Source organism: Papaver somniferum, chromosome 6 (assembly GCF_003573695.1).
Source record: "Papaver somniferum cultivar HN1 chromosome 6, ASM357369v1, whole genome shotgun sequence".
NCBI classification, from domain to species: Eukaryota; Viridiplantae; Streptophyta; class Magnoliopsida; order Ranunculales; family Papaveraceae; genus Papaver; species Papaver somniferum.
Window position 1 is genome coordinate 8,783,823 of NC_039363.1, and position 72,089 is coordinate 8,855,911.

Here is a 72,089-nt window from a genome sequence, read left to right on the forward strand (position 1 = left end):
TAAGGACTTTCGCTCAGCATGTGTATCACCTGAACAACATGTACCTTATCCAAGATAAAAGGAGTGGGATGTGATGAGGCTATCAATTCGATGTAAATTTACCATATCTTAATATGATGAAACCATAAATGACCATTTGGGTCGATATATACCCTAAACGTCAGGTCAAAGAGCGAGACATGCAATACCCTATTACGATGGGCCATGCCGAAACTAGGCATGTAATGCCCTAATGATGTGGAATGGAAAACACACAAAAACTCTTGCAAGTATACAAGGTCAAGCTTTATAATATAGGGATAAGAAAGGGATCAGTCCACAGGGAGTAGGAGTGCTTAAAAGTTTAACCTAAGCTGTCAATGAAGGAAGCAAACAATATGGAAGATGGGAAAGATGGGAAAACAGTTAACCAAGCAAGCAAATGACATGTAATAAAAACAGCAAGGAACCAAGGCTGTAAGCCAAGGGCAGGGGTGAGATTGTGCACTGATTTCAGTGCACAACAGCTACAAATTGCAAGGAAATCAAACAAGAAAAACAGTAAATGAAATAAACTGAACAGGAAGCAAAATAGAACTGAAATAGAGTGATTGTAAAAGGATTTGTGGTTAAGCCAAGGCTTAGGATCCACCTTGTGTACTAATCAAACAACATGTTTCTAGGTTGAGTTAAAAATCCTATGCATACATCTAGAATGGGAGGAAGACTAATTTTCTCACTAGTTTGCCCCTAGCATTGACTGTCTTTTGACAGAACAATCAATCACAGGCACTATGAGCATTAACCTCTTCCCATTGCTCAATCACAACACACATCAGGATAACTATCCTAGCAACTTGTCAATTTACAGTGCACAAGGCTTCAACTGAGCCTTAGCTTAGTGCTACTTAGCTCATGCTAAACATGTTAATAGCAATAACATTCATTATATATGATGAATTCAACACAATATCCAACATTGAAGATAAAAATCAAAACATCATGTAACATTCACTATCAACTGTCATGCAATAACTGAAATTGAAATTGCAAAAATAAATTTTCTTTTATTTTCTACTGGCTAGTCCAGAGATCCCCCTTAACATCACTCGAGACATCAATTTATACCCAATTACACATTTAGGGTTTTCCCCCAATTTTCCCCCAAAACAGTAGAACTAGGGTTTGGTGAAACTCACCTAATTCGTTGGAATTGATCGCATGCATGCTAACCCAATCTTCTTCTGACTCTACTGCTGCTTTCTCACGCTCCAATTACTCTACTAACTCAACCTAATTCATCAATTTTTCTTCTAGGTTTTCAGAGAAAGATGAGAAGAGAAATTAGTGAATTAGATAGGTAGAGGGGTAGGGGATTGATGGGAGAAGGATGGGTGTGGTTGGTTTGGGTAGTTGAGGCAGGTGAGGTGGTGGTTGCGAAGGCAGAGCAGGTGGAGAAGATGGTGGTGGTCTGCAACAGGCATGGAGGGGGAGAGGTCGATGGAAGAAGGAGAAGGGGGTGTTTGGTAGGGGTATATGGCTCGGATGTTAGGGTGTTGGGCAGTTGCAGCGAGTAAGATGTTATGCGATCTGGGCCGTAGGATGTGAAGATGGTAGGTAGATCTGACGGCGATGCGGAGGTAAGCGAGGAGCGACCGTCGGATGAAGTGATACAAAAAACTAACGGCACTTGATGGAGTTAGGAACTGTAGTGAAAAGCGGATGTATCAAACTTTGATGCACAACAAGGGGGCGACCGTAGGATGACTCTGAGATCAATCTGACGGCTGAAGACGCAAGCGGGTATGGATTTGGGTTTTAGGCTTTTGGGTATAGAATATGGGTTTGGGAAATGAGTTTGGGCTTGGAAAATCTTGAGCCCACTTCTTCTTTAAGAACAAATCTCTTCTTCAAGCCCATTTCTACCCTTTTTGGTCTTCCGCACATCATTCTTCACGGCTTCCTTGCGTAATTCCTCCTGGCTTTTCACTACTTTTCTGCTTTTCCGCTCCGCAATTCATCCAGACTTTATTTATTACCTAAAAATATAAATTAAGTAAGAAAAATATTTATTCTTGAAAACAATGAAAATACAGAATATGGGATAAAATGTAGAATTAATGCACAAAAGATGAGTTAAATGCCAACAAAAAGGGATAAATATATACATTATTTGGCACTCATCAAATACCCCAAACCTGAATTTTACTTGTCCTCAAGTAAAACAAAACTAAGGAAATCCTACCTATACCACTGTCGCTGGTCTCTCGAATGCATTTAGCGTATGCACTAAGCCTTTTAAACCACTAAGTGTCCCTAGTGGACGAGTTAAGTCTCGTGAAGGTTTGCTTAGAACGTACCTACAAAGTTCTAGGTCAAAATATAAGCTCATATTCCATCAAATGTGACATGTGCAAAACAGTTTAAGCTCACAGCAAAATGGAGATGTCAATCTAGCTATGAAGGCACAATCCTAGCACTGATAACAAAAAAAAACATGTGATAAGAGTGTAAAGTGTATCTACACATGTGTAAAGAAAGATCTGAAGTTATGACTACTAATCACCAAGAGATAGTTTCTCAGGCTAAGAACCAAGGTCGAAATCTAGCTAGCTGTCCGGACTTTACGAGAATTGTGAATGAGTTGGAGGTATTTCACAATTACTCGCGTTGTACATCAATGGCATACACCCTCCTTGCTTATTACAATGAAACAACAAAATGACTTTACATGACTCTTATTTACATTGACTATCTCTTTTTATTTTGGAACAAGAGAGATGGAATTGATAAATACTTGATTTTTTTTTTTTTTTTTTTTTTTTTTTGAAGGAAACACTTTTGATACATATACAAAAGGAAACAAAAGATTACATGACACTTTGCAAGAGGTAGCCCTTTTTGATGCACCCAGTTAAATTCGATGGTTGTTTTCTTAATGTAACCTCCACCTTCTATCCCAACCAACCAAAGAACAAGCTAGTCAAGTTTCGTTCAGTATTCTAAAGTGATTGGCAATCGTAACTTCCTATCAAACACCTTGAAGATCGAGGCCATACATGTATTGGTAGATCGTGCGCGTGCAAATTTCTTATCACTATGTGAATTGTGCTAGAATCAGGGTGCCTAAATATCTAGACTAAGACTCCTAATAATTACATATTTGCACAAGAGTCAACATTTCAAGGTAAATGAGCTCCATTTTTATGATTTTTCATTTTTTAATTTTTTTGGAATTTTTCAATTTTTTCAAAAAGATGGAGTTTTGTTTTCAATTATGGCATATTATCGTGGTATCTACTCTATACCCCCAAACCTAAACTAAACATTGTCCTCAATGTTTCAAAATATGGAAAGAATTATAAAACAATATATGAAGAGGAACATGCTGAGTAGAGTAAAAGGAGAGAGAATACCCGATTGTACGGCGAAAGCTCGATTAAAACTCCGTTATTTCAAGGCAAAAATCCATCATATTAGGAGTCACAATGGATGAGCACAAAATATATACAAAAGGAAATTTAACTAACACATTATCTACAAGAAAATTTGGTTTTTAATGGGATTGGACTTTTTGGAAAAATTTGGTTTTGACGGGAAAAAAGAAAAATTTTGGTTTTTAGGGAAACATTTGGAAAACTTTTTGGTTATTTAGGGAAAGAGTGGACCAGTTTAGTCCACATAGACTGGGTCCTCCAGGTTGGTTGTTTCAATGTCGGGTGGGAATGGCTCAAGGAATGGCTTTAATCTCTGCCCGTTGACTTTGAAAACGTTCTTGTTGGAAACATCCTCCAGCTCTACAGCTCCATGAGGAAAAACTGTGCGTACTAGGTACGGACCCTTCCATCTGGAACGCAGTTTTCCTGGAAAAAGATGTAATCGGGAGTCATACAGCAAGACTTTCTGACCAGGAGTGAAGGATTTGCGCAGAATACGCTTATCATGAAACATCTTCATCTTCTGCTTATATAACTTGGCACTGTCATAAGCCTCATTTCTCAATTCTTCCAACTCGTTGAGTTGAAGTTTCCGTTGAATTCCAGCTTCGTCCAGAGAAAAGTTCAGTTGCTTGATTGCCCAAGCTCGATGTTCTAATTCCACAGGTAGATGGCACGGCTTTCCATACACTAACGATAGGGGGACATGCCAATTGGTGTCTTATAAGCTGTTCTATAGGCCCACAAAGCATCATTCAATCTCAATGACCAATCTTTCCTGGACGGGTTAACCGTCTTTCTAGAATGTGCTTAATTTCCCTATTAGACACTTCCACTTGTCCACTAGTCTGAGGGTGGTACGGAGTAGCAACCTTGTGAGTTATCCATACTTGCGTACTAAAACTCGAAGTGTATTGCAGAAATGTGACCGCCGTCACTGATGATAGCTCTAGGGGTACCAAAACGTGAAAATATGTTTTCCTTTAAAAGGAAAGTACCACCTTGTGGTCATTTGTTCTGGTTGCTATGGCTTCTACCCACTTAGAAACGTAATCAACTGCGACTAGGATGTACAACTTGCTGTCAGACATGGGAAATGGACCCATGAAGTCTATCCCCCAAACATCAAAAATCTCCACAATCAAAATGGGGTTCAATGGCATCATGTTTCTCCTCGAAATGCTTCCTAGCTTTTGACAGCGTTCACAAGCAACACAATAATCATGGCAATCCTTGAACAATGATGGCCAATAGAATCCACACTGCAAGATCTTTGCAGCGGTTTTCTTGGCACTGAAATGGCCTCCACATGCTTGGTCATGACAGAAAGATATCACATCTTTCTGTTCAGTGTTGGGGACACATTCCTAATGATTTGGTCTGGGCAGTACTTAAACAAATATGGGTCATCCCAAAGGAAATGTTTAACTTCAGCCAGGAATTTAGAGCGGTCTTGTCTCGACCAACGTGAGGGCATCCTACCTGTAGCGAGGTAGTTAACAATATCAGCAAACCAAGGAAGGTCTGAGATAGACATCAGCTGTTCATCTGGGAATGATTCTCTAATCAGCTCAATTCATCAATAGACTCTAAAGTTAATCTAGACAAATGATCAGCAACCACATTCTCACAACCTTTCTTATCACGGATTTCGAGATCGAATTCCTGTAATAAGAGTATCCATCGAATAAGGCGAGCTTTAGCATCCTTCTTGGAAAGAAGATACTTCAAAGCCGCATGGTCTGTGTATATGATGATCTTAGACCCTATCAGATAAGATCTAAACTTGTCTAATGCGAAAACGACGGCAAGCAATTCCTTCTCGGTAGTTGATAATTGAGTTGGGCATCATTAAGGGTTTTGCTAGCATAGTATATCACATATGGTAGTCTATCAACTCGCTGTCCTAAAACAGCACCAACAGCATAATCAGAGGCATCACACATAAGTTCGAACGGAAGCTTCCAATCGGGTGGTCGGACTATAGGAGCGGTGGTGAGAAGGGTTTTTAATTCCTCCCATGCCTTCACACAAGCAGCATCGAAATTGAAGGCAACATCTTTGGAGAGAAGACTGCACAGAGGTCTGGAGATTTTGATTTGCTGAAATCTTTGATGAATCGCCGGTAAAAACCAGCATGACCTAGAAATGATATGATCTCCTTCACAGAGCGAGGTTGTGGTAGATGTTGAATGAGGTCAACTTTAGCTTTATCCACTTCAATTCCTTTTTCTGAGATGATGTGTCCTAGAACTATTCCTGAATTCACCATAAAATGGCATTTTTCCCAATTTAGAACAAGGTTCTTTTCTTTACATCTGGATATCACGAGGGCAAGATGCTTCAAACATTCGTCAAACGAGGAACCAAAAACAGAGAAATCATCCATAAAGATCTCGAGAAAACTATCTATCATGTCAGAAAAAATGCTCATCATGCAACGCTGAAAAGTAGCAGGTGCATTACACAACCCGAAGGGCATACGTCTATAAGCAAACGTCCCAAATGGACACGTGAATGTAGTTTTTTCCTGATCTTCTGGAGCAATGTGAATTTGGTTATAACCGGAAAAGCCATCTAGAAAACAGTAGTGACTGTGTCCAGACACACGTTCTAGCATTTGGTCAATGAAAGAGAGCGGGAAGTGATCCTTCCTTGTTACTGTGTTCAACTTTCTGTAGTCGATACATACTCGCCATCCTGTGGTTGTACGAGTAGGGACTAACTCATCCTTGTCGTTCCGAACTAAAGTAATGCCTGACTTCTTAGGCACAAACTGAATGGGACTAACCCATTTGCTATCAGGTATCGGGTATATGATACCCGCATCAAGTAGTTTCAGGATCTCTCCTTTGACTACATCTCTCATGTTAGGATTAAGTCTCCTTTGCATTTCCCTCGATGGTTTGGCATTCTCTTCAAGGTTAATGTGGTGCATGCAAATGGTGGGACTAATTCCTTTGAGATCTGAGATGGTCCATCCTAAGGCCTCTTTGTGTTCCTTAAGTACTTCTAAAAGCTTACTTTCCTGTTCCGTGTCTAAACATGATGAAATAATGACGGGTAAAGTATCAGAAGAACCTAGGAATGTGTACTTCAACGTACTAGGCAATGTTTTCAATTCAAGCTTGGGTGGCTCAACAATGGATGGAATAAGCTTGGAATCAGAGAGTAAGGGTGGTTCCACTTCATTTTTCCTTTCAGTGATGTCCATTTGAGGTACAGATTCGAGCAGAGATAGGACGTCACTACAGTATGCATCATCATAGGAATCTGGGTTAAAGTTCTCCATACATGCTTGAAAGGGGTCGACGGATAGAATGTTAGTCAATGAATCTTGCATTAATCCTTCAATCATATTAACTTCATGCACATCATCATCATCAAGATTCACAGGTTGTTGACTAATTAGTGAATTAGATAGGTAGAGGGGGTAGGGGATTGATGGGAGAAGGATGGGTGTGGTTGGTTTGGGTAGTTGAGGCAGGTGAGGTGGTGGTTGCGAAAGCATAGCAGGTGGAGAAGATGGTGGTGGTCTGCAACAGGCATGGAGGGGGAGAGGTCGATGGAAGAAGGAGAAGGGGGTGTTTGGTAGGGGTATATGGCTCGGATGTTAGGGTGTTGGGCAGTTGCAGCGAGTGAAGATGTTATGCGATCTGGGCCGTAGGATGTGAAGATGGTAGGTAGATCTGACGGCGATGCGGAGGTAAGCGAGGAGCGACCGTCGGATGAAGTGATACAACAAAACTAACGGCACTTGATGGAGTTAGGAACTGTAGTGAAAAGCGGATGTATCAAACTTTGATGCACAACAAGGGGGCGACCGTAGGATGACTCTGAGATCAATCTGACGGCTGAAGACGCAAGCGGGTATGGATTTGGGTTTTAGGCTTTTGGGTATAGAATATGGGTTTGGGAAATGAGTTTGGGCTTGGAAAATCTTGAGCCCACTTCTTCTTTAAGAACAAATCTCTTCTTCAAGCCCATTTCTACCCTTTTTGGTCTTCCGCACATCATTCTTCACGGCTTCCTTGCGTAATTCCTCCTGGCTTTTCACTACTTTTCTGCTCTATTCCGCTCCGCAATTCATCCAGACTTTATTTATTACCTAAAAATATACAATTAAGTAAGAAAAATATTTATTCTTGAAAACAATGAAAATACAGAATATGGGATAAAATGTAGAATTAATGCACAAAAAATGAGTTAAATGCCAACAAAAAGGGATAAATATATACATTATTTGGCACTCATCACCTAATACGATGGGTCATGCTGAAAAGAGCGAGGCATGCCGACCTCACAGTCTATCTTGGCTCTTTCATCCTTGGCCTATCCCCAACCTAGTCGGGGAAAAAAAGGCTTTATTTATTTATTTCCCGGAGGATTACGGTGTGAGAAGATATTGGAGTAAACGTTTTAGTATTGAAATTTTCCAATTCGATCATAAGTTAGTTTGTTTGTTAACATCGTTTGAAAATGGTGTGATCTTATTTGAAATGTCCTAGATGGGAAAAAATGTAGACACTGTTGACACATAAAAAAAACACATTTAACCATTGGAGAAGTTCTAATAGTCTCAGAAGAGCCGATGTCTCTGTAGTACAGTGGTAAAGTTGTTGAGCGGTGATCCAATGACTTGAGTTCGAAACTCATCAGCTCCTTCCTATTAGGGGTGTGCATACAATCCGGAACCGCGGATTTCATCCGCAGCCGTCCGCAAAATTACGAGTGAAAACTAATCCGCAAGAATCTATGGGCCGGTCACGGATGAATTCTCAAATCCGCAAGGTGTAGCGGTTTGGTTGCGGTTGGTTTTGTAAATCCGAGGATTTATCCGCACCGTAGGGTAGTGAAGGAATTTCATAAAAATACTAAGAATAATATTGGAAGGGTCAGTTCTATATATAATCTTCTTGAACAAACTGGAACTGATAAAAAGTGCAATGAAATATTTGCAGACAACTCTTCTTAAAAGACTTATGAGATGATGCTTAATGAGATGGCGAGTAAGGAAGCTTCTTCGTTGTCGTCCATGTTGGTTCCATACACAGGTGAGAATGAAAGTATTGTTGATGATGCATTCGTCAATTCTTATGATCATGCATCGACCACGGGTTTGGATGCAGATACGTTTGGCTTCAATGATGAATTACTGAATACTAGTCAAACAAATGAAAAACACTAAATTGTTTTCTTTTTTTCTATTGAAATTGTATGGTATTTTATTAAAAACACTATATTCCCCATTACCTGCATCCGATATTACTCATTCCAATGATGAAAAAAATTGTTTTTTTTTTTACTAAATCCGTGGTTAATCCGCAACCGGACCGTACAATCCGCTGATCCGCAGAGGTCAAATCCGCGGGTGATTGGGCCGGTCACGGTTCAATTTTTCGAATCCGCAACTTTAACGGTTTGGTTACGGGTGACCCCTAATCCGCAACCGCTCGTCCGCTGCACACCCGTACTTCCTATCTACCTATCAAAACTAAAAACAAAAATGGGCCATAACTGGCTCTTCCGAAGTTTAACTTGTGGGCTCGTCATACAAATAGTTGTAAGCCTATCAAAGGCTAATACTTCTTCTTCTTTCTTACACCCTTCCACACGCCATTGCTTAGTTATAAACACCTCACACTTAACTTGTTGATTTCAATTTCTGTGCCAAAATTTTACCCCCAAAATTTCCATCATTCTTTTTAGATTTTCTTGAAACTCAAGAAAAATATAGGCTACGACAAAACCCTAATTCTCAGTTGAAACTTGTGATAACTTTTCTTGATTTGATTTATTTTATTTCAATGAGGTTGATTCTTTCATTATTAGATTAAAACCCCAATTTCAAAAATCATGCCCATCTCTCGGATTCTTGCTTCTTCTCTCCGTAATCGGTCTGGTGATTGTGTGAATTCTCTTCTTCACAGGTAAATTTTCAGCTTCTTTGTTACCTCTTTTGGGGATTAATTTCTTGTTCTGGTTCAAGTTTGTTGACATTAGTTGTAAAACCTAATTTTTTGTTTTGAGGGTAATTATGTATGAGTAGTTTAGTTGTTAGAGTAGATTTAATCTTAATTTGTCTGCTTGGATTCTCAATTTGAACTATAATGTATATGTATGAAACTGATGAAGTTCAATGAAATTTGTAGAGTAAATATGAAGCGGCGGTTTAGTTCATTAATCAGCATCTGCTGTTACTAAGCTAAATTTGGGGTGTTGGATTTGATGGGGTTGTTGGATATGGGTAATGGTCATACTAGGGGGAGATTCTTGAATTTGGCTGTAAAATGTGGTTTAATAGAGCTGTGTCGATGTAGTTGAGGAAACGGTGTACCGAAGGTCCATATGTTTGAGTTTGTAGATTGAAGTTTGATCTATGCACCGAGTACGGCCAACTGAAAAATTGTTTTAATAGTCTTAACCTTCATACTTTGGCTGCATTATGTTATTGTGTCTCAGGAATGAAATAGCGTAACACAACTTGTTGATAAGAGCTTTTTCGTTGCTAGGTTATACATTCAATTCTGCACCAAATGGCATTAGTTTGGAACACTCAAGAGTACTATAAAATCCAATCTTCTTTTTTTGCTTGTGTAAACACAATTGCCAAAAATTGAACAATATGAAGTGGGGATTAGTTAAAAAATCAGTACCTACTGTTACTAAGCAAAATTTATGGGTGTGTTGGGTTGTCACCAGATTGGATATGGGAAATTTTTTACTAGGGGGAAATTCATGATAAAATGTGGTGTCATGCTTTGAAAGGTTCAAAAAGCATATTGAAATCCTGTCTTTGTGGTTATAACTATATACGTATAGCTCTGAGTAGTGAGTACCAGTACCACTAGCTGCAGTAACTGAATAATAGTTTTAATTGTCTTAAACTTCATGCCTTGGATGCATACATTAGATATGGTTAAGGCTTTCTTGGAACAACATAGTGTGACTCTACTTGTTTAAAAGGCTTTTTCGATGCTATAGTTGTAATTGACATTGGTTTCGTATACTGAAACCTCTGTTACAAATCAAATCTTCTGTTCTAGCTTGTATAAGCACAGTTCTGAAAGCCCTCATTGAGTCTATGTCTTTTTTAAAAGTTCCAAATAACTCTTGCCTAGTAAGTTTTTACAAGAAATGCAGCTACTGAGTTTTTATGATTCTTTGGAGGGGTATCCACTTTTTTCCTGCTCTATCTCGATATTGGTGTTTGTTATTCCAGCCTCATTCCAATTTTAAAACTCATTGTGTTTGTGGGCTCAGACTAACCAATATGTTCGCTGTAGGTTAGGTTCCTCCAGAAGAGTTCAATGTCGTAACTACAGCGGAGCACCGAAAAACAATAAGCGAAAGCTAGATACTAAGCCTTTAGTAACTACTCAACAGCCACAGAACTCTCACTCGTCCCCCCTGGCTAAATTTATTATTGTACGATATTCTCTGAAAGCTCACTCTTTCATCTGAAGAAGTTGAACTTGTCACATCACATGTCTGCACCATTCATTGTTGTTCGGAATTATATTCTTCTTGTTTTTTTGAGTAAGAATCCGACAAGCATTACTAACATATTTAATATCTGTAGCCCACTGGATTACTGGCGATTGTTGGAGCAGGCATATTTGTTCACTATAATGATGAGAAGCGAGTTGTATTAAAAGGTCTGCTCTCTTGTACTAAATAATTCTTAGGTTTTAAATCTAGTAGTATTCTTGTCTTCCTAGTTACAACGATCAGTTTGAGATAAACCAATTTCGTTCTAGGAATCACCAAAATATTAAGCTGATGCCACATGTACTACATTATCTATTACTCTGTTAGATAACTCGTGAACTTTGACTATTCCTACCTTTCTGGAAGATGTAACATACGTAACCATAGGTCAGACCTCGATTGATTAGGTATCGTGTTGCCATAATATAATACATCATAGGCGTCTAAGGCATGCATATTCTACTTTTAGCTGCTCAAAATTGTCGAAAATCTGGCACTGAAGTCTCCTTCAACTTTTATGATTTTATTTCAAAAGGAAAGTTCCAAGGAGCTGCAGCTCTAAGAAATTATTTGATATAGTAAGGTTGTGGCGGTGTGCCAATGTTAGATTTCTCACAGAAAGCATGTGGAGTTGACCATTCTGTAGAATTAACAAAGGGAGGAGCATTTTCGGCTGAAAGTGACACACGATTAACTTGTAGAAGACTCGTTTGTTTCTTTTTGTTTTTTAATCTTTGAATTCAAATTTTTTTTTGAAGCTTGGTGCTTCCTCAAAGCGATTTCTTGTTAATTTTAGCTTAACTTCACTGGATCAGGTCAAGGTACTGACAGATTGAGTTGTGAATGCAAAGGACCTACTGTTGGAGGCCCGTTTAATCTGATTGATACTGAACATAATTCTGTAACTGAACGCAACTTTCGAGGAAACTGGGTACTGCTCTACTTTGGGTACACATCTTCTCCTGATGTTGGTCCAGAAGAAGTTGAGAAAATGGCAAAGGCCATCAAAATATTAGGTTGGTGTATATGCAGTTTCCAGTGTTTTTGATTGTCACTACAGATAATTCCTTACCTTTTTGTTCTTCGTAAGGGTACTGATAATACCTTTTTCGGTTTGGAACAAGAATCTGAACAGGATCTGAAGGTTATACCCACATTTGTTACAATTGATCCCGAAAGAGATTCCCCTCGTCAACTCAAGGCTTACCTCAAGGGTGAGCACCACGTATAATATCTCCTCATATAGTAATTTATATGAAATTAATCTCTCACCAATTTTATCTCTTCATCTATGTCTTTCTTATTCAGAGTTTGATCCCAGAATTGTTGGATTAACGGGATCGATTTGTTCAATAAAAGATATGGCTCGAGAATATCGAATTTTCTTCAAAAAGGTTGAGGAAGATGGAGCAGATTACCTCGTACAGACTTCCCATAACATGTAAGTAAATCTTGCTTACAATATTTGGTATACCTGAACAAAACTTATTTTTTATTTCTTTGTCACTTGATTTCGTTTAAACATTCACATTAACATATAGGTACTTGTTGGATCCAAATTTGGAGATTGCGAGATGTTTTGGCTTAGAGTACACTGCTGAACAACTGTCAGAAGAAGTACTCAAGTTGACAAAATCCCGTCCAAGTAAAGCACCTGAAAAAACACCTGACTCGTAGATGATATGGCAGCCCTATCTGACTTGGTAAGCAGAATTCAGTTCCTCTACATACTTGTTTTCACAGTGTTGCTGTGAAAAAACCACTGCTATGTGCCATCATTCAGCTTACTTTCTATTTTGGTTACTAAGATAGATAAGAACTGAACTGACACGCATTTTGTCGTCCAATAACAATGATTAACCCTCAAGTTCTATTCTTATGAGCAGTTGTGGAGACACAGGGCATCTAAATTTTGTCTTGTTCCTCCATCTTTTGTTATAGTGTTACATATATCAGTTTAGTATCATTCAGTTATGCGGGTAGTCTTCATTTCACTGCACAATTTAAATGCACCAATCATGTTAGATCAAACTCCTGACTACCTGTAACCGTTAAGTTGTTGTCAGAATCATCAAATTTCACAGTATAAATAGATGACCACATTTGCAACTCAGACTGCATCCAAACTGTATTAAGATGGCAATAAAAAGCTCTTCACTGTTTGGGTTAATCGGTTAGTTTTAGATACTTCTGTAGGCAACTGTCATAAGCTTTGGCTCCCACATGAAAGATTGTTCAAGGGCTAATTTCTGGTTCTAAATGTTGTCGTCACAGTGAGAGTGAATCCGTGAACTGATGATTCTCCCACTGTAACGCAGCCAACACCTCCTAACAACCTTTTAGATTGGCAAATTCAAGTGTACTTTCTTTGTTACCCACTGTATGTTCAGTAAGGTTTTTATTTCCAGAATAGTTTCAAATGACAGAAAATGTTGTCAACGTGAAATTAGTTCCATGAGATTTGCAAAAGAATCATGCCAGCAGTTTACCTATGAAATTTGTCTGCTAGACGCTTAATATGATATAGAGACCCCTACAGTTTAGAAAGTATGTGGCATGGTATTGTACTGTACCTACCTGGGCATATACCCTGAACTAGAGGACTTTACAAAGCTCAATTCTCTTCCTACTGAAGTAAGATACTTTTTTTTCCCCTCTTTTTTTTTCTGGTAGAATTTCCTTAGCTTGTGAAACAAAGAAAGTAAGATGAGGTGGGCAAGTATCAAGTTTTTGAATGAAGGAAGAAACTTTTGTTGGGTAAAATTTAGTTCACTTGTGAACTAAAGAAAGTGAAAAAAAGAGAGTTTTCTCACAAGGCAAGCAAAGTTGAGTTGAAGTTGCAGCAGAGTGTTTCAACTTTCAAGTCTCTTTGATTTCATTCACATGGCTTACTTCATTCTTTACGCTCGTATAAAGCACGTAGGTAGTAGTTTCCTCTCCCATCTCTTTTATCTTCTTCAGCCTTACGTTTCAAGCATGCAACACCCCCCACCCACATCATACAGAATGCAGCTTAAAGATATGGAGTAATTACTAAGCTTTTTAGTGTGTGATTTTGAAAGATGGGATCCCTTCTTTGTCTTGAGAGTAATACCCTATTCCTTATTATTAACAAGTACGAAATATCATATGTTCTTATCCTCTTAATCTTATCTTTCGATGACATAACATATTAATGAAATCAGTATCTTCTAAATGAAGCATTAAGAAAAGTGTCTCAATAAGAGGCGACATACATGGTGCATCAGTAGTAGTTTGTGCCACTTGCTATAAGTTACATAGAAAATGGATGAATGTGGACTATGTTAGAGCAAACCAGGAACAGAAAGCAAATTTAAAAATTTCAATTGAAAAGTGTCAACTAGTAAGTCGGATCGAGGTAAGTTGGGACAACTGACACTATCTACTACTACTTTTGGCTCGTAGATGTAATAATGTAAGTCAAATCATACGAAAAATGTAATAATGCAATGGGAAAAAAAATGGTTTAATGGGTTATGTGTCCATTTAAATAAATTAAATAAAAACAATAAAAATAGAATTTGTCTAGACACCATCAACATTGCTAATAGGGTAACGCATTTTGTTTTGGGGTGTCCAATCCAATGGCAAGAGACGTTTTGTTTTACATGGATCTTAGTACACCCCTAATCATATTAGCACCACCCCCAAATAGCATCCATGGGCACGATGGGTTCTTGAACTACCTCTCTTCCATGATGTGAACTTTTCTGGTTCATATTTGTTTGTGCCGTTAATACAAAATGGAGGAACCTTCCCTCCCATATTTCCTTCAACAAATACATTTGTGTCGACGTCCAAATGATGGAATCTTGAACTAACACGTTCAAAGACTACTCAAATTCTATAACAAAACTAGAAAAACCAACTCAGTTGCCGTTCCATTGAAATTTTCCTAATTTGTGAATGAAACCGCATCTCCAGCTAGGTCATGACTCATGACTCGGTCTCTCCACATTTAGAAAAAAGAAAAAAATGGTAGAAGAATAATGCCATTGCCAGCACAAAATGAGTTACTAACTTTCTAAATCTTTAACGATTGAAATTTCTACAATTGACCGGATCCTTAGGTCCGTTCTCTCTTTACCTCGTCATCATCATCATCATGCCCCTACTACACATCTTCTCATTCAAGCAACCCCTTTATCTTCATGTTTTTCAAGTGTATATATTCATAGTCATATCTTGAATCACACTGTAGGTCTGAGATTTTGATCAGAAATACCTACAAATGGTTTGAATTCTTCAGACATATCTACTGCCGGAAACACTGTGTTTTTTCCCCGGCAGTTTTTCATTTCATTTCCAATGGTTCTTAGTATGTCTTCTTTCTTGTAAGCTTTATTAAGGTTTGTTTTCTTCTTGAGAGAGGGAGAGGGAGAGGGGACGGACTGAAGATGGGTGAAATGGCTGCTCCTCCTGAGCAATATCCACAAGTTGATGATGATATTGAGAAGAATAGATCAGGTTGTGGTATTGGTATTTCAAATTTGTACAACGGAGTTTTCCGCCGGCCGAAGTTTTGGCCGATGAGGAGAACATCATCAACAAGCTCAATTCCGGCAAATCCAAATGACCTTCTCTCTCTCTCATCCTTCAGTTCATATTCCAAAAGAAGACGTGGTGGTTCCAGTGACACCGCCTTTCTCGAACCCATTAAAATAGCCGACTCACCACGGCAGCTGCAACCACCACCTCAAACTCGGCAACCGGAAGTTCAAAAACCGATCACCAAGCAAAGTCATTCTGATTCACCCAGGAGTATTCTGAAAAAATCAAATTTGTGGAATGGTTTAAGCAATACTACAAAGGTTGCAGCAAACCAGAACGGGCAATCAGCACAAGGAAAGAAGGTGCCGAAAGAGTCTATAGGCTTGTCCGGCGAGCTTGATTTGATGATTATCGATCATCAGCGTACGAAAGCCGCAGCTGGTGGACTTGTTAGAGCTTCATCCAGTAATGTAATGCTTCACGGTCACTTGGGTAATCTGAGACAACCAGGAGCCAAAAACTCAAATGCGAACGGTACAAATTCAACCGCGAATAGCGTAATGGGTAACGGTAATGTGAATAGCGTAATGGGTAACATAGTTAGGAATAACAACAAGAGTAGTAGTGATCAGAAAGATCAACAGTCGGGTCCGAATTTATGTCGAGCTTTGTCAACCAGTAGGTATGATTCTGAGGCGTTGAAGGAAATGGGTAAAGAGTATAAGAAAGGGAAATTTGTTGAGGCTTTGGCATTGTATGACCGAGCAATTGCAATGAATCCGGAGAAAGCGTCTTACCGGAGTAACAAAAGCGCTGCATTGACGGGTTTAGGCCGGATTCTTGATGCAGCGGTTGAGTGTAAAGAAGCCATTAGAATTGACCCTTCTTATCATAGAGCTCATCACAGATTAGCAACACTCTATCTCAGGTACTTAATTTTGCGATAACTCGAATCACTTGCACCTCTAGATGCTTAGCATTTTTAATGACAAAGGACTATTTGTATTGCAGATTGGGAGACGCTGAGACTGCTTTGCACCATTTCAAGAATTCAGGTAAAGAAGCCAAATCAAGCGCAAAGTCTTCAAACTCATCTCAAATATTGCAATGAAGCAAAGAAACAAAAAGATTGGAACGCAGTTCTCCAAAGAACGCGATGTCCTCTTGTGCAGATTCAGCTCCACAGGTTCATACCACAGAATATAAGAACTTACGTTTTACCATCTGAATTTTGCTTGCATAATGCAAATATTTATGCATCAATTTTTTTTCATTTCTTCTGTTTAAGATTTTCGCTCTACAAGCCCAAGCCTTGTTAAAACTCAGCAAACATGAAGAGGCAGACGCTTTGCTAATGAAAGCACCAGCTTTTGACGTTGATGCCTGTACGGAATTCTTCGGTCCCTCTGCCAATGCTCAACTATTACAAATACGAGCACAAGTCGACTTGGCCTCCGGCAGGTTAGTACCGATTTAAAAAAGGCAAAAAAATGGTAGTTTTTGTTTATTTTGAGCAATCCATGAAAAATGTAGTACTGATGAGATAAGTTGTATGATTCAGGTTTGACAATGCCGTGGCATTGGCTCGAAAAGCAGTCCAACTTGATTCCAGCAACAAGGAAGTGAACGCGGTGCTGAGAAAGGCACGAGCAGTGGCGTCAGCTCGATCCCAAGGAAACGAGTTGTTCAAGGCATCAAAATTTTCAGAAGAAAGTGCTGCATACAGTGAAGGGCTTGAATATGATCCATAAAACTCAATTTTGTTGTGCAATCGAGCTACTTGCCGGTCTAAACTTGGACAATTTGAAATAGCTGTCGAAGATTGTACAGTTGCGTTTAATGTTAGACCATCTTACACCAAAGCTAGGTTAAGGAGAGCTGATTGCAATGGCAAGGTAAGAAAAAAATTTCACTATAAAAGTCTGACTCAGTTTCAGTCAGATTGTGTATGGATTCAGCAAAACTGACTCATTTTCATGTTCATGGTCATCTCAGCTGGAACGTTGGGAAGCTTCAATACAAGATTACGAGAAGTTGATAAGAGAAACAGCGGGAGATGAAGAGGTGAGCCGTGCATTATTTGATGCACAAGTCCAACTCAAGAAACAACGTGGTGAAGATGTTCATGGCATGAAATTTGGTACCGACGTGATTGTCATTACCAACCACGAACGTTTCAGACATTTCGTTACCTCACCTGGTAAGTCAAACAAAGTCAAAGTCAGAAAAATGACAACTTTCAGATGGAAAATTATGAAAAAGGCCTAATGTTTTTTCTCATGACAGGCATGTCCGTGGTGCTATTTTGCAACAAACATGATGATAAACAAGGATTGAATTTTCTGGAGAAACTCTCTAACAGATACCCTTCTGTCAATTTTCTCAAGGTTTGTGTTTTTTTTCGGATCATTTCTAACAGACCCCAATTTTGGTCAACCTCAAAACCATATATCCTGAATTGACATAATTAAGCAAATAAAAATTTGTTATTGATAATGATGAGTCCCACACGAAAACTATAAAACAGATTAAAAGAAATTGTTCCAAAATAGCCAGTTCGTTAGAGTTTTTGGTTTTCCTTTTCAAATCCATCAAAAAGAAGTTTATTAAGAAATGTTTGTTGCATAAAAATTTAGATAAATTGATACAAGTTGATCATATATTATTATGGGTTGACATTTGAGCTAATTAAAATCATTTTTAGCACTAAGAATTTTTATGTAATCTTTATTAATGGAAAATTGGTTGATTACAGGTGGATGTTGAGGAGCACCCATATATGTCAAAATCAGAAGAGGTTAGTGGTGGTTCATTACCAACTTTCAAAATATACAAAAATGGTTCAAGAGTGCAAGATATTCCTGGAAACAACCATGAATTGTTAGAAAGATCTGTTCAATATTACACAACTTGAATACCAAAAGAGAAGCCCAAAAGCATACGTAATTGGGGGAAGAAACACTAACTTAGCTTGATTTCGTGTGTGGTTTGCTTGTTCATGAGAGGGTATAATTAGAAAGGAAAGAAAAATCAGTTTGCGTAGTTGTGTTACTAATTGCTGTTATGTAGATTAAGATATTTGGTAGGATTTTATTTGTGTGTACATAAATTATATATATATATATATATATATATATGTTTGTACTTTGGAAAATATTCAAATATTTATCCTATTTTTTATCAATTTCGTCACACTTTCTAACGAGTGTTCATGTAAAATCGAAATTTTACAGTTGAATTTTCCATTGGAAACTAAGTAATGGCGACAAAATTTTAACACAATGACAAAATTTTAACACGCATGGTACTGAGAAATTAGTTAAAGGAAGAACCAAATCACCTAATCACCTAATCACTTTTTCTTTATTCATCATCTCAACATTTGGTCGTTTTATTTTCTTATGCTTAATCTGATTGCTAGTTGGGAACTTTTAAAGTGTAACATGCATGAAATCCACAATCAAAGAGTAAAGCATTAAGATAATTATGTTAAACAAGTTTATGTGATAATCTTGGCATAATTTTTAAGGTACTAAAGGGATTTGCTTTCACTTTTCCTGTTTTGGAAACAAATGTGGGGTAAAAATGGAAAATTCTATGATGGTTCCGTATTAAAGCTTTGAAAAAGTGAAGGATAGTGCTTATTATTAGTGGATAATTTGGACCCATTGATGGTACTTATATACTTAAGAACCGGATTAAGTCTAAGTTTCATTGGATTGGAGCATTAGACATGTCCTTAATTTTTAGAAAGAAAAGGGAATTAATTAGTGATACACTCATTAGATTATGCATTGCATTTATATATCAGTGAGTAGATTGATATAGTAGCTTTCCAAAGATTGTAATCTTCTGAGAGACGGGGGACTGTATGTTTGTATGTGTGTGCATTGCGCAATACAAATCACTTGTAAGGAAATTGGCAGATTAGCAAATGTTTGTCAAATTACACAGATAAGCAGGCTTCAATTTCTTTGGTTCGTATTACAAATAGTAAAGAAACAAAAAATTTATTCAGTAACAACTCTTTTCAAACAAAGTGATATGAGTTTGACAAAGGCTCTTCCGTTTAACCAATAAACTCTTTTGTCGGGTCCTTAGATCTATCTCTTAATAACTACCAAAGTAATTGTTTAGACTACACAATCAATATTGTTAATCACAAAGAAGTGTATTGATGTTGATCTACTCAACTAATCAATCCAATCTATCATACAGATAAACCGATTATAGTTGGGTCCCTTTCCAGCCGAAACAAGTTTTTGTTCACACCAAAAATTATGAAACCAAATCCGAAATCTTCTTCATCTTCAAATCTTCTTAGATCTTCAATCAGCACCTGCACACAAATAACTTAAATCTCTTATGATCATCACACATAGAAAGGAGTCTGTTAACGATGGATTATCACAAGACGTCTTTAGATCTACAAACAGTCCAAAGATCCCCGTCGAAACTTCGATCTAGTTTGAGTGGATCTTATATCAGAAGAGAAGATTCTCAAGCATAAACAAACTAGGTGCAATCAAAATTCAACAACCTTTAGTCAATCAAATCAATCGAAAACTAAAATAAACTGCAATTATCTAGTTTCCCACCAACGGTACTAATAGAGATTTTCAATCCCAAATAATTCTTTAAACCGAGCGGCCGTAAGATATTTCTCCTAATTAGGGTACTTTCATCTCCGAATAGGCGGCTCCACTAATAACAACACAACTAGGTAGTTTTGCTGGCTCTGAGGATTAGTTTGCTAGAAATATCTTTGAACAATTAAGGATAAGAGTTATTGCACATGTTCAAAATATGTCGACATCTTTACTTTGCAAGTCCTTTTTCATACTTACAATCTTAAAACCGATTTGCCACACTTCCAAACAAGTTTGAAATTGGTTCATCTGATTTCCAAGAACTATGTAATTGATTATCCTATCAAATCACCAATCATGGGTTTTACGGTTCTACCAAAACAAGTTTCGGTTCTACCTCCATGTGAGTATTGTGCATAGTCACGCTAGTTACCAAATCTTGGTTGACTAGGTACTAGGATCGGTTCCTCACATACTTATGGTAACTACTTATATTCGTTGCACATGTTCACCGGATCGGTTCCCCCAGTTACTAAAAACGTGTTTCACCTCTTACAAGGATCGATTCCCCACTTGTGATTGGTTGCACCTCTTACTAGGATCGGTTCCCCAATAACTAGTTTAAAGTTAGACCAATTACAAGGTATCGATCATACCACCTCGAGTGATTAATTACTTAAGATCGGTTTCACTAATAAAAGTCAGAACAATACATAAGTCAGGCCTTATGAATAGTTTTACCAAGATACTTAAACAAGTTTATGAGCGGTTATATTAAACACACATATTGGTAATTCAAAATAGATTTTGCAATGAATAACAATACCAATAAGCGTAGCGATTTCCCTTTCGATAAAGCAAATGAAAAGTAAAGATATCTTCTTCGTCTATTTCACATCCAGTGGATGGTTATTTGCTAGCTTATAACTCCTCCACGCTGTCGTGCTGGATAGCACGACCCTTAATAATTAAAGTTATAAAACTATATCCGGAAAAGATATAGCATGAGGTTGTCCAAACTCCAGTGTTTCAACATATGAACTGAATATTATACATTTCATTGGACTAAATAATATATATAATAAATTCTTCGGAATGAAGTTTGTATCAATTTTATTTCATTTGTTTGTGTATATCACATTGATCACAAATATCACATATATTTTGTAAGTGTAATGTATGTTACAATACAATATCAAACTAAGAGAGATGTAAATATATCATATTACATACTCAAATATATATGTAATATACATTATTGATGTGTTGTTTATTATCATATGAAAAATCTATCTCGAACATTTATCGACAACTCTTGTAGTTTATTATTGACTATAATGATTCTTGTACTTTAATTAATGGATTAGTAGTTATGATTTTGTTTATGAGGATCCCATTTCAGTAACCTTTCCTAGGGCCCCCTAAAACTTTGTTATGTCCTTGCCTACGTTCAACTAAGTAATTTTTACACTTCTGCAAGAAGTAAACTATAGAAGGAAAGAATACAGAATAGTTCCAATTAATTTGTTAATATGTGAGACACTCAGGATAGATTTAGATGTGGTGAGTGCTAAAAAGTGCATATTTTTATATATTTTTCTTGGCATTTAACTCATCTTTTGTGCATTAATTATACATTTTATCTCATATTCTGTATTTTCATTGTTTTCAAGAATAAATATTTTTATTAATTAATTTTGCATTTTTAGGTACTAAATAAAGCCTGGTTAACTCACGGAGCGAAAAGAGCAAAGAAACGGCAAAGACTCCCGCAGAAAGGCAGCGAAGAATGATGTTTGCAAGAGCCGGATCAACTAGAAGTAGGCTTGAAGAGGAAGAATTGTCCTTAAAGAAGATATGGACTTGGCATACCCAAGGCCCAAAACCCTTACCCAAATCCATTTCCAATATCCATACCCATTTCCATGAGAGCCGTCAGATTGGATCCATCACATCATCCAACGGTCTCCTCATCACCGAGCATCAAATATTGAAGCTCATGTCAAACATCATAGTACCTAACTCCAATCTAAGCCGTCAGAATTGTTGTATCACGCATCCAACGGTCGCTGCAAGCCTGTTCCATCTTAGCCGTTCGATTCAATCCAGATGTGATCATCCAACGTATCATCTTCGCTGGACATCGAATTTGCTACAACCGCTCAACACTACAACACCTAACACTTATACCCGCAAAACAAACGCACCCTTCTCCAATTCTATCGACTCCATCTTCTCCCTCACCGTCTGCAGAGAAAACTCTGCCATCACCAACTCTCTGCCACCACCACAACCACCACCGAGCTCTCAAATCACCAACAACCCCATCACCCCATCATCCATCACCTATTCCCTTCTAATTTCAGAGACCTAATTCACCTAATTCACTCGCCTCTTCTCAGAAACCCTAGGCGTGTGAGTTTGGTAAATTAGATTGAGAAATAACACAAATTGGAGGCATGGGTAGCATCAGGAGAGTCAGAAGAAGAATGGGTCGACGTACAGAAGCCATTATCAAAGATTAGGTAAACTGAATTTCAATTTTCAGAAACCCTAATTTACTGTTTTGGGGGTTTTGCTTGTAAAGTGTAATTGAGTATAAATAGATGCTTTGGGATGTTGTAATGGGCATGCATGGGCTAGACAGTGCTTCACCCAAGAGGACTGGAATAGCCAGTGCCTCAAGGGTTAGTTCTTAGTTTAAATTGTTTTGTAAATTTCAGTTCATTTTAGAATTTAATTTCAGTTCAAGTTTAGTTCAATGTTTTAAACAATTTCAATTCCATTGTCATTTAATTTCATTATGTTCTAACTCCATTTGCTAGGGTTAGATGATACTCTTGAATTGTAAGCTAGGATAGTCCTTGTTCATGTCACTGTTTTTGTAGTGCTGAAACTAAGTAGGATTGATAATTGTCTAGTTGAGTGAATGCACCTGTGATTAGTTGTGCTGTGAGAAGACAGTTGATGCTAGGGGTAAGTTAGTAAGATTAGTTAAATCATCCATAATCTTCCCTGAGATGAAACAAGAACATAATTTGATTAGGATCTGCCTTAGTTTAGGATCAAGATGTGGATTCAAAAGCCCTACCATGTTCCTATTTACTTGCTTTACATGCTACTATTTTTCAGTTCTGTCACTGCCCTTGGCTAACAGCCTTGGTTTGTTTGTCTTTGTTTCACTGTTTCTTATTCACTACCACTGATTTTTCTTGTTAACTGTCACTTGCTTCATTACTTCAATTCACACCCAAGTCTCTGTGGTTCGACCCTACCTTGCACACTCACTACAACAGACCCTGTGCACTTGCAGGTATCAGTTTGTGACTCTTTTAGAGAGCCACCAAGTTTTTGGCACCGCTGCCGGGGACTTGGCATTGTGTGGTTGCTGTTTTTCCTTGCTTTCTTTTGCTGCTATTCCCTTGCATATCTTGTATTTAGTATAATCATTTAGTGTAAGCATTTATCTCATCATAACTTGCATTCATTACTGCATATTCATGTTTGCATTGCATACTCATTGCATCTTGCTGTCCTGATTGCATATCATATTTGCATATTAGTCATCTTTACATTCTTGCAGTCAATCTTGCGTTACAGTTCTTGTTCACTGCCTTTCTTTGTTGTCCTTGACATTTTTGTTGAGTGACCAGGTACTGTGACCTTGCTGTGAGGCTGAGAACAAACCTCTGGTGCTGCTGTGCTGCTGTGAAGCCCAAATGGTGCTGTTGCTGTTACCTGTGGTGCTGCAGCAGAGCTGCTGTTGCTGAAGCTGTTGCCTCTGCTGTTGTTGCTGTGACCTTGCCACAAACTGACCTGGTGCTGCTGATGTTTCCTTCCAGGCCAATCCTATTGTTGTTGCTGAGTTGATCTTGTGTTGTTGTCTGTTGCTGCTGTAACTAGACCAAAACACAACTGGGCTACATAAGCTTAGGATGATCCAAAGCCCAACTGGGCTTTTGCAACCAAACTGAACAGCTGGGCTGTGCTTAAGCAAGTAAGCCTAAACCCATTAAGAGAACCCAAACTGTGGGCTTCCATTTTTCTTGTGGGCTTGTAATATTAAACCCAACATTTGGGCTTATATTTTCTGTTGGGTTTGTAATTAATTTCTTGTGGGCTTGTTTTTTTAATTTCTTGTGGGCTTGTGGTTTTAGATTGATTTGGGCCTGTTGTTTTAATTAAAGAAAACTGAACTTTTGAAAGCCCAGTTGGGCCTCATATTTTAGTTAGTAGCTAGCCAAAGCCCAACTAAATTTCTGGGACTGTGGGCTTAACATCCATTTGAAAACTAAACATTTACACTGTGGGCTTGACCCAAAAACAGAAAACGTTTTCAAAGCCCAGTTGGGCCTCGACCTTTGGCTATTTAAGAGACCAAATTTCAAATTGTTACCTGGGCTTGTTTCTGAACTGTGGGCCTGAACCAAAGTTCGAGTGGGCCAAAATTTCAAAATTCCAAAAACCAACAGTGAGCTTTACTCACCAGCAGTGGGCCTGTTTTTCAAAAACGTAGCTGGGCTTCGCAAAACCCAACAGTGGGCTTGGTCTCCTTATCCCATTAAAAACCAAATGTTTTTCTCCCATAAAAACCAAAGTTTTCCAAATGTTTCCCTAAAAACCAAAATTTTTCTTTTTCCCATCAAAACCAAATGTCTCCCGACAAAACCAAATTTTTCCCAAAAAGTCCAATCCCATTAAAAACCAAATTTTCTTGTATAAAATCTAGTAGATAGTTTCTTAGTTAAATCTTTTGTTTCTTTTGTATATATTGTGCTAATCCAATGTGACTCTTAGTCGACATATGTTGGATTTTTGCCTTGAATAACGGAGTTCAGTTCTTTCTTTCGTCAAATCGGGTATTCTCTTTCTTTTTCTCTACTCAGCATGATCCTCTTGTATGTTGTAGTATAATTTTGTTCATCTTTTGAAACATTGAGGACAAAGTTTAGTTTAGGTTTGGGGGTATATCGTAGATACCATGATAACATGCTATAATTGAAAAACAGAACTCTTTCTTTTTGAAAAAAAAATAAATGAAAAAATCAAAATAAAAAATTAAAAAAATGAAAAATCATAAAAAATGGAGCTCATTTACCTTGAAATGTTGATTCCTGTGCATATATGTAATTTTTAGGATTCTTAGTCTAGATATTTAGGCACCCTGATTCTAGCACAATTCACATAGTGATAAGAAACTTGCACGCGCACGATCTACCAATACATGTATAGCCTCGATCTTCAAGGTGTTTGATAGGAAGTTAGATTGCCAATCACTTTAGAATACTGAATGAGACTTGACTAGCTTGTTCTTTGGTTGGCTGGGATAGAAGTTGGAGGATACGTTAAGAAAAGCAACCATAGAATTTGACCGGATGCATTCGATAAGGGCCACCTCTTGCTAAGAGTCATGTAATTATGTTTTTCTTTTTGTTCGTGTATCAAAAGTGTCACTATGTTGTAAAGATCAAAGTTATTTCTTCAAAAAAATATATATATATATCAAAAAAAAAAAAAAGTTATTCCATGTTTTGTCATGTTAAAGACAATAGTTCTCTCTTGTTCCAAAAATAAAAGAGAGTAATCAATGTAAATAAGAGTCATGTAAAGAGTCATCTTTTTGTTGTAAATAGTCTTGTAATAAGCAAGGAGGGTGCAGCCATCGATGTATAACGCGGGTAAACTGAAATATCACCAACTCATTGGGTGAACATTCACAATTCTCGTAAAGCCGGACAGCTAGCTTGGCTTAGAATTCGGTTCTTAGCCTAAAAACTATCTCTTGGTGATTAGTAGTCATAACTTCAGGTCATTCTAGAAACATGTGTAGATACACTTTACACTCTTATCACGTGTCTTTAGTTGTTATCAGTGCTAGGATTGTGCCTTTGATAGCTAGATTGACATCTCCATTTTGCTGTGAGCTTCTACTGTCTTGCACATGTCACATTTCATGGAATCTGAGCTTATATTTTGGCCTAGAAATTTGTAGGTACGTTCTAAGCAAACCTTCACGAGACTTCACTCGTCCACTAGGGACACTTAGTGGTTTAAAAGGCTTAGTGCATACGCTAAATGCATTCGAGAGACCAGCGACAGTGGTATAGGTAGGATTTCCTTAGTTTTGTTTTACTTGAGGACAAGTAAAATTCAGGTTTGGGGGTATTTGATGAGTGCTAAAAAGTGCATATTTCTATATATTTTTCTTGGCATTTAACTCATCTTTTGTGCATTAATTATACATTTTATCCCATATTCTGTATTTTCATTGTTTTCAAGAATAAATATTTTTATTAATTAATTTTGCATTTTTAGGTAATAAATAAAGCCTGGTTAACTCACGGAGCGAAAAGAGCAAAGAAACGGCAAAGACTCCCGCAGAAAGGCAGCGAAGAATGATGTTTGCAAGAGCCGGATCAACTAGAAGTGGGCTTGAAGAGGAAGAATTGTCCTTAAAGAAGATATGGGCTTGGCATACCCAAGGCCCAAAACCCTTACCCAAATCCATTTCCAATATCCATACCCATTTCCATGAGAGCCGTCAGATTGGATCCATCACATCATCCAACGGTCTCCTCATCACCGAGCATCAAATATTGAAGCTCCTGTCAAACATCATAGTACCTAACTCCAATCTAAGCCGTCAGAATTGTTGTATCACGCATCCAACGGTCGCTGCAAGCCTGTTCCATCTTAACCGTTCGATTCAATCCAGATGTGATCATCCAACGTATCATCTTCGCTGGACATCGAATTTGCTACAACCGCTCAACACTACAACACCTAACACCTATACCCGCAAAACAAACGCACCCTTCTCCAATTCTAACGACTCCATCTTCTCCCTCACCGTCTGCAGAGAAAACTCTGCCATCATCAACTCTCTGCCACCACCACAACCACCACCGAGCTCTCAAATCACCAACAACCCCATCAACCCATCATCCATCACCTATTCCCTTCTAATTTCAGAGACCTAATTCACCTAATTCACTCGCCTCTTCTCAGAAACCCTAGGCGTGTGAGTTTGGTAAATTAGATTGAGAAATAACACAAATTAGAGGCATGGGTAGCATCAGGAGAGTCAGAAGAAGAATGGGTCGACGTGTACAGAAGCCATTATCAAATATTAGGTAAACTGAATTTCAATTTTCAGAAACCCTAATTTACTGTTTTGGGGGTTTTGCTTGTAAAGTGTAATTGAGTATAAATAGATGCTTTGGGATGTTGTAATGGGCATGCCTGGGCTAGCCAGTGCTTCACCCAAGAGGACTGGAATAGCCAGTGTCTCAAGGGTTAGTTCTTAGTTTAAATTGTTTTGTAAATTTCAGTTCATTTTAGAATTTAATTTCAGTTCAAGTTTAGTTCAATGTTTTAAACAATTTCAATTCCATTGTCATTTAATTTCATTATGTTCTAACTCCATTTGCTAGGGGTTAGATGATACTCTTGAATTGTAAGCTAGGATAGTCCTTGTTCATGTCACTGTTCTTGTAGTGCTGAAACTAAGTAGGATTGATAATTGGATAGTTGAGTGAATGCACCTGTGATCAGCTGTGCTGTAAGAAGACAGCTGATTCTAGGGGTGTAAGAGTGAGAGTAGCTAAGGATTCAGTCCGTTTGAAGGACTGTGCTTAATTGAAGTAGGGAAGTTAGTAAACTTAGTGATCAAATGCACCTGTGATTGAGTGTGCTGTAAGAAGACACTCAATGCTAGGGGTGAACTAAAGAACTTAGGGGATTAACCTTCCACTAATGCGGATTGCTAGATAACTGGTTGAGCAAACAAGCCTGTGATCAGCTGTACTGTGAGAAGACAGTTGATGCTAGGGGTAAGTTAGTAAGATTAGTTAAATCATCCATAATATTCCCTGAGATGAAACAAGAACATGATTTGATTATGATCTGCCTTAGTTTAGGATCAAGATGTGGATTCAAAAGCCCTACCATGTTCCTGTTTACTTGCTTTACATGTTACTGTTTTTCAGTTCTGTCACTGCCTTGGCTAACAACCTTGGTTTGTTTGTCTTTGTTTCACTGTTTCTTATTCACTACCACTGATTTTTCTTGTTAACTGTCACTTGCTTCATTACTTCAATTCACACCCAAGTCTCTGTGGTTCGACCCTGCCTTGCACACTCACTACAACAGACCCTGTGCACTTGCAGGTATCAGTTTGTGACTCTTTTAGAGAGCCACCAAGATGCTAGTAGCTTTCCATGTAAACAGTGTATTAATAAAATATATGATAAAATAAATTAAGTTATCAGGTAGCCTACTGATTTTATCTTCTCGGTTACAGGTGTTGGAGCATTGTTCGGTTGAACCCATAAGTATTCCTATATCAAGCTTGTTGTCAATGTTAGTTGATCAAAACTATATCTTGATTCTATTATACTAAGTCAAGTTTTGGATAGGTTAGAATTAAAGTTATAAAACTATTACTTCATAAGATCAGAGAAGATTACCAGTTAATAAGTGTGTCTAGGGATCTTATCTTTCTAGCTGATTTTTCCGAAAAAGCTGCTTTCTCTCTTCCAATGTTTTAGCTGACTCCATTTTATTTATATCTTCTTCCCCCAATTCTTTCAACGAAACTAACGTGTTCTTGTGAGGGATTATTCGATAAAAATTCAATGAATCCACAAGCTCGTTTGAGGTTGAAGATATTGCATCGTAAATGCTAATAGAGTTGTAAGTGAATCATAAAAAACTGCCACTCTTGGTTAAGGCGAATGGTCTCTTTCCTGGAATACAAAACTCTTTACTCCAATCCAATGGCTCTTGCTCCACCTGCTCTTGCATGTCACAAATATCGTCCTTCCTTTTCAGTAGCCATATGTCACTATATATGCATCTGGTGATTGGACAGAAATATCCCAGATAATAATACAAAAGCCCACCCAAAACCCCTATAGAACTGTTGCACATGGTGGATACTGGCAAAGGAGGTGACAAAGGAAAACCATGTTCATGGAAATTTTACTCAGCCAAATCAAAAACAAAAACCTTACGATCACTTATATGCATCTAATGCAGTGCTCCCTTCAAAAAGACACCATATTTTTGACAAGTTCTGAGAGAGTTAATACCAAACCTCCCAACATTTCTCCACCCACTGCCACTTCCAAGAGTGTATACCACAACCTTTGTAGAATTAATATCTCCCTTAAAGTTATACAGTTCAACAGATTTATACTCATTAGTTAAAGGAAGGTAACCAAATCCGCTCGAACGATGGAAATCATCACAATTTTTATTAATATCTGGAAGCATAATGTATTCTCTAGTCACAGGGTTGCACATACAAATAGTATGATTTTGGTATCCATATGAACTAACTAAACCATTAATCAAATCAATAATCTTAAAATGAGGTGATATGAATGGAGGATACATGCCGATTCTTGTAATACTATGAATATATTTGTCCTCATTGTATTCAAAATCATGAGGTCGTTCATCATGATTCAAGAGAAAACTTAATTAACTTACCAGAATCAGTGGATCGATTAAGATGAGTTAGATGCAATTTGGAGAATAACGAATGATGAGAAACCAGATTGAAACCATGGTTTGCATACCAATTTGCAGTCAAGGATGGATTCAATTGGTAAACAAGTAACAATATCTAATAAAATATCTGTTGGAAGATCCTTCAAATTCCTCATTGAAGAAGATGGATAAGCAAGAGTAAACTTAGGGTTTGAAATTGGGAATTTTGGCTGGTGGGTTTGGAATTGAGAGTAAAGTTAAGGGTTTGGAATTTTGAGAATGATGGGTCTCAAAGAAACAATCAATGACGGAAGAAGTATGATCGGATCCAAATCACAAATATCACATATGTTTTGTAAGTGTAATGTATGTTACAATACAATATCAAACTAAGAGAGATCTAAATATATCATATTACATACTCAAATATATATGTAATACACATTACTGATGTGTTTTTTTATTATCAGACGTAAATTTTATCTCGAGTATTTATCGACAACGTTTGTAGTTTATTATTGACTATAATCATTCTTGTACTGTAATTAACGGATTAGTAGTTATGATTTTGTTTATGAGGATCCCATTTCAGTAACTTTTCCTATAGCCCCCTAAAACTTTGTTATGTCCTTGACTACGTTCAACTAGGTAATTTTAATGCTTCTGCAAGAAGTAAACGATAGAAGGAAAGAATACGGAATAGTTCCAATTAATTTGATTATATGTGAGACACTCGTGATAGATTTCGATGCTAGTAGATTTCCATGTAAACAGTGTATTAGTAAAAGATATGATAAAACGAATTAAGTTATCAGGTAGCCTGCTGATTCTATCTTCTCGCTTAGAGGTGTTAGAGCATTGTTCAGTTGAACCCATAAGTTTTGCTATATCAAGCTTGTTGTCAATGTTAGTTGATCAAAACTATATCTTCATTATACTAAGTCAAGTTTTGGATAGGTTAGAATTGCAGTTGAGTATCATAGATCACCCTTGAAGAATGAAGATCGACGAAGACATTTGGAAAACTTCTGTATCAGGTATGTGAAGACTAAACCATTCTATTTTACTCACTACACCATCATTCTATCTATTGAGACTATGTTGTATGACTTATAATATATTCACCAAGAATATTTTTTAGTCATCCTTGTCTTGTGAAAAATCTCGAATGATTTAGCGATTAGATATTCAAAGGTCCTTAACAATATGAGTTCTATGAATTAATTTGTGGATCAATTGAAATTTTCCCATGTAAATGATTATAACACTTGGGAATGTTTCAAACATCATAAGGGAAAAGTATGAACTTACTTGAATTTCTACTCAGAGTAGGTTGGCGAACTCAGTTTGCAAACCATTGATATGTGAAACATAGAAATACAAGAAGATTGGTGCCCAAAAAACGGTCCTATAAAAAGGAATAGAGAAAAGAAAATAAGGGGATGGCTACGCTACCACAACTGGAGGAGAAGAATAAGGTTTGCAGTTAAATTTCTTCAATTTTGTTTTTGATTAGCAATTGACTTTTAATTTGTGTATGGATTTTGAGAAAAGCCATGTCCGGCTAATCCATGTTAGCGTGAAATGATGAACTTGCAGTTTGATTTATTTGTGTTTGTGAAACAAGGGATTTCTATAATATGAGATTAATGATTATGGTTTTTTTTCTCTATCAATGATTTACCTTCTGGATACATTTGGCATGTTCTATACCATGTATAGTTCATAGTTAGATTATTAGAAGGACCGCTGAACCTTAGCAATAGTCAATTTATGAATGTTTCTTGACTAATTATGCCATTGTATACTTAATGTTTTGGAATTCTATTTTATGGTGAGAACAAACGATCTTTTTGATAATCTTTCGACAATTGTTAATTCAAATTTCTTTTTTGTCAATACCCTTTGTGATTTAATACAATAATTGACCTACAACGGTTTCCCGGATCCCTAACACTTTAAAATCCTCGATTACATCTTTTATTATATTGATTTCTTAGTTCCATAAACTTCTAAAATATTGAGTTTGATTATTTTATTCTTGATATTAGTAAGTAGTAGTATTTCACACTCCTCGTGGGAACGACCTATACTTGCTATTGTCTACTAGTTAGACGTTGTGCAGTTCCAGTATTTTACTGGTTAAATTCATTGAGACGCATATATTCGTCCCAAATAAGATGTTTTGGTGTAGTGTGATCCTACCACGTAGCACCCTGACTCATAAACAAGCCCTACAGTTGGAAAACCGTTATACCAGCTGTCCCAATATTGTTAGCAGATGCTCAAAGACTTATTATTTTAATATGTTTAGCATTGCTAGAACTATAGTAAACACTTTTAGTACTTCATTGATCACTTAAAAACTTTTTGTATGAACTATGATTATTTTCTTAGGTGTTTAAATGAACATCAAATAAATTTCAGTTCTTTGGCTAAGTTTCCAAACCAAACAGTCATTATACACGGTTCAGTAATTGAACCTATGTATATAGTCTTCTATCGTAGTTTGAGGACCTAATTAGTTTTCTTGATTATCAAGTAATCTTATCTTCAATTCTAAGATAACTCTTCTCTTTGAAAACACTAAATGAAGCATCTCTGTCAATTGTGCAAATTAATCCCGGACACTTTGTGTCCTAGTTGATTCTAGAGCTGCCTTTATTGACCTTTTAGGTCTACGACTAAAAAGACTTCTCTTGGGGATTCGTGAAGCGAGGTACGACTACTTTTACCTTGATAGTTCATGAATCCTGATATTGCTGTCTGTTATCGAGTTTTTCGTAATCTCTTTCAAGCAAGATTGATAGTAATCACAAATTTCTCTGCGTATCAAACTTTGTGGTTCCTCAAGATAGATATATAAAGACTGATATTAGTTAATCTGTGGACGATTCTTATTGAGAGGTGGTTAAGAATCTAGGACGCTCTTCGGGAGTCGTAAGTTCCATACTTGTGAGGTTTGCTAACTTATACTATTGCAAAAAACAAAAAAAAAATTACATCTTGATTTTTGATCTAAAAAGAAATAAAATAGGTTTATCTGTTAGTGGAAGATTGATATCAAAAGTATTCACTTCGGCTGAAGAAACTCTTAGGCTGTAAAGGATGTCATCTAAGGGAATCAAGTGCATACATACATGAGATGTTCAAAATACGTACGTAAGAAGTACGACTGTAACTGAATCGCTTGGAGGGTGGATTTGGTCTCAGCTACATTCCAATCTGAAGTCTGATAGTAAGATAGTGTCTATAGCGGCTTAATAGAGTATGTTTTTCAATCCAGACGAGGTCCCGGGGTTTTTCTGCTATTTCGGTTTCCTCGTTAACAAGTTTTCTAGTGTCTTATGTTTTTCCTTTTCCATGTTATATTGTTTATCTTTATAATTGTATTTCATTTTTGTTAAAGGGAGTGCAAAAAAGGATCTGAGGAGAGCGAAAGTCGTATTTGACTCACCGACTAAGACCTAGTCCACAAATTTTTCCAACATTTACCAAAGTATCCCTATTAAACTAACCACACACATGCATCTCCGCACCACCCAAACTTCTGACCAGTCGAGAATCTGTGTTGACTGTTCTTCTGTAATATTTCTTATTATCGTTATAAGTAAAACAGGTTCAGTCATTAATTAGTATATAAATTGATCTGGGTTCTTTCAGTTGCAGTGCATTTTTGGATTTGGATGAATAAAGACATAAGATGTAAATAAAATTCGTATGATTTGTATCATGCTATTAAAGAGTCCATTATGTTGACAATGATGATAATGACACATGGAGAAAAAAAATTAATTGATCGCAACAAAAGCCTCTTTCTCCGGTTGTCTCATAAATCTTGTATGTACACCCAATTTACTTGCCAGTTTTAATGTAGAAGGCAGAAGGATTTAATTCCTTGTTCAACTAGTTTTTGCGAAGTTATCTGAATCAACAAATAACATCAAATTCTCAATGAATTTAGGGATATTAGGGTTAATCTCGATGCATATGTTGTTGATCTAGTTTAGGTATTCAATGGTGATGAGTTGGTCTTCATGGTGTTGGTGGTCATGTTAATGGCGGACGCTGTGGTGCAATTGTTTGGGCCTCGAGTAGTTATGACGCCTTTTGTGGGAATAGTATGATCAATGGGTGTACTATTGACAAGGGTAGTTTTGACCGAGTTAGGGCAATGTATTGACTGGGTCTTGATTTGCGAGTCAAATACGATTTTTTCTCTTCTCAGCTCCATTTTCTTTCTCCCTTTAACAAAAATCTTGTATTTACACAATTTTGTCTGTATTCAATCTGAGTAGATACGTCAGCTTAATTGTAATCGATTACGATACTCGTTTCTTGTAGAATTCGTATCTAGAAAGATATATAACAAGTTTAATCACTAGTTAGAATTCTGATTGAATTATTTGGATACGACTAGATTTTGATCTTGGATATTGATTTTTGAAAAAACGGGGGTCTAACAACCACACCCAATATTTCGTTCGGAAATCTGAATAGACAAACTCCATTATACTTTCAAGAGAATCAACTATACAGTTAGACTCAATCTAATATAAGTATATCAAAGGATTAATATCTCTACCTCTTCAATTCAATCTGCAACCAATAAATGGAAATTTGAGAGGCCGATTGAATATAAGGAAAATAACTTGAACGGTAAATAAATGTTCTAAGACAGTGTTTTAACACCCGGACCGAACATCAAATCAGTAAACTTACTCGGTCAGGGTCAATAGGTGTAATCAGTGGTTTATCGGGTCAATAGTATATATACTTACCGTATAATATGGTTCGTGTAAATTTCCAGTAGTGGCTACTTTAATGTAATATCTGCCAACGTCCCAAGTGTCCCCCACCCCACCCTACGTGGCATTGATTAAGATAGTCTTAAGTAATTATTATTAATTATTTGTTTTTCAAAAGATTCCATTTGGAGAAGATCTCCTCTTAGGGCTGTCAATGGATAAATATCCGTCGGATATTGGCTAATCCGATAAGGTTATGGTTAAGAGTTATCGGATATCCGATAACATCCGGCGGATATCAAAAATCCAATCCGATAAGGTTTACCGTTAAGCTATCGGATATCGGATTTTTATCCGTTAAAATCTGATAGTTATACCACAGAAAAAAATGTTGAAAAATTAAGCTTTTTTTAGCAGAGTCTTTTTTGTTCAAGTGTAAGAAAGAAAAACCACAATACCACACAAACACTTCAGTTCACATCACACATGAAAAAACACATAAAAGAGTCTACAACTAACAAAAAACTCAAACATGCTGGATCTTCTTTGCTGGTTGCATGTTGCATCAACTTCAATCGACGATTTCCATATCTGCATTCAAAAAAACCTGGTTTCAGAGAGCAATTGATTCATTTATGATTTATCTATCAAGGAAAATAAATACTGAACTAAGCAAAGGAAAAGAAACGATCAAACGAAGATTTACCTGCATGAGTTGGGTACTTACAGCTAGAGTTGGGTATGTTTGCTATGTTTGCTAGAGTTCTGGTCACTGGCATAGCCAACACATCTCTTGCTATGTTTGCTAGAGTTGGGTACTTACAGCTATTCATCTTCCACCAAACCAATATATCAAAGTTCATTTCATCTTGAGCTGTTAGAGTAGGAAGAATTGGTTCTCCTAAGTATGTCTCTAACTCTGATTTCTGAACATCATCTTCATCATTTTCCAACACAAAACTAGCATAATCTGTGCTAGATGCACCTGAGCTTCTTACATCCATGTGAGCGACAGAGTTGCTAAAGAAAGCAGGAGCTGCAGTGCTGTTTTGAGATTCATATGCATTGAAAACTTTGAACAAGTCTGTTTTGAATTTCTCATACAATTCTGCAGCTTTATCATCTCCAAACATTCTCTTGTTAAGGAAATTGTTAAATATTATAACTGGCTCATAATAGTTTCACAGGTAAAATTTTTATTTTTCAGGGCTCGAAATTCATATCAATCCAAAGCAAAACAATAACCACATATCACTTGCATTACTAACAAAATTACTTCCAAGCATAATAACAGATAAATTTCAAATTTATAGTACCTGAACCATTAAGAAAAATTACAGCACTAGCTGAAGATGCTTACCGCAAGCTTGTAACCTATTAAATCTCTTGAACATCTCAGTGTCTGCCAAGCCCAGGACTATGCTTCTGCAACTAGAAAAAATGACAAAGAGAGATACCTTTTAAATCATGGCAGACATCATCAAATTCAAAAATTTATCAGATTGGAAACATGCAAACGGCAAAACCACAATAATAATCACAAAAATTGCAACCCCTGAACCCCATGACTCGTTTTCTCATATAAACCAGCTTTAGTGAATTCACTTCAGAAAACCAATTTCCCTATAATGAAACCCTAACTTTGCTGAGAATGAAACCTTAACTTTGAATTGAAACAAATCACTGCAATCAATTTGTTGAGAATGAAACCCTAACTTTGAATTGAAACAAATCAAACAATAGATTAGGTTGATGACTTACTTCTCTGACTTACACTCTTCATCAAATAGATTAGGTCAATCCTGCTGAACTCAATCAATGATTCAATCTTCTCAAACTTCTCCTGTTCTCCAATCTTTTCTCGTCTTCGACTGTTGGGTGAAAAACGCTTAGAGAAGACTCAGACGAGACCAAAGAAGATTAGCCGATTAGGTTTTCTTCCCACACAGTCGATACTCGATAAAAATACCTAGGGGTAGGAAATTACAAGTATACCCCTAGGCTATCGGATATCGGATATTAACCTAACGGATGCCCCTATTCCGATATCGTTATCGTTAAGAGAAAATATCCGATAATATATCCGATTCCGATATCCGATATCCGATATGTCGGATAAAATCCTATAGGATGTCGGATTTCGGAAATGGATATCGGATATCGGTTATCCATTGCCATCCCTATCTCCTCTCCTCCATCTTATTTCTTCTTTTTATATTTTCTTTTATGCTTCACGCCCACATCTATCCAAACCGATTAATTCTTGTTATAAACAGCAGTGTAGATGCTCATTTTAGTAGAACCCTGTTATTTGGATACCAAGAATATAAATTCTATAAATAGAGTCCTAAATTTTTGTATTCTACACGGAATAACATAGTTTCTTCCTCCTTCTTCCCCTCTGTTTTGTGCTTATTCTTCTCTTTTTCTATTTTATAAGACGTTATCACGCACGTTGCTCTACAAATATAATTGAAGAAGATTACCTATTTTAAACAAAGTTTAAGAAGAAGAAACATGTTTCGAGAGCTTAAGAAGAAGAAAAAGTGTTTCGAGATTTTTTTTCTCAGCCGTATAAAACAGCAGCCTAAAACGGAGAAGTTCTGGACCTAATATTTTCTTTAATATATATTCTTTATGTTGGTTTTATTTAATCTTAACGAGATCCGGTTTGTTTTGTACTAACATTAACTTTTGTTCACCTCGGTTGGATACAGGTGTTGTGAATCTTCTGATGTCTGTGGTGTATTCTATATTCCACTACAATGAAAACTTTATGCCTAGATCGATAAAGGAGGGTCCATCAAATGATGTTGATTTCCCAATTTATTAATCCATAACAGGTTTTTATTTTCTTATTATATTTTGTAAATTGATTGTTTTTTTGGTTTATTTTTAGATAGTTATATCAACTCATATAACGGGTGGACAATTTTTTTTTGCAAAGAAATTTGATTTCCATCTTCTTTAATCCGTTCGTGGAGTGGAGAAAGAAAAATAATAAACCTAATTATTTACAGTTTTTATTACCCTGATAAAACTGTAATTACCAAAAATTGGTATGCTTTTTCTTCTCTATTTCTTTTTCATTGTGAAAAGATAAACGAAAAAAAATCCATCTAAAGATTCTATTCCTTTCATGAAACTGTAATCACCAAAAACTGGTGTTATCGCAATCTAAATATCTTTACGGTAACTAATCACGTGCATGGTTGAAAAACCTACGGCCAATTAACTTTGGTATCTTCGTCCATTCGATAAAGATCATGTGATTTAATTTTAAATGGTTTCTATATATCTACGAGAAACCATCCTCAACAGATTTTCCATATGCGATGATTAATGCGACGTATTTTTCCTTTTTGTCGATGCAGTTTTGGTGTACCGTATAAACCAATCGGTATTGGTTTTTCTCCATCAATTTTATAAGATGTGAGAAAAAATATTGGCATATTCTCTAAATTTTTTGCCAATAAGGAGTGAATTTTCCAACCAATAATGGATTATTTTTTCCAAAACCGATAACTACAATGATATCTTAATTTTTTTTTATACAAAAGAATCATATATGCCAAATGAAATTGGTTTCTTTATAGATCCTAGACAGATGAAATGTCGTTATCATGTTATTCACAATTGCAAACACCAATTGCTGCATTCCTGACATATATTGAGCAAGTTTTTCTTCTTCCTAATATTAATCTCCTAAATTAAGACCGTTCAACTTGATGTTGAAATACGATATGACACAAAAGATCAGTGGGTGCGCACCCGACTTGTTAGCCTATATCATTAGTCCTTGTGGTGACTAGATCTTGATTTAACTTACTTTTGATAAAGAAGGTGTCATAATTTCGTTCTACATTTGTGATCTCGTTGGCCATTGAGGTAACAAAGATTTTAGAGATTTGTTTGCATATTTTCAATGCTTTTGGTTAGACATATCATTTTTATTTTATTTTGTTCCAAAAGTAATTCATGCTTGATGATGAATATGTGTGTCTATTAAGACTATAATTTTTTTAAATGTCGAAAGGCATGTTTCATCATGAGCATATGTCTCGAATTAATCGGATAATACTTTACGAAACTTGAAGTTCTTGTATATGAGATTAAAATATTTCCGTCATAATCAGGGGGAGACTATACACTATCAAGATCTTGGTGTTAATTAACTTAAATGTTATATCAGTTTCTCTCCCATCAAGATCAAATTGGTAAAGGCTGTCATTATATGCTTGGTGTGAAATATCTCTTTTTTCTTTTATATAAATGTTTGCATGTTGAAAGGAAAATCCAATTACATATAGCAACAAGTAGCATTTTGGAAGAGGCTACAAATAGTACTCCAATTGAGTCTACCAAAACATGATCCACATTCATATAGTTCATATCTCCTCAATGGAAGATAGGGAGATTATTATGCCCAAGGGCGATGGTACCAGTAATTTTTGAATTTTTCAAAGTATGCATACACGGATATTGTGTGAGATCGTGATTAGCTAATATGATTGTCGAATATTCATTTATGGTAGCTACTAATAAATGATGGTGGTTGTTAACCCTCTGCAGAGGAATATCTACATATGTGATTGGTTGGCATACAATCCAAATTAAGTTTGATTAGTTTCTCAATTAACGCAATTTTTGAATCCAAAACTTAACACTTAAAAAAATTGCCAAACCTATTAATTATAGGCTAGTGTAGTCATAATGCGTTATACGAGAAATTTTTAGTTGTAAAAACGATTTAAGGGTTTCATTTTTGCTCAGACGGTAGGATTGATTTATTGATTGTTCTCTTATACAATGGCATTTGGCGTGGTAGTCTTTGAAGGACTCATATTGCATTGACACAAGAAATGTGGTCGAAGAACATATTGAATTTGTAATCTTTTAAGGATTCAAATTTTATTCACGCAGCCACCTTATTTGCTTACATAAGGTTTAACAATCCTTTATGTGTTTTTAGAAATTTGGTAGACAACAAAAAATCCGGATTAATTAGTTGATGATTTCAACGTTATAGGTCTCTTGAGGATTCCTTAAAAACACTAAAATCCACGCTTTGGCAACATATATTCTATTATTTTTCTTTCTTAAATATGAAGTTAGAAGTATGCTAGCTTAAACTCGTCTTTGAGGTAGACTAGAGTTATGATTTTGATGCTCGTTTTCTGTAATACTCATGTAGTTGAGTTAGCATCCATAAATCCTCAAAAGTCGTACTTTTTTTTTTCCTTCGTTTCAAGTTTTGTCCCACGTGGTTTTTCTGACAAGGTTTTAATGAGGCAACATCTCGTTGATGTTTATTTTTCTTTCAAAATGTTGATAATTGTGTTCTTTCCCCTTCGCCTAATTTTTTCCGTATCGGGTTTTACTGGTAAGGTTTTAGTGAGGCAATTTAATTCAACACAATGGTCATCCTAGGGGGAGTTGTATTAGTTTTGGTTGTTTAGTGGATGCCCACATTTAATTAAACCAAGTCAACTTAATCATCTCCTAAGAATTTGGATTTCCTTTTCACAAATACGATCTTTGTTCACGTATGATAAAATATTCATATCTTGGCACTTTGTTGAAGAAACTGCATGAACTATTTTTACAAATCATCTCCAAGAAATTAGCAATCCAAGACTCAAGTACTTAATGTATTGAAAGAGACATGAAGACTCGAGAACACCACTATTAGAAGACTAACACAAAAGAAGACTTCATCAGCTGGCAGATTTCTTACGAAAGCATTGCTATCTCCAGCATTCAAGAAATTCGTTTATCGAAATTGGAAAGTTTCTACTTGAAGATTTGCAAGCCAAGATTTAACTGAAGTACTTATCAGGGGGAGCATCATAGTAAAAGGTATTTTACTGGACTATCACTTTGTACTCTTTTTCCTTCGTCAAGGTTTTATCCCACTGGGTTTTCCTTGTCAAGGTTTTAACGAGGAAACATATGCATGTCCAACACTTTTCTAAGTTTTATCATAATTGTACTCTTTTACCTTCAGTCAGGTTTTGTCCCTTCGGATTTTCCTGATAAGGTTTTAATGAGGCAATTAGCTTATATACGGTGGTCATCTAGCGGGAGTGTTATAAACAACAGTTTATTATGTAGATGCCCATTTTAGTGGAACCCTGTTACTTGGGTACCAAGAATGTAAACTCTATAAATAGAGTCCCAAACTTTTGTATTCTACATGGAATAATAAAATTTCTCCCTCTTTTTTCCCCTATACTTTCTGCCCATTCTTCTCTTTCTCTATTTAATAAGAATTCTCACATGCAATCCCCTATAATTTATCAAATCATACCCCTTCTGAATCTTACGTGATTGATAAAAAAACGGAAAAGTATAAGAAGATGAAAATCTTTGTTCTGGGATTAATTTATTTATTTCAATCAAAAATGACTTATTAGGGTTCATGAATGTATACATTGGGGATCAATTGTCAGATATTGAATACAGATTATATATATATATTTGTTTCATTAATATGGTATGTCGTTGATAAATTCTGCTTGAATGCTTTTATTGGTCATTGATTGATTCGTTTGAATGGCTTACTAGAAAGAAGCAGATTAGTAAATTCTCTTCGCTTTTTTTTTTCTTTTGTAATTAATACTGCTTAATATATCGGGGTCAAACCAGTTTCCGACTGGACTGGGTCTTATGGGTTGCTGGTCGAACCGTCCGGTTCTTCTGGGTCACTGGTTTTTTTGACATGTTAGTAGGTCATTATTGAATCAGACTGTTTTTCTACTGGTTCACTGGGTTTTTGGTCCAACCGGCCGGTCCGGTCCGGTTCTTAAAACATTGGTTCAAGTATCAATCAATTTCAATCAACAACCAAATGTTGGATTTCCCAATTGATTGATAGAACGCACAACCTGTGATATTTCAATTATGTAACAAAATATAATGCGGAAAAGAAATAACACAGACACCAGAAGTTTTGTTAACGAGGAAACTGCAAATGCAGAAAAACTACGGGACCTAGTCCAGACTTGAACACCATACTGTATTAAGCCGCTACAGATACTAGCGTACTACAAATGAACTTCGGACTGGACTGTAATTAAACCCTAATCAATCTCACACTGATTCAAGGTACAATTGCGCTCCTTACATCTCCGATCCCAGCAGGATACTACGCATTTGATTCCCTTAGGTGATCTCACCCACAACCAAGAGTTGCTACGACCCAAAGTCGAAGACTTGATAAACAAATATTTCTCACACAGAAAAGTCCATAGATTGAATAAATCCGTCTCCCACAGAAATACCCGAAAGTTTTTGTTCCGTCTTTTGATAAATCATGGTGAACATGAACCAATTGATAAACCAGACTTATATTCCCGGAGAACAGCCTAGTATTATCAATCACCTCACAATAATCTTAATCGTATGGAAACTAAACAAGATATTATGGAATCAAAAACGATGAGACAAATATATTTATGACTTCTTTTTATCTTGCCTATCGGAGATTAAATCTCGAGAAAATATTAGAGAAGATGGTACTCAACAATATAGAATCAGCAAGATCAGAACACACAACTACAAAGAAAATAGTTGGGTCTTGCTTCACAAGCCAAATGAAGTATTTTAAGTCGTTAACCTACAGGGTTTCTGAAAAGCCTAAGGTAAAAGGATAATCGAATCTAGCTTCTGCAACTAGTAACACACAAGAGGTGTGGGGATTAGGTTTCCCAGTTGCTAGAGTTCTCCTTTATATAGTTTTCAAAATAGGGATTGCAATCAATGTTAGCTTAGTAACAAAACATTCAATATTCACCGTTAGATGAAAAGATGATTCATTTCAAGCTAATATCTTTCAACCGTTAGATTGAGTTTATCCTTCCATACACAAATGAAATGCACTTTTTATTTAGGTTTAAGTAACCGTACCTAAAGATGTACACCGGGTTGGGTCAACAGTAGTTAACCGAGGTTAGATATATGACACTTTCATATCAACCTTATTCATATTAATCACGACTAGATTAAATGACTTCAAATGAACTAGTTATAGAGTTGTTCAATTGATATATTTTCATAGACGTATACAAGAACACAATTGAAGCAAAATCGGTTTGATTCACTTGAATCAATTCATGAACATTATAGACACGGTTTGCAAAGATTGCATTCCTTATTATATAAATGTATTAATTCATGAACAGGCCAATTTTAGAATAATAACCACTCAAGTATGCAAACGGGTACGCATACTTAAGCAGCCGGACCAAGTTTGATTTTCGCCAGTATGCGAACGGGTACGCATACCCTCCAAACCAAGCAGAAATTATCGGATGTGAACCTTACGACAAGATTAATCTTTGATATTGACTTTTGAGATCATCCAAGTACTCTGCTTAACAATAAGGTTCACGGACCTTGTGTCTATATACATACTGATTGAGTATAGGTTGAGATATTAACTCTATATACATATTGTCAAGGATCATTAAGTTGATCTACTTGCAATTGTGTTAAGTCTTGTCTATACAGGTTGTTGAATGAAAAAGTTAGGTGTATTTGGTATTCCTGGGTTTTCAAGAAGAATATGGGGATTCATTTCTTGTTTAACCTGTACCAAGAGGTAAAGCTTAGAAAATTTCATGAAATTTGTTGTTCAGATTTCAACGAATCACTCGGATCAGCAGAAATGAAAATCCCAAACTCTGATTTTATAGGTAATTATTATTATTTGTAGTTGAAAAACCATGATGAAAAAGGAAATATCTTTGAGTGTAGAAATCACTGATGAGAAAGCAACTCTTCAAGTCCAATTTGAAGTCCTGAAAGTGGGAATGAATATGTAAAGGAAAATGTCCAAAATTATAATCTTTGCTTCTGCCTAATAAACTAACCCCTTGATTCATTTCGATTTGCAGTTGGAACACTTGTTGAGATAATAATTTAAATACTTTCTTGATTAGTTTGTTTGCGTTGTTGATCGACCTTTCTTACTTAACAACTAATGCATGTTCTTCCTATGTCTTACTGGCTTGTAGTCTAATGGAGGTAAAAAGAAACAAATACCTAATATGTGCATTATTTTGTATCAGTTTGAGACCTTAATTCATTGTTTTATTGTGAGTTTCCATTTCATTATGCTTTGATTTGTTCATTTTTGAGTTTTTTATGTGTTTGGGTTATCCTAACCAAAAGGAAGTGGAACTCATGCAAATCCGTGATTTCATCATCTTTAATAGAAGGAAAACAAGAAGCCAACAACGAAAGAATGAGGTCATTCTGACCTCGTATGAAGAAGTTAGGAGATTTTGAAAAAAGTCAAAGCTATCATAAGAGGTATACAAAAACTTTTTATCATTTCTTAAAATAAAATTAAAGATAAATCTTTTGTTTTATCTAATTTAAAAGTAAAATTGATCAGTTCACAATTTTTTTTTTTTTTTTTGTAAATCGTCACCTCCAACTTTATATGAAGGGTCCACGGTAACATGTACATAAACGGAAGTGTAATACCTAATTAAGTAGGCATAAGATGAAACGAAAGTGGAAGGTTTTACTGTTCTATTCAATTCGTATACCAGTACACGACTATTTATACTCACAGTTAAATGTGAGGATTAAAACTCGTATTAGCATACGTGTTATGATAAAAATAATTAACTTTATTTTGCTGACACATAGGAGGTGAGTCAGGAAATTATAAACCGACAGTATACAACACTCTCCCTTGGATGACCACCGATCTAAGTATAGCTGCTTCAGTAAAATCTTTGTTTTTATGCTGCTTTAACAAATTAGAGTATTTGATGCCTTTAGTGATGTAGGTCGTTAGGAGATAATCGCATCGCCAAGAACTTCGCCAGAAAATCCAATTGGGACAAAAACTGGTCGAAGGAAAAGCAGCAAAATACTTGTAGCTTTAACGTGATGATGGGCGACATAAAATTTATTTCGTTGTTGAAACTGCGTCACAAAAAATTGTGTGGGGTTAAAACCTATACAAGATAATACCGACGCATCTCAAGAAATTCTATGGATATTCATCTATGTAGATGATGATGATTGTTCTAAGATTGTTATGTCATTAAAAACATCGTCAGGAAAATCCCATAAGGGAAAAAACCTGGGCGTAGGAAAAAATGAGTACTCAGAACAATAATAGATACGCAGATGTTGCCTCGTTAAAACCTTTCCCAGAAAAACCTAGTGGGACAAAAACCAGGACGAAGGAAAAAAGAGTACAACATGTCGAACTGCAGATAGCATTGGACTCGCATGCCTCATTAAAACCTTGACAAGGAAAACCAAGTGGGAGAAAACCTTGATGAAGGGTGCACGACGTAATTTTCAACATTCCAAATATCCATAGTCTTCAGTAGCTTTACTCCCTTTGATGAGTAGGCGTCTTAGTTTATTATTCTGTTTAATAGTACAACATAGAGATCACGAGCCATCTTCTAATGACTTCAGTAGCTTTAGGTTCCTTTAGTTAATAAACTTGGTCTGATCTATCTTTGTGCAATTTCTGAATGATCATCTTGTTGTGCCAGGATTTTGTTTTCTACTAGCTTTGTCTGAATAATCATAATCAATCGGAGGATAAACAAGTATCCTCTATTACAAGACTATTAACTAGGAAAATGTTTATTTGTGTTAATAAACCTGAAAAAACCAAAACTTATAAGCAAGTACTTCCCGAAGAAACAAATGCAACAAACATAGTGTCAATTACCTGTTAGACATTGTTTACAGATCACATCAATGTCTGAGTCACCAATCTTCAAGTCCCAGTTACTGATTGCTTCATACTCTCGAGATGAAACCAAATAAAAAATGTATATAATAATGTCATTGTCATTGGACTCGGTGACATCCCAAAATGAAATGTGAGGATATCTACAATTACAAGAAAACTCATTCATTCATAAAAATATAGCAAATTGTTTGCAGCCAACAGTTACTGCAACTCTGGTTTTAGCAGGACAAGTAGCTAGCCAGACAAACAATTAGCTTGGTTGTAGCTAAAGGTAATTGAAACGTAAATCTTGATCGCTATCACACATAAGTCTACCTACTTGATTTTATTGCTCTACTGAAATTTACCAATTAAAAATGACAGACTTTAGTGTTATTTCCAATTTAGACTCCTGATTCTATGATAGGAAATAGATTGTACCTTGATATAACATGTGGAGATGCAATTTGGATCCCAAACTATCTATTATACAAAACGGGTTACTAAAATATGCATCACATTCTCCAATTGCATTTAGATCGAGTGGACAACAAATTGCACGTCGACAAAGCAGTGTACCTTAACATAATGCCAAATTAAACAATATCAAGTTTAAACCCATATAAATATCTATAATATTACTTCAGAAGATCGGAGAAGATTACCAGTTAATAAGTGTGTCCAGGGATCTTATCTTTCTAGCTGATTTGTCCGAAAAAGTTGTTTTCTCTCTTCTAATGTTTTAGCTGACTCCATTGTTTTTTATGTCTTCTTCCCCCAATTATTTCAACGAAACTAACGTGTTCTTGTGAGGGATTATTCGATAAAAATTCAGTGAATCCACAAGCTCTTTTGAGGTTGAAGATATTGTATCGTAAATGTTAAGAGAGTTGTAAGTGAAGCATAAAAAATTGCCACTCTTGGTTAAGGCGAATGGTCTCTTTCCAGGAATACAAAACTCTTTACTCCAACCCAATGGATCTTGCTCCACCTGCTCTTGCATGTCACAAATATTGTCTTTCCCTTTCAGTAGTCATATGTCACTATATATGCATCTGGTGATTGGACATAAATATCCCATATAATAATACAAAATCCCACCCAAAACCCTATAGAACTATTGCACCTGGTGGATATTGGCAAAGGAGGTGACAGAGGAAAACCATGTTTATGGAAGTTTTCCTCAGCCAAATAAAAAAAAACCTTACGATCACTTATATGCATCCAATGCAGTGCTCCCTTCAAAAATACAACATATTTGTGAGAAGTTCGGAGAGAGTTAATACCAAACCTCCCAACATTTCTCCACCCACTGCCACTTCCAAGATTGTATACCACAACCTTTGTAGAATTAATATTTTCCTTTAAGTTATACTTTTCAACAACTTTATACTCATTAGTTAAAGGAAGGTAACCAAATCCGCTCGAACGATGGAAATCATCACAATTTCTATTAATATCTGGAAGCATAAAATATTCTCTGGTCACAGGGTTGCATATACAAATAGTATGATTTTGGTATCCATATAAACATACTGAACCATTAATCGAATCAATAATCTTAAAATGAGGTGATGTGAATGGAGGTTTCATGTCGATTCTTGTAATACTATGAATAGATTTGTCCTCATTGTATTCAAAATCATGAAGTCGTTCATCATGATTCAAGAGAAAACTTAACTTACCAGAATCAGTGGATCAATTAAAATGAGTTAGATGCAATTTGGAGAATAACGGATGATGAGAAACCATATTCAACCATGGTTTGCATACCAATTTGCAGCCGATGATGGATTCAATTGGTAAACGAGTAACAATATCTAATAAAATATCTATTGTAAAATCCTTCAAATTACTCATTGAAGAAGATGGATTCGCAAGAGAAAATCTTAGGGTTTTAAATTGGGAATTTTGGATGGTGGGTTTGGAATTGAGAGTCAAGTTAAGGGTTTGGAATTTGGAGCATGAGGGGTCTCTGAAAAACAATCAATGACGGAAGAAGTATGATCAGAACCTATATCAATGGAGATCCACCACCAAAGATATCTTCAAGCTCCTCTTCTGATGAGAGAAGAAAAAGAAGAACCAATATTTTCATTCCATTGAAGGACGAGTAAGGTTTTTTGTTTACACCCAGCTAGTATTACTGCCGACTCCTAACTCAAAGCTCAAAAATTAGCGGGCCGAGATCCCTACCCGAACTCAACCAGTCGGACTAGCTTCATTGTTATATCCAACCCGTCATAACTCATATATAAGTGTTTCCATATGATTTTGTAAAATCTCAGCTTAGACTCGATCCGCTGACCTCCTTCTTGACAGTCATGCTCTTGGCGAACTGGGCTAACCCAAAATGGTTCGCATAGCTCTTTGTCAGTAGTCAATATTAATATAGTCAATTTCTGTTTTCGGTTAATTTCGGTCGTGAACGAGATACTGAGACAATGTTATCTAGGAGAGGTTCTCGAAGTAATTACTGAAACTTCATTTCCATATTTTATACCTATAACATATATATATCAAACATTTCCCCACATAGTTGTATATGGATATAATTTTTTTTAAATAAACAATACTTCGTTCAAAATAATAGAAAACGGAGATCCATATTAATTTTAAAAACTGAAACGAGATTGCAGGCCAATTCCAACCGCGTAAACCGAAGTTCAACCAAGAATTATGGTCAAAAATTTTGCTACTTTGAGATCAAGGTAGTCAATATTGGTTGTATCGATTGATATTATAGGTTTATATCGTGTATCGAAAAAAAAAACCTTTACTATATTCAAAATATTGATGATACAAGGAGTGAACGATAAAAATGCTCATATTGGCCGATACAAACCGATATATCGGGTTCGCCGAAATACCGATAATATCGGTAAGAGTAATTTGGTACAATAAATTATTTAGATTTGAAAATCTATAAACAAAATCCTTCCTCCTAGTAATCTTTTTCTTTTGTACCCTTGAAAGCTCAATCCATTCAGTAAACTATTTCCAATTGTTTCATTTTTTTAATGAGTTTCATATCCGTGAAACAACCATGGATATTTGTTTCTCCTTCTTTTTCTTCCGAAGATTTATCAAAATGAAAATTTATTATCTTTGAAGCTTTTATCTTCAACATCATTAATTCAGGTTAGTAGCAAGGTCATCTGGAATAGGAGTAATAAATATGGGACAGAAAGTGGAACGAGATTGAATTTGTACTGTGAAACTTTTGATCTTGAAAATTAATGTGTCATATGTCACCAATTTTTTTAAATTGAAATATTTATAAATATTTAAAATCTAGTCTTTATAACGTATCACTGATAAAAAAAAACCGATATAATCTTTTATATATGTGTGTCGGAACATGACAATACGATATTGATACACATATTAACAAATTTGCATTAAGGAAGAAAAATAAATTTCCAACGAAATCTCGGTCATCGCGGACGAGATTGATTACATCGGCCAATACTACCAATCTTTACTATGTATCCACAAAATTATGGGGAGCTTTATGAATTTGAAACGAAACACATTCTTAAAGTAACTTACAGATAACACTAGCATAGGAAAATTGATATGGGAACTTTTGGGGACACCTTCCTACAAATCTTGGTTTCCTCTCTGATTATACACTTACAAAAATTCTAAACGAACCGTCTTACTGAACCACACAAAACCAGGGAAACACACACAAGGTGGATCCAACTCACTATAAAATGTCCCCCTGCTAATTATCATAGGGAGGGTCCCACCCTCTCACTCACATAATGGTATTAGGGTAGTTTTTGTAGTGAAACACGTATTTTCTTAAACACGAAATCATTTGTACCACTTAGTCTCAAAATTCCAGCAAGGATTTGACATAGGCAATTAAAGCTGGACACTATAGATGGAAAAATGAAAAATTATGGTATGGATTAATGATGAAAGCTTTTAACGTCTACTCCTACAAATTTGATTTTTGATTCCATCAATAACCCATGTATTCTTCTTAACAATATTAGAAAAATCTTTTTTACAAGAATCAATATTAGTAGCTCAGAAGGAGATGGTATCAAGTATACCGTTAATTTTTTCGTTCGGGGATATATATGGAGAAAACTTAGTACAATTGCTAGAAGACCCACATAATTATGATTCTTGACAACATGTATATAGAGTTTATATCTCTATCTCTTTCTCAATCAGTATATGTATAAATAAAGAAGTCCGCGAACCTGATTTTTAAGAAGAGTACTTGGACGATCTCAAAAATCACTATTCAAGATCAATCTAGTCATATCCAACTAATCCAACCGAAATTCTGCCAAGTAACAAACATGTTATCTATTATTCAAGATACAAATTCTACGAGAAACAAGTTTCGTAATCGATCATAATTAGATCAACGTATCTACTAAGATTAAATATATATAACTTGCGTAAATCCTATTATTAAGATAAACAATATAATGCAGAAAAAGAAAAACATAGGACACCATAATTTTTGTTAATGAGGAAGCCACAACTCCACAAAAACCCTAGGACCACTTCCGGATTTGAACACCAAATTGTATTAAGCCGTTACGGATACTAACCTACTATCAGACTTCAGCTTGGAATGTATTTGAGACCGAATCCACCCTCCAAGAGATTTAGTTACAGTCACGCTTCTTACGTGTCTTGAATCTAGCAAGGCTATACGCAATTGATTTTCTTATCCAATGTCCTTTACAGTCTAAGAGTTGCTTCAACCTCAGTAAAGACTTTTTATACTAATATGCCTCTAAAAAATAATCATATTTGATTTCATTTTAGATGAAAGATCGAGGCTTGAAAATCTGTTTGCAATAGACAAAGCTAGCAAACCTCACAATCCGGAACACTTACACCGCTGAGATGAGAATCCTGAATCTTTTACCACCTTTCAAGAACAATCTTCAACCTATCACTTAAGAATAGTTTTCAGATATCTATCTTGAGGAAACACAAAGTTTGAGAGGAAGAGAACTTCACAATTTTTATCTATCTTGCCCGAAAGAGATTACGAGAACCCCAATAATAGAAAAGAATAATCATGATACGGGAACTATGAAGGTAAAAATAGTCGGATATGCCTTCACGATCCCCAAAGCAAAGTCTTTCCATCGTAGACCTAATTATGTTTCTCAGAGGAAACCTAGGTCTATAGAGGACAAATCTAGCAATCAACTAGGACACAAAGTGTCTAGGTTTGATTTTCCCAGTTGAAAGAGCATCTCTATTTATAGTTTTTCAAAACTAAGAGTTGCTTAGAATTCAAGCTAAGATAACTAGATAATCAAGCAAACACTTTCTCTGTTCAAATGAAATTCTAGTTATGGTTTCAAGTAAGCATGTTAGAATTAGTCTTGAAAATACAATATAAGAACATACAGTATGATATGGTTACGGATCTGTGTATAATGACCATTATGTTTGGAAAATATTCCTTTTGAACCATAACCAATTTGATGTTCATTTAAACACCTAAGAATTTAATCATGATGCACACACATAAGTATTTTTGTGATCAATGAAGTATTAGAAGTGTTTAGGAGAGTCATAGAATGCTAAACATATTTAAATAGTACTCCGTCCGTACATATTATATAGGCGGAATTTTGAATTTTCTTTGTACCACTAGATAGGCGGAGTCCTATTTTCAAGATGAATTTTCTTACAAATACCCTTATTTATTGTACATAGAAAATTGTGTTAGTAATAAGACAAAGGGTAAAACAAGAAAAAACATGAAAAATGACGAGTTCAAGGTGATTTTCTTAATCTAAGAGAATTGGTCACTCTGCATATATATGTGGTACGGAGGGAGTAAGTCTTTGAGCATCTGCTAAATTCTACTGGGACCGTTGGTGAAACGGTTCATGAACTGAAGGCAAGTCACGAGTCATGGTGCTCCGACTCGTAAACCAGGTTTGCCAACCTTACTCAGCTCGAGAACTCGGATGTCTATGGTTCATGAATCGGGTTCGCCAACTGCTAGCCTTTTCTACCAATATTGAAAATTCAGATCGCCGTGGTTCGAGAACTGTCCAGAACTGAACTTACACTTCACGAACTGGTTCGCCAACCTTCCCTGAATTTATGAAATTCAGATTCTATGGTTTTTGAAATCGTTCCAACCTACCTTGAGCATAAATATCAAAATCGTTCCAACCTACCCTGAGCATAAATATCAGAAATTTTGAATTTCTCTCTTATGATGTTTGAAACATTCCCAAATGATAAAATCATATGTATGGCCAATTTGCAATTGATCCACATTTAGTTATCAAATAATAAATTGTTCTGAACTAATATTGTTAAGGACCTTTGAACATCTATGCTTGAATCATATTTCGTGATATTTAAAAAAGAAAGCTTGACTCGAAATTTCTTCTTCATATCCACTAGAATTCAAACGATATGGTCTCAAATGATAAAGTGATAAGATAGCGTGTAAAGTAGAATAATTTAGTCTTCGCATACTTGATAAAATAAGTTCTCCAAATGTCTTCGTCGATCTTCAGTCTTCGAGGCTACTATCTGATACCAAACTATGAAATTTTTAACCTAGTACGAAACTTGACTTAGCATTACTCTAACAATAGCATTTTAATTTACCCGTTTCATAATCAACGGTTGTTTTTCCATCACCTCTTCTTCTTGTTGATCCACATTAGCAAAAAAATGCTTGATTTGTCCAATTTAGCTGAAGTGATTAAATATATGTAGATCACATCTCCCGGTGGTTTGATTAGGATGGTATTCAATAAAAAAATGTTGAAACTACTGACGCAATTTTATTTCTCGCAAGTGTCAAATTACACTCGGAATGAGAAATTGGAGTCCCCGCTCCATATTCATAAGCAGGCTTCAATAATAAAGTACCGATCTAAGGCCCAAAATGAAAAGCTTAACCGTATGGGCTTCACAGTAATCCCAGCTTCTCGAGACACCAATTTCATTTCAAAGTAAGTTATGGAGGGAATTACCACGAAAAAATAAAAAATGATTATAAAAGTATAATTTAATAGTTTGAGCATCATCGTGATTTATATGGTCTGAATCGATTTCTCCATTGCTCTCTAATTTGATGATGTTATGCGTATGCCAAACACTCGTTTTTGATATTTTGAGAACTCACAAAAAATGAAAAAAAAAAGAAAAAGAAAAACAAACCAGAAAATCCATCCAGCATCCAGGATCGACGAGAAAACCTTATAGGAAACCAAAATTACTTTAGTACGATGTGTCAAAATGCTAATTTTAGGAAACCAGAGCGATAAGAAAAACTCTCAAACCCTAGGAGCCGTCTGCTCAGATTTGCTCCCATGGGAATAAATCTGAGCGGAAAAACACCAATAACCTTCTCCTCTTATCAGTTCCACCTCTCTATCGCCTCTGTGTGGTCTTATTTCATTTTTTTTTTTTTCGTTTTCAATTTCTAGATTTAGGACTTTTTGTATCACTGGTTTCTTCCAAATCTTTGTAATCTTGCTGATCTCAATTGGTTTGGGTTTGATCTATCTTATGCTAGTTTGAATCTCTGATTGCAGGAGAAATTATAGGGTTTTATTAATTTCTTAGATTTAGTTTTAGTGTAAATTTAACCGACTTCAGCATTTACTTTCTGTGATTAGCTAATTGGGTTCTTCACTCTCTTTGTTGCGCATTTAAATCTTACAAATCTTTTGGTTCGAAGTAGTTCCCAGTTAGGGTTGAGATATTTCTTCAATTTCTTGCTCAAGCTCTTGCAGATCTATCAATCAAGCAGCTCTCGTTCTTCACATCTAAAGAGCCTTCGTCAACCTCAAGTTCACAACAACAACAAAATTTAGGATACACGACTCCGGTTCCTGTTTACTCTCCATCAAACAACAAGACTCTCAAAGACACAGATACAGATTTTTACAAAGACACCCAAAATACCACTCCTAATCTTGAATTGGAATTTCATGATCAATCTATTTGAGGCTTGCCTCTTTTACTGGAAAAAAAAAAAACGAACCAAAAATTGGAAAAGGCCTTATAGGGTCATTGCTCTCAAGTCTCAACCTATATAGACACTCTGTCACTACTTTTAAGCGCACAAAATCTGGGCTTAGACGTCCAAAATCAATAAAAAATATAATAATAGTTGTACAAGCATTTAGCCCCGAGGGATAAAATTCCACGCATGTTTGAACTATCCAATTAAAATAAAACATTTAGAAATAAAAAAAAATAAAATTACATTATGGTTTAGCACTAGATTTGGAATAAGGATCAAATCTTCCAACTTCTACTCCTAGAAAATTGATCTTTGATGCCATCAATAACCCAGGTCTTCTTCTTAACAATATTAGAAGAAGAAATTTTACAAGAATCAGTATTAGTAGTATTTTGATTTTCCCATTTCATAATCAACCCTTGTTTTTTCATCATCTCTTCTTCTTGCTGACTCTGATCTCTTTCTTCTAACCAACTTTTGGCCGGTAATGTCTTACATCTCATGAGCAACAGAGCATTCGGAGGAGGAACAGCAGGTGCACATAACTCTTCCGCATCTTCCCCGTCACCAAACCCATATCTCATATCTCCGTCTTCATGATCTTCGACTATTTTTTCAATGTCAATCACTGCATTATTAGTATTCATAGCATGAGCAACATTGTTTTTTTCTTGTAGTGCCGTATACACTTTTGACATGACATTAGTCCTGTATGAATTTTCTCCATTTCGTATACTACCAGTACTATGTCTACTCCGACAAAATTCATATCTCTTATTGTCCTCCTGAATGACTACTTCGTCTTCCTCAGCAGAAGTAGTTGTAGTGCTACTACTACTTCTGTTATCTTGATGAGATACATCTTCGAAAGAACCCAAACACCCGAAATTCAATCGAAAGTTTCGTAAATTTTTCAAGAACTTCATCACATCTTTCTTTTTGCCCAATGTACTTCCCATCCACGATGTAGAACGGGTATTAGTAGTTGCTCTTATGGACGTCTTCTCGAGTGCTGTACTTTTCTTTCGTGTCATTTCGATCTCTTCCATGACTGAATGCCAATTCTTGCTTGAACTACTCCGATATTTCCCGTTCATCGCCATCATAGTGGTAGTAGTTGCACGAGGGGTGGTGGTGGTAGTATTTGTAATACTCTTTGGCTGTCTGATAACTTTTATATTACCAGCACAACTGACCTTCGGCGAAGTTGGTTCCTTGATTTGTGATCTCATTGACGGTTTGGTTTTCGCCCATAGATGAGGACTGGACATAGAATGACCACCTCTAAGGTGGTGATGGTGGCTGCGGCGGTGCGGCACCTTTGTGATATCTGTGGGGTGACCAGGACTACAAATGGGTTTACTAGGAATGAGGTTTAAATGATTTGTTCTATGAGATGGGAAACAAACTAAGAGGTCTGCTGGTTGAGCTCCATCTCTTGATCTTCTTCCTTGTTTTATCATCTTTCTAAATTCTCACTCACTTTCTCAAGATTATTTTTGATATGATCTTGTTTTGAAAATTGTGAGGGTTAATTTGGATTTATATAATGAACTTGGAGATGGTAAAAAATAGACATTTTAAGTAAATTTTGGGATTAGATCATGGGAGATCCAGTTCTTGAGGTTTAGTTTATTTATTGACAACCCATAAGGCATGGAAGCATGGTTCATATATAGTGGTGCTGTTTTTCTGCCGGCAAAAGTAATTACAATATTTTACTTTTTGTTACTGTAAGGGTGAATCTTTATTTTTTACTTGAATGTTGAGTTTTACCCAACTTCAATAGGCTCATTCACACAAGAAACTTGACATTATTTTTGGTGGGAGGGAGAATGATGATTTTTTTTTTGGTAAATTCATGATCCAAGAAATTTACTTAGAAATGATTCCAATAATGTTGATTTGATACCTAACCACTTGAATGGGTGTGGGTTAGGAGGGAATGATCATGCAGCTTGGTGGGTGCAGAAGACCACTTTGTTAAGAGTTGCTGTTGGGTCATGATATTGAGTGTGATTTTTCTTCAATCTTGTTGAATTTTTTTTGGTGGGAAGGAATAATTTTCGTTATATATCCATTATCAAATTGATTGATAATCAGTGGTGATTCCAACTAAATTTACTGCTAACAACGATATTGTGTGAAAGTGATTTTTCATATTGCTTTCGTGTATGGTTCTTTTATTTTTCTTCTCAACCCACTTGGTGATTGACCAGTGACCATGACCATAAGTTGCGAGATAGGGCATAATAATGGCACGGCACCTGTAAATCCTTAGCTGAAACATGACATTTTCACCTGGATAGAAATGAAGCAGAGGTACAAGTACAGGTCCAGCTTTTACGCCGACTAAATATTCATTGCTTGCACCCTTTATTTCTTCACTCCTGGTTTTACGCGTTGTTTCTGAGTAATAATAATAGGTCAAGAACGAAACTTTCACGGAATTATTCTGATTTCTGAATCCATCCTGGAAACAGGCTTAATTGAAGGAAGTTAACTCCAACAGTATTGTCCAATTTCAGAAGGAACCAAGCAGACCCTGCAGGATGCACCACAACACCAATATAAAAATACCTCACGTGCACAAGTACCACGCTGAACTGAACTGCACTGGAGCAGACGATCAGTTTAAAATAGGAAAATTTGTTGGTTGGTCCTAGGCCCAATAAGTTAGTTATCTAGGGTCCAACCGGATTTTAGACTTATCACTAGGTCCATAATTATTTGAAACAAGCAAAATGACTACATTACCCTAGAGCTAAACACGTGTGAAGAATGCAACGCATTCTTACGGTTTTGTTTCCCGTACTAAAACCGCTGAAACGGTCAGAAGAACATATCTGCAACACTATTTATACCAAATCGGGATTTTATTTTATCTGGAGGTCCAAATTTAATTAAAACATGGAAATGAACACAAATTTGAGTACATATCTGCTACACTGTTTACAAATCTGAGTACATATCTATTACACTGTTTACAAATTTGAGTATATATCTTAATGCTCTTCCACTTAATCCCTGAAATAACAAAGAATCCAAAATCATTTAAGTATTATTAGGTAATCAAATTTGGATTAGTTACTCATCATATGGATTTTAAGAATTATTTGTTGATCTCTGACCTCACAAATTTCTGAGGCTTCCAGCAATTGCTTAGCCAATTCAAGTGGACCCAGACTCTCGTGTATGATGGGTGCATTCAGCTTCTCTCTTACACTTGCAAAACTTGGAAGAATGAGTGGTTCCTAGAACAACAGAAACATGGATCAACACAAGCTAGTAAGTGGACCTTTGGCAGACTGAACCACAGTGTCTCTCCGAATAATCTAGAAATATTGAAGTCATGCTTATCAACAATTAGGTGAATGAGGAAAAGGAAACATTACCTGTTGATCTGTCAAAATTTTAGTTCGAATCAGTTCCTGGATGCACGACCTTAGTATCTCATACCTTTCTTGAAGGGTTGGAGGCCCCACATATGCCTTAATATCTGCCTTATCGACAAACGCAATATCTGGAATCTGAACCATAGTCAGTCTATAGATTCCACCTTTAACAAAGATGCGTATAGAACACATATTTCTATTCCAGATCTCGAAAAAACTGGCTGGGTCTCACGATAAAAGGATTCTTAAATGCTACATACGGGCAACTCCAGAAATTAAAGTCTTTCCTGGCAGGAAAAATGAAACTTTTGGCAGCATCTATAGTTAATAAAAAGAATATACTGATTCATTGCAGGCGTACCTATTGCAGCTGTAATATTTGAAGTTGTTAGGATGATGACGTTAGGCGAGGATTTTAATTTATCCATCCGAGAGAGTAAAGCATTCACAACCTGAATATAATACAACTTACATTACATGGCTATAAAGTGCATTAGATTACTTTGTGTTCCCAGTTCAGAGAAGTTATGATACCCTAATCGAGTCAGAAGGTTCTGATCCAGACAAAGCAGCATTTCGAGCAGCAGCTAAGCTTTCAACTTCATCTACAAAGCAAAAGAAAGGTTGTTACTACATATTGTCAAAATAAGTTAGCAAAAGAGTTTCTGCAAGAACCTAGCAGAAAGTACAATAATGTGGATGGATGAAGATATGCTCACCAATTAAAACAAATACCAGGCTGTTAACTTCCTCTACCATCTCTTGGATTTTTTGAAAAAGTTTCGCAACCTGATTAAAACAATTTGAACAAAGATTGAATTTCAAAAGACTATGATTTAATTGGAAGTTCAGTGAAGCAGTTGAAGAGAAAATGTACATACCAATTTACCACTTTCAGAGAACCCCATTTACTGAATAAAGAATGTGCATTAACCTCAACCAATTGGCAGAATAAAACAGAATCAAAAGAAGTTTCTATCACTACGTCATATATATACATATTGCAGATTCATAAACTAAAAACTCAATTACATGTCAAGAAATGATGAATCCATGAATATAACCGAATCAAAAATCAAAGCACATATTTCAGTATTTCACATACCTACTCATGGATCAAACCAAAAAAAGTGACAAAACTCTGAATAAAACAGAATCAGAAGAAGTTTATATCAGTTTGACATATATGTACTGCGGATTCATCAACTAAAAGCTGAACTGCATGTCAAAAAAGTGGCAAAAACTCAATTGCATACAAGAATAGGTGACGGATATATAAAAAATAAGAGGATCGAAACAGATACTACAGTATTTCGTATATGTACTGACGGATAAGACTAAAAAGGGAGAAAAAACACAACCAAATAGCACTTCCTATCAGTATGCGATAAATGTACTGAAGATTCATGAACTACAAATCAACTGGATGACAAGAATAGGTAACGGATCTATGAAAAATAAGAGGATTGAAACAGATATTACAGTATTTCTTATATGTATTGACGGATAAGACAAAAAAAGGTGACAAAACTTCAGTATTATACATACATACTCATGGATCGAACCAAAAAAATTGGAAAAACTTCGAATAAAACAAAATCAGAAGAGTTTTGTATCAGTACGCCATATATGTACTGTCAATTCATACACGAAAAACAACTGTAACAAACCTAAAAATCATAAAAGCGTCAATCAAATCGATTTGATTATCATAATACAATAAAAAAAACAAATTAAAAGAAGAAAAACCAAACAAAATAATCAAACAAGATGATTAGAAAGCATATCTGGAAAAAGAAAACAAATATTCTCCTCGTAAATCATAATGATGCACCATCTTGTTCTTCTTCTTCTTAAAAGTAGACTAGGTTTCTGTCAGTACGGGATATACGTACTGCTGGTTCATACACAACAACAAACTGAAATAAATCTAAAACCAACAAAAATGGAACTGGTATAATCAGATCTAATAACGAAATGAACAAACAATCTGATTATTCATCTAGATCTAGTAAAATAATCAACAAATTAGACACGGAGATAAAAGACGAAATCAAATACAACCACGATTAGATCGTGAAAACCCTATTATAAACATTGCAACAAAGAAATTTTCATCTGATTTGGTAGAAGCGAGAGATATTGAAGAAGACCATAAATCTGATCGCATAGCAGTGAGAGGAAAGAGAAAACGAATATGAAACGTAAAATGTTTATCTCGTGCTTATAGGTCTTTAAATAGGGAAGGTTATTTTTGGTATTTTCATATTTCACATGCCTAAAGCCACACGTGTATAGGATCGGGAATAAAAAAATTTGGTCCATTTTTACGTTTTCTTTTAATTATGAACCTCTGATTACTAGGCTTTAATGGGTGAACCTGCCACTAACTAGTATCACCAAACTAGTACCTATAGGTAATTCCTACTTTGCAATATCGTTATGCTCTACATAGAGCTTGGAAAAAGAAATCGGCCGTAAAGTGTGAGGGTTTCCCACTGCTTTCATGGGATCCACAGTTTTTACAGCTTCGGTGAAGGTTTTTACTGCTTTCATTTTCTTTTCTGGATTACCCTCGAAGAGCTTGACCCTTCTATGCCATTGTTCAACGTTGTTCGGATTTTGCCGAAGAAGAACACTATTAGCAAGTTCAGGCCTTCTGTTCATAAGATAATCTAATCTAGCTAACCTCCAATCAACATCATTATCATAATTCAACCAGCAACCTGGAACAATCTTTTCTGTAAACTCAGATAAATGAAAGCTTAGCGTTAAAATGTACATCGTCTATTGCTTCTTTTTTCTTTCCCTGTTCTTCTTCTTTTTGCTTGGTTCTTGGATTGTCATGTAATGAGTCCATACGAGCAGAAATTAGACTCAATTCAAATTGAGAATATGCATCGAAAATAACACTGAAATCTTTCCTCCTCGAACACATCTCTGGGCTTCCAGAACAACCCTTAACGAATACAATAATCCGCTAAAGTAAAGATGTCCATAAAGTGCCAACCATATCTGTAAAATTTCCCAATCCCACGTCTAATAATGGCATAAACTTCCAGACCTGACACCTCTGTTGCATGACTAGTAAGCAAATCACACAATTCATGCCACAACTCATATTTCGTCTTGCCCTTAACACTGTAAAACTTGTCATCTTTCAAAACTTGAGCTAATCTCTCTGCAGCTTCTTGCCATAACTTGAATTCTTCGAAAACTCAATAAAACCTACAATTTGAGCTGGATCGAACTTCAAGTACCTTTTATAAACCCTAAGTGAAGTCTGAACTGGATCCCTTTCTGAGACACGAATGCTCATTTTGGCTGACTGGTAAAGCACATAATGCTCTATTGAAAGATCTACGCGTACGGGTAACTAGTTTTTGTTCAGTTAGGGTTTGCAAATACATGATCCAAATCTTACGCATTTTATGCATGGTAAATAGAGCTCTTTCGAATGTATTGTTCAAGCTCTCGTACTGAGAATGAGTTACAGGAAGATTTCGGGTGATCTCTCCGTTCTCTTAGATATGCATGCTATAGCTTGTAACTACCAGGTAAAGCATTTAGAGCTCGTTCGTATATTTTTAATGACCACTTTTTGAAGGGAGATTCCTTGCAAGCGATTAGATATCTCCACCATAGCTTTAGATTCAATAGATTTCTGAGAATTTCTTCTTCGTAAAGGAGATCTAGATCATATTGATGATCTTGTTCATGTTTACTACTTCCTAAATGTAGTAATTCATTTTTCTGTAGGGGTTTATAGATTTACAATTTACATGCTAGCCTGCATCGTATATCGTCTTCTTACAATTAATTTATTCATTATGTGCATAGCATTACCCCCCATCTTAGCTCTTCTGGTAGGTCATGTGGCCTTGTGTGCAACTGCCTCCGATGGAAAAGTAACGTGGACTAATTTGGGTCCGCTTTGATATGATCAGTTTCAGACTTTTGGCTTCTAATGTTGATTAAGGTGTCATTTAAACTTTCAGTATATTACTCTGTAGGAGAAACTATGTCTATGCATTTGCCTCTAGGAAATCCTCATTTGGTCATTCCTCTCACCATAAGAACAGAACCCGTGTAATCATTTGTTCAATCATACAAGCCTCTGGCGTCCCAATACTTAAAAAGATACGGGAAAATGAATGCATCTAGTTACTGGTGATTTCCAAATTTTGGTTGGATTTAGACACATGGTGCAAAAGTAATACTCCTTTCCTTTGTTGAAAAGAATTACTATGTTTCTCGTTACATTTAGTTACAATGCAAACAGGTATTTATATGTACTAGGATTATTTTTATGTTTAAAAAGAACACTAAATATCATCTTAGGATTAACCCTAATCCTTAAGGGTTAAGGATAGCCTGACTAATTCTTATCTCATTTCTTTTTGAGATATACCTGTTGATATTTATCCATTGGGAAAAAACTTCGAGTAATTCAGAAAGGTAGTACAGGATCAGATTATTTATTCGTTCAAAGTAGTCAAAATAGTGTTGACACATGTTAATTTCCTACTTGTTCCCACGCCCCCATCCAAATCTGCCCTCATCAAAAAAATTCTCCACATTTTGGCCTATTTTTTTTATAAGTGCCTGCTTTGGAATGCTGATTTTTCTAACATAACGCCTCTTCTTTTCTTGTGAAGTTTGCAAGTATCCAAAACTCATGGACTGGCAGAGGCATAGACAACATTTAATACAGAGCGATCTGCTCAAAACATATAAATCATGATGAAGAGCCGATTAACAAATTCCTGTTTGATAATCATTTTGTTTTGTTTTGTTTTGTTTTGTTTTGGTGTTGTTCCTTGAATACACTTTTTCTTTTTTTTCTTTTTTTGATAAAGAATTTTTTTTATTAATGACCAGAGTTTTGATCTCCTGCTAGGAGATTACATACGGTAGGATCAAAATTACTGAAACATTCAGATGAAATTTTAGTTTCTCTGGCTGACTTTGCTAATGAATCAGCCACTTGATTGTCGTCTCTACTGACATAATAAAAGGTGCATAAATTGAAAGTAGAACTCAAAAGCTTAATTTCTTTAACTAAATTCCTATTCTCCCACTGGATGACAAGTGAATGACTGTTAATGGATTGTATCACGAGCTTTGCATCTGCCTCTATCTGAATCCTTGAATGATTCAGTCTTTTTGCCCATAACAAGGCCTCACGTATAGCCATGCACTCAACATCCTTTGGGTTTAATGCTCCATCTCCATAAGTTCTTTTTGTCCCAAAATGCAGTGACCTGTAGAATCCCGCAACACAATGCCAGTTCCAAATTGGTTAGTATCATGATCAAAAGATCCATCTATATTGTATTTCAAAATATTATCCAATGGAGGCTTCCATCTAGAAACTTGATTATTAGTTAAGGTAGCAGTATTTGAATCATGCAGATGTGAAGTAAGATGATAATGAATTCTGTGTACTGAATTGCAAGGTTTAAGAGAAGCTCCCTGAAAAACAACATCACAACGATCCTTCCAAATTATCCATGCTCCAATCATGAGAGATTAAAGTCATCTTTCCTAATTGTTTTGATTTTGAAGAGAAAACCAACTAGTAACCCATTCTGAAACTGATTTGTAGTGGAATCTAACTGTATCTATATTGATGTTTATCCCTCTCTATACTGTTCTTGGATGTCTGCACTCAAAGATGACATGCTCAATAGTTTCGTCATTGTGACCACAAATGTCACAGCTTGTTTCAAGACCATTGTTGAACAAAGCCCTCTTATATTTTGCTGAGTGAAGCCCTATTATACATTTCCATGCAAATAGTTTTATTCTCTGAGCAGCTTTAGAACTCCAAAGAGCCTTCCAAATTTTCCTATCAATTACTCTCCCTTCCACCTGAACTTGTCTATCACTGTGAGTCAACATTTTGTAGGTACTCTTTACATAGAATAATCCATCTTTGGCAGGCATCCAGATCATGGAATCTTCCTTGTTGTTGTCTATAAAGAGTGTTTGAATCTTGAGAGCAGTGTCAGAATCAAATAAGGAATTGATAAGATGAATATTCCATTGTGCTGATTCAGGAATCATTAACTCTTCCACAAATTCATAAAATCTAAAAAGATCATTTTGAGGTGCAGGAGGGTGAAGCATACCAGGAATCCATTTGTCTTTGCAGATTTTTGTTTTCCTTCCATTGTTGATCTCCATAAAGTAATTCTGCTGTACTATTTCTATCCCCTTTGAAATCCCATTCCATGTATATGAGCAGTTTTTAGTTGTGGTAGTTTGATGAAGCAAATCTCCAGTTTTGAAATATTTGCTTGAGAGAGTCTTTGCCATTAATGTGTCAGGTTCACTGCATATTCTCCATGCCAATTTGGTGAGAAAAGCCAAATTGAGCTTTTCTAGATCCCTAAAAGCCAGTCCTCCCATTTCAGTTGGTCTGCAAACATTCATCCAAGCTGTAGGATTATACCCTCTACCGTTGTGATATCCTCAAAAGAAACTTCTTTCAATGCTTGTTAGCTGCTAAAGAAGATTAGCTGGTAGTTTAAAAGTTCTCATTTGGTAGATTGGGACATCATTAAGAACATGTTTAATCATTGCTTCCGTCCACTCAAACTTCTCCTTCTTGAGACAGTCAGTCAAAGGTGCAGAAATAGAGCTAAAGTTCTTCACAAATCTTCGATAGAAAGAAGCCAAACCATGAAAACTACGAACATCACGAATAGAAGTAGGAACTGGTCAATCTTCAATTGCTTGAACTTTAAAAGGATCGACATGAATACCATCAGTAGAAATAACATATCCCAAAAATGTTACTGAAGAAGCCATGAAGGTACACTTCTTCAAATTAACATATAAAGATTTGTCAGCAAGAACTTGAAACACCTGTGAAAGATGTTGGAGGTGTTCTGGCTCACTGCGACTAAAAATTAGTATGTCATCAAAATAGACAATAACAAATTTACTGAGAAAGGGTTGGAAAAACTGATTCATAAGTCGCATAAAAGTACTAGGTGCATTACATAATCCAAATGGCATGACCAGCCATTCATATAAACCTTCACGTGTCTTGAATGCTGTTTTCCACTCATCTCCACCTCGAATGCGTATTTGGTGGTAACCACTGCGTAAATCCAACTTAGTAAAAATAATATAGCCCGACAGTAAATCAATCATATCATCAATACGCGGGATCGGAAATCTATAAGGAATGGTGATGAGATTTAATGCTCTGCAATCGATACACATCCTCCATCCATTATCTTTTTTACTAACCAAGAAGGCAGGACTGGCACAAGGACTGTTGCTATGTCGTATTAAACCCTTTGTAAGCAAATCATTTACCTGTACCTGTAATATCTCATGCTCAGCAGGACTCAAGCGATAGTGTGCTTGGTTTGGTAAAGAGGCTTCAGGAATAAAATCGATGCAGTGTTGAATATTCCGTAAAGGAGGTAATGCAGTTGGTAGTTCATCTGGAAATAAAACATTATATTGAAATAATAAGGGCTTCACCTTTGCAGGCAACTCAATCATAGGCTTAGAATCTTCATGGGAATGTAAAGAATGTTGTGGGTGCAAAGAACGAATAACAGTGGCTACGACAACATCAGTCTGCGCACAAGAGTTTGAAGTGGAATTGGATGGACTAAGAAACTTGATTTTCCCATTATGAACAAAAGTGTAAGTATTCTCGAATCCATTGTGAACCGCGTGAAGATCGTATTTCCAAGGTCTGCCAAGAAGAAGATGGGTTGCCGTCATATTAATGACATCACATAGAACTGTGTCTTCATAACCCTCAAAAGAGAATGACACATAACACTGAAGAGTAATCTTCTGTGTGCTAGAGGCATTAACCCATCCTACAGTGTAAGGTTCTGGATGAGAAGTTACTGGTAGTTCAAGCTTCTTAACTACGTGATCATCAATATAATTATCCACACTGCCACTATCAATTATCATCTTGCAGATTTTACCCCCAATATAACATCTGGATTTAAAAATACCGTGTCTTTGAGACTTGCATTGTTGAGTAAGAAATAATGGACGAATCATCCCAACAAACTCGTCGTCATCACCAGGTGAGTCTTCATCTTCGAACTCATTAAGCGCACCAGTGACTTCATTAATGAACTGAGGTTCACCAATCAAAGCATTGATGAATTTCCGACAATCACTAGAAGTGTGCCCCGATTGCTGACATTTATTGCACTTATCTCCACGAAATTTTGTATAAGCATTATTAGCTCGCTGTTGCGGTGGAAATTGTTGTTGCCTGTTATGAAACCGATTCCTTGTAGTAGAAGGAGTTGGTTGCAGAGAGTGAGACTGCTGACCCGGCTGAAGATCAACTGGATTGGCTAAGATAGGTGTAGCCAGAGGTGGAGTATAGGGCACAATATGGCTAGGTTGTCGATGTGAATGGCTAATATCATCATAAGGAGGTCTGGGAATATTCAAAACAGTATCTGGAGAAAGTTTTGAGATGAATTGGTACCCCTGTAAGTATTTTGATAACGCCCTTGTCTGGATGGATAAATCCTAGAAGAACGAATAAGACGATTTTCTATCTTAATAGCTTGTTGCACAGCTTCGACCATAGTAAAAACTGAATGAGTCATACCATTTTGTATTAATCTATTCAGTCCCTCAATGAATCTTGCAACTAACTGTTCTTCAGATTCTTTGAGTTGATTTCGTGCGACCAAATTATAAAAATCTGACACATATTTTTCAACAGTTCGTGCCCCCTGCTGAATGTTTTGTAATTTGATGAAAAGTTGCTGCATAAAGTCTCTAGGTAAGAACTTATCCCTGATCAAAGTTTTCATACGTTTCCAAGTACGTATTTTCGGTTTGTTAGCGTTTCTACGATCATCACAGATCTTATCCCACCAAGATGCAGTTCCTCCTTTGAGTTTGTATGTCACAAGTTTAATCTTAGAATCTTCAGGGACTTCCATGAATTCGAAAAAATCTTCTACCTCAAAGAACCAATCAGTTAGTTCTTCAATACGAAAATTTCCAGAGAAGTTGGGAATATCAGCTTTTAGTTTATATTCTGGTAAAGAACTGTAAGGGTTGTGACCAGTTTTTAAACGTCGTTCTTCAATCCAATTCTTCTCTAGATCGTTCTCACGTTCATCTTCATCATCACTGTCAAGTGCAAGAGAAACTATCTTCTTCTTTGAATGACCTATAAAGCCTTCATAGGTTTCTTAATGCTTAAAGTACGCAATACATCTTCAGGTACTTCATCATTCTGTAAAAACTGAAGTATATCTTCTTTAGTTTTTCCTTATAAGTCTACAAGCTCAGGCATATCCAAATCTAGATTTATATGTTTTGCAACCTTCAAAAGTTGATTCTGCATGGTTTCAAGCTTGGTATCTCTTAACCCTAATTTGTCCTCCATGGACTTCTCAAGAGCTTCAGTAATGTTTTTTGCCAAAATCTCGGTATGAGATTTGATGAGAGCTTCGATTGCTGCTAGAGTAACTGGTTGATCAGTCATATTTTTTTAGTTTTTTTTTTGTATACGAAAAGGAACTAAAAAAGGACTGAAAGGTGTTGCGGAAGCGAAGTAAGGATCAAGTTATAGGATGAAAACCTAAAACTAAGCGGTTGATACCAACTAATGTGGAACAAGGTAAAAGAAAGCAATACTAGATTGCTATAAGCAAGAAGAGAAGAGAATTTAAGCAAGAAGAGAAAGATAAGTTTTGTGTTTAATAATTTGATTGAGTAATAGATAGCTCTTACAAGACTTAATCTAGCCTTTATATAGGCTTGAAGAATAACTAAACTAGGAAACAGAAAACTAAAAGGAAATCTAAAAGAATCCTAAAAATAAAAAAGACTGAAACTAGGAAACCATGGAGGCCAAATCTCTAAGCGGAATCTTCTGAAATTGTAGTATGCCCTGCATCATAATTAGTTAGTGTTAATATAGTTTAATCCAAGAATTCGGTGTGGATTCATATTTCTGAAGTCAATTATACACGTAAGTTTATTGTGGTGAACTATTTGCCGAACCAGAAATTAATTTTGTCTCAGAATAATTTATATTCTTCTATGGCAGGCTGCTGATATATTTTCATTTAGGATCGTATTATGGGAAATTTGGACGGAACAAGTGCCCTATGCAAACATGGATATTTCCCTTGAGAAATTTCTTGGTATTCATCCCGATCTGTATTCTTTTCTTGTTTGTTGTTCAAATATTTTATAAACATGGCTTAAATAAAATACTTTATTATTCCTTTTTTTGTTGATACAGATGATCTTAAAAAGAAAGAGCTCAGGCCGGCGATTCCAGAGTGCTGTGATAACCAATGGCGAACACTCATGAAGGACTGTTGGGCAGAAAACCCTATGGTTCGACCATCCTTTGAGAATATAGTTAAGCGATTGGAGGTCATGGGAAGAGAAAAATAGTGTTTGGCGTTGATTTTAGTATGTATTAATTTGTGTTTGGATTTGTCCGTTTTAGTATTTGTGTCGTTGACCGGTTAGTCAACTTGGTCAGCTGATTATTCAGGTCAAACTTAGTAATTTTATTGAAAACAACTCCTACGGTAAATGTTACTTTAGATTTGTGGCTGAGAAAAACCAAAATAAAGTTGTGCGGGCGGCTGAATCTAATGAAAAACATTACACAACTAATTGTGTACATAAAGAGACTAGTTTTGAGCTGTTTCTTCACCCGAGAGTTCGACAACCTACCCAAACCATTCACGACCAACAGGTCCAACACCATCACTATATATTTCATGACAGAAGCAAAGAAAAAGAGATACTTTGTATACATGCAAGCTAAAACATTCACGACCCAAACCTTTACATATTACATAAGTTAAAGCATAAAGCCCACCTAACACATTGCACCACAGAAAGCCGCCAATAAAAGACCAGTGAAGCATGAGTACATAAACCCCTGGAAGTTACATTTGAAGTATGAAATGGATCTTTAACAGTCATCAGATATGCTAAAAACAGCTATCCAGTCAGCATAATGTTAACCAGAGATTACATGTATATGTACATGTTTAGCTTATATGTACAGTACATGCTATCTCTTGTAACTTAATTGTCGCATACTATCTATGATCTATCCAAGGATTATGAGATCAAATTTTGAAAGAAATATTAAAAATAAATTAAAGATATATAAATCAAAATTTAAATTCCATCTAACAGGCATATAATCTCAAGTAAATTCTGAAAATTTTTAGACAGTTCTTTAAGAATCTTAATGATCAAGGGTAAACAAGTAATCCTATTTCTTCTCAACAAGGAACCGTGTCCAAGGCTAAACCATACAAAGTCTAGAGCCCAGCCCGACACGTTGACCATTTAAAAATTAAAACCTTATACAAGAAGGAAAACTAAAAAAAATCGAATACTCCCCGATCAGTGAAGTAATCCTACTTCTTGTCAAATTAGAATTAATTTTCAAGTCGGAAAGTAGTCATATATAAGCAGCAGTGTCATCCTATTTCTTGTACATCTAGCCACAAGTAAACAAAGATCATCAGAAAGATATAGTTTCTCGACTGTGTTCTAGCTAGCTGGCTAGCAGCAATAAAGAGAGTAGTTTGAGAAATAGTTTATGTACGTAGTAAGGGAAAAAACAAGCAGCGGAAAGATGGGAGACAAAAAGCTTAAAGACTACAAGGGTAAGAGTGCTTTTGTTCACGACGACGAACCAGAAGTCATCAATCAAGAACCCATTCAACATCCTCCTCGGATTCAGCACCCAAATCTTCCACCCGGTTTCAAGCTTCAGCCAAGCGATGATGAGTTGGTGTCTTATTACATAAAGAACAAGATTAAAGATCCTACTCGTTTTCGACCTTCTTTTATCCCTGACACAAATATTTACGATTATCATCCTGAAGAGCTGTTAGGTACGTATGCATGCATGCCTTTGATTGATTCTTTTCGCTTAAGTACTGAACTATATGTCGTTTCAGTGTTTGTATATGTATGTCCATATGCCTTTGTGTCCTATCCATATTTACATGCTCTTGGTTAAATTTTCTTGATCATGTTAAACCCTTGTTGCCAGTTTCTTGTAGTTTCTTGTATGTTAATTGATCTCTATTACGACTTATTATTGTTGATATATCTATATTGCAGAAGGAAACAAAGACATGGATGCTTATTTCTTTTCAGCAAGAAATAAAAAATATCAAAATGGGACAAAAGCTGATCGAAGTGTCAAAAAAGACCAAGGACACTGGAGAATGGGATCAAAAACTAAAGAGATTCCAGGAGTTAACGGAAGGACAATTGTTGGTTATAAGAATAGCCTTAGGTTCTACGTGGGTAAGAATAAAAAAGATGCTATTGGAACAAATTGGCAGATGAAAGAATATGTCATGTGTGGCGATAAAGAAAAAGTAGGATGCAGCAGCAACAACATGAGGCTGGATGATTGGGTTATATGCCGGGTCCACTGGCACGAGAACGGCAAACGAACTGAATCCACTGCTGAGGTTGATAGTGACGGTAATGATGGAAATAGTATCAACAGTACTTGCAATAAGAAGCGGAGGATAGAAAAAGAAAGAAAAGGTGGCAAAGGGCAAGCTGGTATTAAAATTGAAGGACAAGAGAATGTCGCAACGTCCTCAAACGTGCCTGGACCAGTTCCCCATCGTCAGTATATAAATCAGTTTAATTATCATAATCCTCAGTTTGTAGGTAACAACTTTACGCATTCTGTGATGCCCTCAAATTCCATGCTAAGTATTCAACATCATCCTCATAATAATTATCAGTACCAATTTGGTGGTTACTCGGGGATGTTTCACCAACAGCATCAGCAACAACAGGATCAACAATTTGAACAACATCAGCAACAGCCGCATCAACAATTTGAACAACAGTACCAGCAATTTGGCATATAGCATCAACAATTTGAACCACAGCAGCAACAACCTCACGGCACTTACTTCTCCACTGCTCGACTGCTATTTACATATGGAATTTCTTCAAGGTTGAATTTCATCTGAACTGGGTTCTTCCTCATTCAATTCACACAGCTCTTAGTACATGGCCTTGCTCCTCTATTAGCTCCAGAAAGTCACTTGTCATCAAGGCCCTTCCCGCTGCTATTTTATGGAACCTTTGGAAGGAACGGAACCGAAGAGCTTTCAAAAACAAGTCCTCGACAACAGCCAAGATCATCCAATCTATCAAGCATATCATTGCATACTGGTTGTATCTGCAGCCTGAGTTTCAGAAAATTTCTCTTAAGCAGTTCATGATCAATTGGAAGACGGTGGTTTTCGAACCACCATGAGAAAATCACCTCGCATATATTTATGTGTTTACTGTAGAGGTTTTCTTTTTGGTTTCTTTTGGTTGCTTGATTTTCTTTTTTCTCCAGGTGAATTCCTTGTCCTACCTTGGTCGGTGACTAATTCCTTGTATTTGTATTCTTTGGTGGCTTAAGTCTCAATAAAATTACTTATTTACCGATCAAAAAACAACAACCATATTACACGAACAATAACATTAACAGAGTCAAGTATATACACACCAAGCAAATCAATAAAAGTGAAGACTCTGCCCTGAAGTAAACCAATTACAGTTTATTATTTACAAATCAAGAATGCACTCGAGTCTAATTACGTCCTGTCTTATAATTGATTTAGATTTTCTTAGTTTCTTCTTTTACCTGTTTTGGCTTTTTTAATTGAGCCATATGAATGGATATTCCACATTTTAAATGCTTCTGTTTATCTGTGTGATTCCTGCTTTATTATTATCATGTCAATTGATATACTAACTTTATTAGTATATCAGGCCCAAACGGGCAATTTGGAGTAGTACGGGCTAGACGGAGCCGGTCTTCCATTCTACTCCACTGGGTAAATATGTAAAACGAATGGGGAAATTTGAAGGTTTGCCGGTTCCCTTACTAGAGACGCGCGTCTCTTTTGGCGATATGCAGCTGAACAAAACCCCCCCGCCAACATCCTTTAGATCACATTTATGAACATCCAACATAATTTCTTATCTTATCTGCTCTATTTTTATTCTACAGTGCTATTCAACTTCCTATTCTCCTTCCTACAATCTAAAGCCCACGTTAGGAGAATGGTGAACCCCACCGGAACCCGAATACGAATCTCGATATAGATGTGAGGCTTAGATTATAGAAAGGTGAATAAGGAGGTGGAGAATAGGAAACCAAATAGCATTTCGAATTTTTATTTTCTAATTAACACAACACAACTAGGAAATTATTGGTGTATATATTGCTTTGCTGCGTGAGTTTTCTTGATATGAACACGTTCCGACCTGATGACAGGTCGAGCCTTCGGCACTTCGCAGTAGATACTCTAAACAAGAACTTACACAATCAATTTCTCAAGACTCGACCATGATATGATATCCTTGTCGGGTGCATTGCCTTCCATATAAATCTACTACTCCCTCCGTTCTTTTTTAATAGGCCAGTTTCTATAAATAAAAGTTTCAAAAAAATAGGCCAGTTTCTTAATTGGGAAAGTCAAATGTTATTTTATTTTTTTGGGACCACTTTTCTCTTAACTTCTTTTGATGACAAGTGTCATGTGGACCACTTCACTTTACTTCTTTTGCTAACAAGTGTCATGGGGACCATTTCACTTCACTTCTTTTATTGACAAGTATCATGAGGACCACTTTCAATGATTAGTTCTCTTAATCTCCTTAAATTTCGCTAAAAACAAAACTGACTTATTAAAAAAGAACGGAGGGAGTATTTATTTGTTAGGTTATCTGTAAAACCTCCATGAATCTTTTAGAAGAAGAGAAGTTTTGGTGAAAAAATTCGGTGTTTAAATCCAAAATAAAAGTTTCTGTGAAACAAGGTTAAAAAGTCAATTTACCGTACAATACATTGACCGTTTGGTATCTTGGAATATGAGATCTCACCTGATATAGGAATTGACAAGTTGCTCCCGGTGCGACGTGTTTTCATCTAATCGAGGTGTAATCTCGATGATTTTTAACGGCTTATGATTAAACAAACCAAATCTAGGGCTTTATATTCACGGGTTTGGTTTCTTCTCTTAGAAGAAAAAAAAAAACAAGAAAAAAAACCACAGTCGATAGAGATAAAGAAACCAGTCGAGAGAGTGGGAGATTTCTGATGTGAGAGTAGGAGGGAAAGATTAGTATTTGATGTTGGATTAGTTGGAATAGATAATGGTAAACCGAGAGCACTGGAATTTTTCGTTGTTGGATTAGTTGAAGAACAGTTGAAGTTAAAGGGAGAAGGAGAAGAAGAAGGAAAACTGCAAATCGAAGCAGCATGGGTCTTCAAAAAGAGTAAGTAATAGAAACCCAACGTGTATTTATCTTTGTTTTCGTTGTATTGTGTTAATTTGATAAAAAGCGAATTTAGGGTTCTTTAAGATTGGGTTTTTCTTTTCTGATTTAGGTTAGTTTGGGGAAAAAGAGTAAGTAAATGAGTCCTGGAATGAGGTTAAGGAAAGAAATTTAGGCATGAATGTGGAAACTGAAAAACATAGGTTTTTCTTGTTCAAATAACCCTAAATGTGAATGTTTTTTCCGAAATCAAATGATATACAAACTGCATGTTGTGTATGCTTGATATATTTCAGGAGGGTTAAAGAAAGGAATTTCATGATATCCATAAACAATGGCACTTTGAAGGGTCAGAATATGTATTTTTGTGGTGAAAGGCGTTTTTGTTAGTTTTCATCAGTTTAAAGATATGGTAAAG

General features: G+C 36.1%; 4 protein-coding genes and 2 pseudogenes across 5 annotated transcripts in view; 4 read left to right on the forward strand and 2 right to left on the reverse strand.

Moving 5' to 3' along the window:
* The first annotated feature begins 9,036 nt into the window (after positions 1-9,036).
* On the forward strand, positions 9,037-12,873 carry LOC113286866 (protein SCO1 homolog 2, mitochondrial-like). 2 transcript variants are annotated; one of them, XM_026535501.1, is made up of 7 exons: positions 9,037-9,346; positions 9,569-9,804; positions 10,999-11,074; positions 11,723-11,923; positions 12,032-12,121; positions 12,216-12,348; positions 12,449-12,873. In XM_026535501.1, exons 2-7 carry the CDS (start codon positions 9,796-9,798, stop codon positions 12,582-12,584), a joined length of 645 nt encoding a protein of 214 aa, XP_026391286.1. In that variant the 5' UTR covers positions 9,037-9,346; positions 9,569-9,795; the 3' UTR covers positions 12,585-12,873. The 2 variants fall into 2 exon arrangements, with proteins under 2 accessions (XP_026391286.1, XP_026391285.1); XM_026535500.1 differs by lacking the exon at positions 9,569-9,804 and adding an exon at positions 10,703-10,844.
* Positions 12,874-14,877: 2,004 nt separating this feature from the next.
* Positions 14,878-18,506, forward strand: LOC113286867 (annotated as a pseudogene).
* A 34,563-nt stretch (positions 18,507-53,069) lies between these two features.
* LOC113285404 lies at positions 53,070-54,638 on the reverse strand. Its single transcript, XM_026534295.1, has one exon. It carries the CDS (start codon positions 54,419-54,421, stop codon positions 53,234-53,236), a length of 1,188 nt encoding a protein of 395 aa, XP_026390080.1. The 5' UTR covers positions 54,422-54,638; the 3' UTR covers positions 53,070-53,233.
* Positions 54,639-55,041: 403 nt separating this feature from the next.
* Positions 55,042-57,320, reverse strand: LOC113290433 (annotated as a pseudogene).
* Positions 57,321-67,991: 10,671 nt separating this feature from the next.
* On the forward strand, positions 67,992-69,258 carry LOC113290434 (NAC transcription factor 29-like). Its single transcript, XM_026540041.1, has 2 exons — positions 67,992-68,253; positions 68,486-69,258. Exons 1-2 carry the CDS (start codon positions 67,992-67,994, stop codon positions 69,256-69,258), a joined length of 1,035 nt encoding a protein of 344 aa, XP_026395826.1.
* A 2,183-nt stretch (positions 69,259-71,441) lies between these two features.
* LOC113285405 (homeobox protein 13-like) overlaps positions 71,442-72,089 on the forward strand; it is a 1,555-nt gene continuing 907 nt past the window's right edge. The window contains exons 1-2 of the mRNA XM_026534296.1: positions 71,442-71,671; positions 71,968-72,089. The exon at positions 71,968-72,089 is cut by the window's right edge and continues 907 nt beyond it. Coding sequence (XP_026390081.1) covers positions 72,081-72,089 — 9 coding nt within the window. The 5' untranslated portion in view covers positions 71,442-71,671; positions 71,968-72,080. The remainder of the gene's footprint in view (positions 71,672-71,967) is intronic.

Bases quoted from the DNA above. Each gene is read 5' to 3' on its own strand.
- LOC113290434 (XM_026540041.1), top strand. From the start codon at position 67,992: ATGGGAGACAAAAAGCTTAAAGACTACAAGGGTAAGAGTGCTTTTGTT. The intron at 68,254-68,485 runs GTACGTATGCAT...TCTATATTGCAG, and splicing joins TCATCCTGAAGAGCTGTTAG to AAGGAAACAAAGACATGGAT.
- LOC113286866 (XM_026535500.1), top strand. From the start codon at position 9,273: ATGCCCATCTCTCGGATTCTTGCTTCTTCTCTCCGTAATCGGTCTGGT. The intron at 11,075-11,722 runs GTCTGCTCTCTT...TCACTGGATCAG, and splicing joins GAAGCGAGTTGTATTAAAAG to GTCAAGGTACTGACAGATTG. The intron at 11,924-12,031 runs GTTGGTGTATAT...GTTTGGAACAAG, and splicing joins AAAGGCCATCAAAATATTAG to AATCTGAACAGGATCTGAAG.
- LOC113285404 (XM_026534295.1), bottom strand. From the start codon at position 54,421: ATGATAAAACAAGGAAGAAGATCAAGAGATGGAGCTCAACCAGCAGAC.